At 41.0% G+C, this 66,617-nt stretch overlaps 2 protein-coding genes across 3 annotated transcripts; one reads left to right on the top strand and one right to left on the bottom strand.

Moving 5' to 3' along the window:
* The first annotated feature begins 12,018 nt into the window (after positions 1 to 12,018).
* sap18 (Sin3A-associated protein) lies at positions 12,019 to 27,526 on the top strand. The gene is made up of 4 exons (XM_067986074.1): positions 12,019 to 12,175; positions 17,792 to 17,901; positions 21,505 to 21,627; positions 27,069 to 27,526. The coding sequence occupies exons 1-4, from the start codon at positions 12,020 to 12,022 to the stop codon at positions 27,223 to 27,225; spliced, it is 546 nt and encodes a 181-aa protein (XP_067842175.1). The 5' UTR covers position 12,019; the 3' UTR covers positions 27,226 to 27,526.
* Positions 27,527 to 35,076: 7,550 nt separating this feature from the next.
* ska3 (spindle and kinetochore associated complex subunit 3) lies at positions 35,077 to 66,094 on the bottom strand. Of its 2 annotated transcripts, none has more exons than XM_067986073.1 (10): positions 66,026 to 66,094; positions 63,079 to 63,194; positions 62,596 to 62,660; positions 55,612 to 55,777; positions 50,585 to 51,005; positions 49,656 to 49,765; positions 44,696 to 44,865; positions 41,371 to 41,598; positions 37,486 to 37,613; positions 35,077 to 35,816 (listed from the first exon to the last, which is right to left on the bottom strand). In XM_067986073.1, exons 2-10 carry the CDS (start codon positions 63,176 to 63,178, stop codon positions 35,810 to 35,812), a joined length of 1,395 nt encoding a protein of 464 aa, XP_067842174.1. In that variant the 5' UTR covers positions 63,179 to 63,194; positions 66,026 to 66,094; the 3' UTR covers positions 35,077 to 35,809. The 2 variants fall into 2 exon arrangements, with proteins under 2 accessions (XP_067842174.1, XP_067842173.1); XM_067986072.1 differs by lacking the exon at positions 35,077 to 35,816 and adding an exon at positions 37,122 to 37,341.
* Positions 66,095 to 66,617: the final 523 nt, after the last annotated feature.

The raw sequence follows: 66,617 nt of genomic DNA, 5'->3' as shown, positions 1-66,617 counted from the left end.
ATAAAATTATGAGGGGCCTAGATAGAGTGGATAGGAAGGACATACTTCCCTTGGCAGAGAGGTCAATAACCAGGGGGCATAGATTTAAAGTAATTGGTAGAAGGATTAGAGGGGAGTTGAGGAGATATTTTTTCACCCAGAGGGAGGTGGGGTTTGGAACTCACTGCCTGAAAGGGTAGTAGAGGCACCCTCATTGCATTTAAAAAGTATTTGGATATGCACTTGAAGTGCCGTAACCTGCAAGGCTATAGACCAAGTGCTGGAAAGTGGGATTAGGCTGGATAGCACTTTCTCGGCTGGCACAGAGATGAAGGGCCAAATGGCCTCCTTCTGTGCTGTAAATTTCTATGATTCTATGGTTAATTCCTGCTCTGCCAAAAATCTGCTGCCGTAGGACTCCAGAGGAAAATCCGCCCTAAGATGCTTGGCAAGTCTAAGGAAGGGAAGGGAGCCCACAGGTTTGTAGGAGAAGTGCGGCTGCAGCAAGTGAGGCAGACGAAAGGGAGCCCCGTATGGCATGGACTGCCGCAGGATCCCAGGCAGACCTCCTCAGGGGAATGTGTGGCCAAGTCAGTCAGTGGCAATTCAACCATCCCAGGCACAGTCAGCTAGTAAGTGGAACCAACTACAACTTCCAAGAATGCACAACACGAAGCACTAATGACCTCCCAATCACATTGTGTTAAAGTACTTTAATTGCTTACTATACATGCCCAAGAGGTGGCCCAATGCCCTTGACATCCCCCAATCTTCACCTGTAAGTCTTCCTTCTTTCACATTCTTACTACAGAAAAGCCTCACATGGAATGTAATGGCTTGGTGCATACGCTTATCGTTACACCCATTACAGGCTGCATACTGACACCTGGGTTTTACAACATATCATGCTAACAAAAGTTAATTCTCTCACTTATTGCATTCTACTTCAAGGACAAGATAGACTATATTGTCAACTATCGACTATTCCAATGCTCTCCTGGCTGGTCTCCCATCTACCATCTTCCATAAACGTGAGCTCACCCAAAACTCTGCTGCCCAAATCCTAACTCGCACCAAGTCCTGTTCACCCATCACCCCTGTGCTTGCTGACCTTCATTGGCTCCCGGTCCAGGAACACCATGATTTTAAAATTCTCATCCTTGTTTTCAAATCCCTCCATGGCCTCACCCTTCCCTATCTCTGTAAGTTCCTCCAGCCCTACAACCTTCCCAGATCTCTGTGCTCCTCCAATTGTTACCTCTTGCGCATCCTTGATTTTCATCGCTCCACCATTGGCGGCCGTGCCTTTCAGCTGCCTATGCCCTAAGCTCTAGAATTCCTTCCCTAAACCTCTCTGCCTCTCCTCCTTTGAGAAGCTCCTTAAAACCAACCTCTTTGACCAAGGTTTTGGTCATCTGTCCTCATATCTCCATATGTGGCTCGGTGTTAAATTTTGTTTGAAAACGTTCCTGTGAAGCGCCGTGGGACGTTTTACTATGTTAAAGGCGCTATATAAATGCAAGTTGTTGTTGTTGTAATAGTCAAAAGAGAGCTATGACAGGTGGTGACCACCAAATCTCTGACCTTTCACCCCCTCTGAGGAAGAAGCTCTTCAAATTCTGGGCAGTGAAGCTGTAGAGGGTGTCAGAGAGGGAGAAGTAGGAGAGCAGATGCCAGCTACAGGTTTCCTATTATGCCTTGCATTAATTTTCAGAAAACCATATCATGAAACTCTTATGTCACTCCTAATACTGTAAATGTGTGTGAACTCTGCTCATTGAGATACCTTTGTAATCGCTCTTCCTCTTTTCCTTCTCTAGACGTGACTGAGAAGAACCTACAGTCCTACAGTCCTAAGCACAGCTGGCCCATCCAGCACTTCACACCACATGCCGTTATTCACTCAATCCCTCCCAAGCACCGCCTCATAGACATCCACCTTGAGGGGGGTGGGGGTGGGGTTAAACAGCAAGCCAGAGGGGAGTGAACTAGGTGGCAGAGGATTAGTAAGCAAGAGGTGCTGCTTTTGGTGGCACATGAGATGGATGACATTGCTGGCCAAAGGGTCAGGTCAGATGATCTACAATTCACATGTCCTGTTTTATTTAAAAAAACAATGCTTGCTAAGTGTCAAGCATTGGGGCAGGCATTGGGGCCATGTCAGACTGTGTGATGCAGAGGGAATCTTGGGCGGAGGAGTCCATTAGCAGCAAGAACAGGACACTGGAGGATGAATTCTCAACTCTGCTTATGACAGCTCCAGGGACATTTACAGCAGAGGTCCCTGTGACAAAGACTCTAAGAGCAGTCTGCACCTAATGGATGCTTAGGCTGCTGCCATAGGGGCCTGAGGTGCCACGTTGGAGAGGGCTGTACCTTCTAGCTTCCAAAGGATTGGGGCTGGTTTGCAGACATGCATCACACGGGGTTTCACTGATCTCATTGGGTCTGCTTTCTGACAGGGGATTACATGGCTGCCAGTGGATAGGCGCACTGAGGGTCGTGTTGCCCAGTTACAACACGACTGAATAGTTCACAGATGGACCAGATGATACCAAGAAAAGCACTATGGCAAGAAGCACTAGTCCATACCTTCTACTTTCTAATGGTCAACTTGGTTCTGTTGGTAGTACTTTTGTCTCTGAGTCAGGAGGTGATGGGTTTATGCTGCACTGAGCATATAATCTAGACTCACACTTCAATGTAGTACTGAGTAAGGAGCTGGATGAGACTTTAAACCAAGGACCCATCTACCTGATGAGGTGGATATAAAAGATTCCATAGCACTATTCAAAGAAAACAGGAAGTTTTCCCGTTCTCATCACCAATATTCCTCCCTCAAACAACACCTTCAAAACTAAAGTATCTGCTCACTAGAGTATCCTATAGGGATATTCTGATCGTGCAAAAGACACTGTATAATGCAAATTCTTTCTTTCTCTTTCTAACTACAATTATGATTGTACTAGAGCTGATGTGCATGCAGACATTGTTCTTGCAAATTTTGGAAGTTGCTTTCAATAGGTGGTATAAATTGGGGCTGTGTGGATTGTTGTGCAGGGAAGGGACCATAGATAATGAAACATTTGTGGATGGAAGAAGTGAATATTTGTGAACTGACAATAATGGGCCAGATGTGAAAATTAAGAGGTCTCCTGTATGACAGTGGCAAAAATGTATTTTGTAGCTGGAGATGGATCATCCTTCACATTCCCTTCAGGTTGCTGTTACTCCTGTTGCTGATCCTCTTGCTGCCCAAGGCAGCCTTCCTCTTCTAAATCCATGTAAAGAGAACTCTATTTAAGGTAAAGTTGGTAACACGGAACCACAGCACAGATCCTTCTGGACTATATGGCAGGATGCCCTCAGTTCAATCCAGGTATTTGATGCACACCTTCTACATGCCATAGAGGCCAGGCAAACACAAAGCCAATTCGCATTTTTCCAAGGGCTCAAGAAAGTTGCCGCAGTTCAAAATTTTTAAAAAATCCCTCATGGATTTGATATTTTCCCCTTTTCTTCAAAATAAAAGCAGAACATTGATTATGTTAGTGTATTACTCTGAAGCATGATTGAACCTTATTATACTCGTGCTCAGCTCCTGTCCTGGGATACTACACAGGTGTCATGAGCCACGGCTGTTAAGGATAGTCTTGATTTTTAAAAATTTGTTCATGGGATGTGGGCGTCGCTGGCAAGGCCAGCATTTATTGCCCATCCCTAATTGCCCTTGAGAAGGTGGTGGTGAGCTGCCTTCTTGAACCGCTGCAGTCTGTGTGGTGAAGGTTCTCCCACAGTGCTGTTAGGTAGGGAGTTCCAGGATTTTGACCCAGCAACGATGAAGGAACGGTGATATATTTCCAAGTCGGGAAGGTGTGTTACTTGGAGGGGAACGTGCAGGTGGTGTTGTTCCCATGTGCCTGCTGCCCTTGTCCTTCTAGGTGGTAATGGTCGCGGGTTTGGGAGGTGCTGTCGAAGAAGCCTTGGCGAGTTGCTGCAGTGCATCCTGTGGATGGTACACACTGCAGCCACAGTGCGCCGGTGGTGAAGGGAGTGAATGTTTAGGGTGGTGGAAGGGGTGCCAATCAAGTGGGCTGCTTTGTCCTGGATGGTGTCGAGCTTCTTGAGTGTTGTTGGAGCTGCATTCATCCAGGCAAGTGGAGAGTGTTCCATTACACTCCTGACTTGTGCCTTGTAGATGGTGGAAAGGCTTTTGGGAGTCAGGAGGTGAGTCACGCACCGCAGAATACACAGCCTCTGACCTGCTCTTGTAGCCACAGTATTTATATGGCTGGTCCAGTTAAGTTTCTGGTCAATGGTGACCCTCAGGATGTTGATGGTGAGGGATTTGGCGATGGTAATGCCGTTGAATGTCAAGGGGATGTGGTTAGACTCTCTCGTGTTGGAGATGGTCATTGCCTGGCACTTGTCTGGAGCGAATGTTACTTGTCACTTATCAGCCCAAGCCTGGATGTTGTCCAGGTCTTGCTGCACATGGGCACGGACTGCTTCATTATCTGAGAGGTTGCGAATGGAACTGAACACTGTGCACTCATCAGCGAACATCCCCATTTCTGACCTTATGATGGAGGGAAGATCATTGATGAAGCAGCTGAAGATGGTTGGGCCTAGGACACTGCCCTGAGGAACTCCTGTAGCAATGCCCTGGGGCTGAGATGATTGGCCTCCAACAACCACTACCATCTTCCTTTGTGCTACGTATGACTCCAGCCACTGGAGAGTTTTCCCCCCTGATTCCCATTGACTTCTATTTTACTAGGGCTCCTTGGTGCCACACTCGGTCAAATGCTGCCTTGATGTCAAGGGCAGTCACTCTCACCTCACCTCTGGAATTCAGCTCTTTTGTCCATGTTTGGACCAAGGCTGTAATGAGGTCTGGAGCTGAGTGGTCCTGGCAGAACCCAAACTGAGCATCGGCGAGCAGGTTATTGGTGAGTAAGTGCCGCTTGATAGCACTGTCGATGACACCTTCCATCACTTTGCAGATGATTGAGAGTGGACTGATTGGGCGGTAATTGGCCGGATTGGATTTGTCCTGCTTTTTGTGGACAGGACATACCTGGGCAATTTTCCACATTGTCGGGTAGATGCCAGTGTTGTAGCTGTACTGGAACACTTTGGCTAGAGGCGCGGCTAGTTCTGGAACACAAGTCTTCAGCACTACAGCTGGGATGTTGACGGGGTCCATAGCCTTTGTTGTATCCAGTGCACTCAGCCGTTTCTTGATATCACGTAGAGTGAATCGAATTGGCTGAAGACTGGCTTCTGTGATGGTGAGGATATCGGGAGGAGGCTGAGAAGGATCATCCACTTGGCATTTCTGGCTGAAGATGGTTGCAAACGCTTCAGCCTTGTCTTTTGCACTCACGTGCTGGACTCTGCCTTCATTGAGGATGGGGATGTTTACAGAGCCTCCTCCTCCCGTTAGTTTTTTAATTGTCCACCACCATTCACGACTGGATGTGGCAGGACAGCAGAGCTTTGATCTGATCCGTTGGTTGTGGAATTGCTTAGCTCTGTCTATAGCATGTTACTTCCGCTGTTTGGCATGCATGTAGTCCTGAGTTGTAGCTTCACCAGGTTGGCACCTCATTTTTAGGTACGCCTGGTGCTGCTCCTGGCATGCTCTTCTACACTCCTCATTGAACCAGGGTTGATCCCCTGGCTTGTTGGTAATGGTAGAGTGAGGAATATGCCAGGCCATGAGGTTACAGATTGTGCTGGAATACAATTCAGCTGCTGCTGATGGCCCACTGTGCCTCATGGATGCCCAGTTTTGAGCTGCTAGATCCATTCTGAATCTATCCCATTTAGCATGGTGGTAGTGCCACACAACACGTTGGATGGTGTCCTCAGTGCGAAGACGGGACTTCGTCTCCACGAGGATTGTGCGGTGGTCACTCCTACTAATACTGTCATGGACAGATGCATCTGCGACAGGTAGATTGGTGAGGACGAGGTCAAGTAGGTTTTTCCCTCGTGTTGGTTCGCTCACCACCCGCTGCAGGCCCAATCTGGCAGCTATGTCCTTCAGGACTCGGCCAGCTCGGTCAGTAGTGGTGCTACCGAGCCACTCTTGGTGATGGACATTGAAGTCCCCCACCCAGAGTACATTCTGTGCCCTTGCTACCCTCAGTGCTTCCTCCAAGTGGTGCTCAACATGGAGGAGGACTGATTCATCAGCTGAGGGAGGATGGTAGGTGGTAATCAGCAGGAGGTTTTCTTGCCCATTTTTGACCTGATGCCATGATACTTCATGGGGTCCGGAGTCAATGTTGAGGACTCCCAGGGCCACTCCCTCCTGACTGTATATCACTGTACTGCCACCTCTGGTGGGTCTGTCCTGCCGGTGGGACAGGACATACCCAGGGATGGTGATGAAAGAGTCTGGCACGTTGGCTGATTTCTTAGGAGCCAATGTGAAACTTGAATTTCTGAGTGGTGGTATGGTGGACTGTCTTAAAATGAAAGCTTTATGGCATATGCCAGGGAAGTGAGCATTCACTTGCATGATATAGTGCTACACATTGAGAGAGTAGAATCCTTTCCTGTTGACATCAATGGTAGCATTGAGAGAGGAAGCATGGGCAACCATGTGGGTGTAATCTATGGCTCCTTGGACCTTTGGAATTTGTGATACTCTGTAAATTTGCAGTTCCTTGTCACGATGCTGCTGATTGTCTATGGGGAAGGAGATGAAATTGCTTGGTCCAGCAAACAATACGTCTGTGATTTGCTTAAAGTGCACTGCTGATTGACAGATGTTACTGTTGTCCTAGTGGCAGCTTGAAATGAACCCTTAACATAAAAATGAAGGGCGGTTGCAACCTTAACAGCCACTAGCAATGCGATGTCTGTGGTGAAGGTAGGCTGTAGATTGGGGTGCAACATATGGTATTGGTTAGTGATGGCTTCCTTGGCAAAGAAAGGTCTTCACAGGTACTGTGGTTCTCTGACTAATACAGGTATGTGTGGCTCAATTTGTATATCCTGGGGTTGGAGTACAGTGGCTGGGTGCTGTGCACCTCCAGTGTTGTCTGACCGGTTTGGTATCCCTTTATTACTCTGCTTCTTCTTCCAAAAAGGAAAGATACATGCGAATTTCCAATTAGAAATCTACTACGCCCTGTCTGAAATGAAGGGGAGAAATGGCAGCCCTACAGCAAATGGCACAAAGGCAGATGTCAAAATAGTTGGCAACATTAAAAAAAACTCCAAAAATGAGTCAGAAATAAACTTTAAACTGCTGATATCAGTGTTGATAGTATCTAGAAATCTTGGACACCCATTTTATACAGGCGAGACAAGGAAACAGCACAAATGAGATATCAATGGTAGAAAATGTGGCATCTGCATGAAACCACCCAAAATAGGCAGGCAGTTCATGTGGCCAATGGCAATGATGACTCAAAATTAGGCAGGCAAAAGAGTGGGCAAAGCTCCAGTGTAACAGAACTTTGCCCAATTTACTGATCGGATCCATCTGATTTACACCCATAAAGCGGGCAGACCCAATTGGAGAATCCAAATTTTCTGTTCCAAACTCACTTCGTGTAGGGACATTTGCAGTCAGCAGAGAAAGAAGTTTTTCTAAGGTTAAGTATTTATTCCTCCATGTGTCCAAACCTTGAGGAAATCACATGTGATTTTTGATAGTGGCAGCTTTGTTCTTTCAAACACAAACAAAACATAGTGGAAACTGTAGCCGAGATTGTCCTCTTTGTCCCACTATGCTGGCGTAAGTGCGGCCGCACAAGTTCCCGCCGTCCATCAGCCACGCTTTTGGTCCCATTGAATTTTCTGGGGTTAGCCTTACTTAAATATTGTTGGTGGGATTCCCTGTGACAGGGTTTCTGTCTGCCGGCAGGCATGTGAACAGGGGGCTGGACATTCCTGCTGCAGCAGGACTCCAGTGCCTGGAGCTGTTGTTCCCCTTGAAGGCCAGGGAAAAGTGTTTGGTCTTCGCTGGATCCGGCATGAGGTGCCGAAAGGGAAGTGCGAATCGATCAGTCCCCAATTGATTACACTCCCTGGGGTGAGATTATAAACTCTTTAAAGGCCTTCTCAAGCCCTAGCAATGCTGGTCACTTGTTGTGTACAGGCATTCCTTACATCCAGTGTTGCTATTGCAGTAATACTGCCATAATGTGATGTATGAATTAATCTGTCATTACTGCCTTATTTGGTTATTGTAAACAATTTTACAACACCAAGTTATAGTCCAGCAATTTTATTTTAAATTCACAAGCTTTCGGAGATTTCCTCCTTCCTCAGGCAAATGTTTCAGGAAGGAGGAAATCTCCGAAAGCTTGTGAATTTAAAATAAAATTGCTGGACTATAACTTGGTGTTGTAAAATTGTTTACAATTGTCAACCCCAGTCCATCACCGGCATCTCCACATTATTTGGTTATGACCGCCCCTCTTTGGTGGAGGCTTCTGGTATCCAGCAGAAGTGATGGTAAAAGATTACTATAGGGGCACAAATGGGTAGTGATCCAGTGGGATGGGTTCCTTCCTCCCTAAATTTCCACAACCATCTGCTGAACCTTCCTCTAATATTTTTCTGATTAGGCTCCTGTGAAGTGCCTTGGGACATTTTACTACTTTAAAGGCACTATATAAATACAAGTTGTTGTTTGTTGTTGAACCTTCCTTTAATGTTTGTAGCCATTAACGTTCATTTTAACAAATTGCTACTTATTTCATTTTTTACATTGCTGCATGGTTTTACTGTTTTCTAAATAAAAATCTTCACTGAAGAAAAGGGAATGTATTTCAAACATGGTTAATTCTCAAGTTATTTCTTTATTTCTCTAGTTAGGACCGAGAACTGGGAGTATATATAGTTATATAAGTATGGCATTGATCTATGTCCCATGGCTTTTCACACATTTCGTCTGGCTCTGTAAATTATATCTGAAGCATGATCATTTTTGTAGGTAAGCACAAAAAGTCTAAAAGCAATAAAAGTTAATTACTTCTTTAACAGGAGTTCATACCTCTCATTTTTTCTTGCCTGTCCTTGCACCATGTGAGTTTTATTGAGTACTGATGCATCAGAGGATTAGTAACCTTAGCAACCCAGCAAGCAACATTTGCACTTTTTAGCCATCACACTATCATGGTAATCTTCTGTTCTTGGTGTTTTTGTTTAAACTTTGTTTCAATTAATTAATTTAGATTGCTCAATAGAATGCCACATATCACATTTCAAACTCTAAAGCAAAATAGACCTGTATATATTAGGAATGACAGTACTTTAATTGATTAAAGGAATTGTTAGATCTGTACAACACAAATTGGAATGGATAAAATGAATAACTTTAAAAATATTATTGACAGCATTTGTGTTTGGAATATTTGCACTGGTCATCACCGGGAGTGACAGCGCCATAAGCAGTAAACTGATTTTTTTTTGCCTTATGGTAGCAACAGAAAAAGTCTCTCGATTTTCCAACTGACTAGTTCAATTTTCCCTTTTTACCAGCACTGGACCTATGGAGCTAGGTCCAGGGTTTGGGATGATCAATGATGGAGGTGAAAGGACAGAAAGGCAGAAAACTGACCAACAACCCAATTTTCACTTTAGCTGTTAGTGATATGAGTTCAAGCTAGTGATATCCCTATCACATTTGCTCTGAGGATGTCTCTTTAATCATAAACAGGCTCTGAATGTTACGCTCAGCAGAATAGGACATTGTCCTTTTGCAATACATGTACAAAATACTAAACAAGCCTAATTTAAAAAAAATCTTAAGACAAAATCTGCACTAATTGAATAGTTAATCATTTTGTTTCAACTAGGGGCACAGAAAGAAATAGCAGACTGAAGTGGTAATTTTCCACTCAAAGAAAATCCACTATTGCTTGCCACAGAAAATATTGCACTCTTGTTATATATTTATGCATTGTTAGAACAGCTAAGGTTTGTCATTTCAAATACATATTAATATTAAGGGCCATTATGCATATGGTTTGAATCATATAGGGTAGAAATGATTCTTAACACGTTTGTATCAAATTCCTCTTTCCACTATTTAAATGGAGGCATTAGCAATTTTAAATATGGCTTAATTCTTTCATTAATATATTTTTAAATTTAGGATGACGATGTGTTTATAAGCTGTAACTGGACAGCGCTCTGTTACTCTGCGGTTTAAGGCCTAAAAGTTACGAGTTACAAATTTTACTTGAGTGCTTTAAGAATTTGTATGATAACATCACCAACAGCAATAATTTGCGCTCTATGTCTATTTCTATATGTCTGGTGTGTGTATTTCCATTGCATGTATTTATTTCCAGTATATTATATGGTGTATGTGTGTATTTCTAGTGCGTGTTTTTTTTCTTTTCACTATATGTATAAGAAAGAACTTGCATTTATATAAGATCTTATCATATCTCTTAGGATAGCTAATTATTATTTTGAAGTCCAAGCACTGTCTTCTCTGCTAAAGAAATTTAGCATATATCTGAGCTTACTGAGACAAATGAACTACAGTATATCTAATGAAGTAACCAAGGCTGTGCTTTTATTTGTGAATAATAAATAACAATGTCAGCAACTGCAAAAGTACTCCTCTCTCTTCTCTTCACAGAACCTTCTGGGTTTTATCTTCGATATCCAAATTCCCCATCTGCTTCCCCAGGGGTGGGAAAAGCCACAACTCCCACCTTCCCATAGTCCAGCACTCAGGGTTCTTATGCCTGATAGAGGTCTTCAAGGTTATGATAAGGTAAACTAACGCTGCTTGTCTGACATCCAGTATTGGATCAGCAGAAATATCCTCCAGCTAAATATTGGGAAGGCCGAAGCCATTATCTTCGGACCCCACCACAAACTCTATTCCCTAGCCACCAACTCCATCTCTCTCCCTGGCCATTATCTGAGGCTGCACCAGACCATTTGCAAATTTGGCGTCTTATTTGACGCTGAGCTGAGCTTCCGACCCCATATCCTCTCCATCACCAAGACCACCTACTACCACCTCCGTAATACTGCCCGACTCCACCCCTACCTCAGCTCATCTGCTGCTGAAACCCTCATTCAAACCTTTGTTATCTCTGGACTCGATTATTTCAATGCTGTCCTGGCCAGCCTCCTATTTGCACCCTCCATAAACCTCAGCTCATCCAAAACTCTGCTGCCCGTATCCTAATTCACAAAAAGTCCCACTGACCCATCGCCACTGTGTTCGCTGACCTACATTGGCTCCCGGTCCAACAATGCCTCGATTTTAAAATTCTGATCCTTGTTTTCAAATCTCTCCATGGCCTCGCCCCTCCCTATCTCTGTAACCTCCTCCAGCCCTACAAACCTCCGATATCTCTGCGTTTCTCCAATTCTGGTCTCTTGCATATCCTGGATTTTCATCACTCCACCATTGGTGGCTATGCCTTCAGCTACGTAGGCCTTAAGCTCTGGAATTCCCTCCCTAAACCTGTCTGCCCCTCTCCTCCTTTAAGATGCTCCTTAAAACCTACCTCTTTGACCAAGCTTTTGGTCAACTGTTCTAATATCTCCTGATGTGGCTTAGTGTCAAATTTTGTTTGATTACACTCCTGGGACGTTTTACTACGTTAAAGGCGCTATATAAATGTAAGTTGTTGTTGTTCCACTGGTTGGTGAGATGGTGTTGAAAGGGTACAAATTTAAGGTATTGCAAAAATAATTAAAGAGGTTAGAAAAATTTATGATAGAATGTGTAATTGTGTGCCACAAACCATTATTGAAACAGAGCCCAGAAATATTTGAGAATGGGAATTTAGACGGTTGCTTGAAAAAGAGGGATAATAATGGCTGTGGGGAGTGTGGGATTAGACTAGGTTGCTCGTGTGGGGTAAAAGCTCAGCACATCATTGGTGGACCCAATCGCCTGTTATTGTGCTGTAACGTATTTGCTATTTAACATGCACGCACCGTTGCTTTGGCATTTAGAATTCACTGGTGCCAATGAAACGCTTTCATTGCCTAGATCAAAGATGGTAGCTGTAGTTGTCACAGACACGTTGCTGACATGCGCGATTGCGTGCGCGGCTCTCGGGCCCATTCGATATCTATGGTGCGGTCGCCATCACTGAGAGAGCGGCGGGGAGGGAACATGGCCGTGGAATCCAGAGTCACCCAGGAGGAGATTAAGAAAGAGCCAGAAAAGCCGGTGGATCGAGAAAAAGTGAGTACCGTTCGCAGTGACGGCAGCGCGCTGTTTGTCCGAGGCTGCGGCGGTCGAAATTCAGTTAGGCCGTAACCCGGAATGAGGCGGCTCGAGTGAGGGACGCGTTTCAATGAGACGCCGCCGCTCCCGCTCGGTGTCCGGGTCTCGGGTCGTTTGTTTCTAATTATTTTTATGCTGCGGGCGCCCTCGGTTAAATGTGAAGCGTTTCTCGGAGGACGAACAGTGTCCGATGGGGCAGGCGACCCGGGCGGACCAGTTAGAGCCTTCAGCGGCGATGGATCCCCAATAACTAATGGGGCAACTGCATTCTTTTGGCGGCGGGAGGGGTTGTTGGTCGTTATGGTTCCCCCCTCCTTCCACCGTCTTTCTCAGCCGAATATTAGGCGATGATTTGTGTAGTGAAAACCAAACGCCCGAAGTTTAATTTTTCTTTTCGACTAAAAGTCTAGATTTTAATTGAACAATTCTCCCTTGTGATGTGAAAAAATTCGTTATTAAGGTTGTCAGCTCAAGCTGTACCTAACCCACCCTTTTTTGGGCTTGTAACTTACTTTGTATTTGTGCTCAGACACCTGTAATTGGAGTGTAAAGCAAATACCGGGTGTAAAAGTTCGAGGAAACTCGGCTGTAAGTGATTACGCATGTAATTATGCAAAGTCTGAATTTCCTTCCTCTCACACGGATTGTGTTTCAGCTCATTATAATGGCTGGGTCCCCAGGCCAAAGAACCCTAAACGTGAATTTCCTGCAATTGCACTGGTGTAAAATTAAGTCTAGAATTTTAGGTGCAGTAGGAAACGAAAGTAATTTTTCTGCTGTGTTGCTATTTTTTGTGATTTTTATTTATTTATCCATCCTCACTGAGGCCTGCACTGTGTTTTTGTTTCTTTGAGTGCATTTTTATGGTATCAGTATAAGTCACATTAAAAAGCTTCCATGATCTTAAACATGCTGTGCCTAATAGGCATGAATGACAGTTAGATGGCTTGAATCCTTAATTTTCATACTTTTAACAAAGGAATGTATGGTATGTGTCTGGAGCTTTCCTTGGACCCTGATTGTGTATTTCTACTTGTTTGTGCCCATTTTTATGTTGATGAAATATGGGTGTAAACAGATACTGGCAAATGGATGCGCACACGGGCATAATGTCAGATGTAACTTCCCGATTATGCCCCTGAGGAAATTCCACCCCTTGACTTGGCAAAAGGTCGTAAAAATACTTTTAGCTCCTCTGTTTGTTTGGGCTGAGAATACATTCATATTACAGGTGAAAAGGAACTTGTATACAGTAAATTTGTTGGATATTGAGACAGCTACATCTGCATGAAGAACCTTCTTTATCTGGATTGAACTGGCAGCCAAGCGACTGATGGGAGTAAATGAATTCCCTTTCACCTGTAATATGAATGCATTCTCAGCCCAAATGAACAGAGGAGCTAAAAGTATTTTTGCTACCTTTTGAAAAGTCCAAGGGGTGGAATTTCCTCAGGGGCATAATCGGGACATTACATCGGACATTATGTCCGTGCGTGCATCCATTTGCCAGTATCTGTTTATACCCATATTTCCCGCCAATTTCATCAACATACACCGGAACATAAAAATGGGTGCAAACAAGTAGAAATACACAAACAATCAGTGCAGAGTTCATGATGGCATGGTTTGTGAAAGGATCAGACTTGAAGGATTGTTGTCTTTTCTTCTGTGAAAGACTTGCATTTTATATAGTTCCTTTCACGACCTCCGGACATCCCAAAGTGCTTCACAGCCAACAAAGTACTTTTTGAAGTGCAGTCACTGTTGTAATGTAGGGAAACGTAACAGACAATTGCGCACAACAAGGTCCCACAAACAGTAATGAGATAAATGACCAGATAATTTAGTGATACTAGTCGAGGGATAAATGTTGGTTAGGATATCGGGAGAACTCCTCTGCTTGTCTTTTTGAATTGTGTCCTGGGATCCTTTGCGTCCACCTGAGAGCAGATGAGGCCTCAGTTTAACTTCTCATCTGAAAGATGGTACCTCCGACAGTACAGCAGTCTACTGCACTGAAGTGTCAGCCTAGATTATATGCTCAAATCTCTCACCAGGGCTTGCGCCCGTGGCTTTCTGATTCAGGCGAGAGTGTCACTACTCAGCCAGCTATGATTGGCACCCTTGTAGTTGTGTGGGAAATGCAGCTGATAGGACCTGACTTATACTGTGGCTTGTCCCCTTGTCTGCTAGGAGAGAGCTCTTGCACACATATGCAAAGCTGTGCCTTTGGTTATTTTTAATGTTATGAGGGTGTTTGCAGTAGCACTTCGTTTATCATAGCATTAAACAGACTCTGTGCTTAATTTATAAAGTTCTCAGATGTTCATTGGACCACCTCAGCAGTTTTTAAACTTGGCTTTACACTGGACAGGAATTGCACTTCACATCATGTAAAGCCCAAGCCCTGTGACATGGTCTCTTGGATTTGCTTCAAAGCACTTTGGTTGTCCGATCAGAACCTGCTTCCTGAATGGTGGTGCTACTTCTGCACCTGTGCACCCCAAACAATTTTGCATCAAACAGTATAACCTGAGACCTAAAAGAAGCTTACCTGCCATTTGAATAGGTAACTTTTTTTTAGGTCTTCCTGAATTGCATCTCAACAATGCCATGCACCAACAATGGTAAACAACATGCAGGTATATTACAAGATAGGTTTGGATGAAGGAAATCCCATTTCATCTATTTCTTCCAGTAAATCCAGCATAAACTGGTCAGTATAATAAACACAGTTGAATTTTCTAGTAAGCAGCAGCATAACACTTTTTTAAAGAGTCTCTGAGATTAGATATTAGTAAATGGAAGCTCAGAAAGAAAATTATAATAGGACTAGGAGTACTGAGACTAGCCAGTCCCAGAAAAATATTTCTAATGTTACTTTATAGCTTAGTAAGTCAGACCTTATTAATACTACAAAAATGGCTAAATTTTAACAAGGAAAAATCATTCCATCCTTCCATGGCTTCTTTGTCATACAAAATTTTGAAGCTGGGGAAAGCATGCACTAAAAGGGAATAAAAATGTTTTTAAAATTGCTGTTCTGTAAATACTTAGTTTACTTGAGTTCTAGCAATGTTCCAAATAAAAAGGATTTTTAACTGATTGATTTTCTGCAAATATACATAGGCTTTTTGGAGCCCAGTGTTTTTCCCTCTGATTATTGACGCTAAAAAAGAACCTGAAATTCTTTTTTACTCTTCACCCCGCCCAAGTGCAGTAAAGACTGATATTAATGATTGCTAATGTTCGTGGATACAAACGCACATCTTGACTTTGTAGTGCCGTGTGTTTTCTTCCAAGAAGCTCCATCTGCGAGATGAATCATGGTTTTGTGCCTATGGTACCATTATTGCCTCTTTTTTCATTTCCCTCAGGAATTCCCATTCTCAACTGTACTATTGGGGAGAGTAGGAAAGTCAGTTTAGGTTACTGTTGCCAATATCCTGGCATTGGGCTTGAATAGTGGAAGGACAAGGTGAAGAAAGGGAATTAAAAATTTTCCTGGTATGAAATATTATAAGGATAATATGAGTTATTAACCTTGGCTTAGTGATGGCACACTCTCTACTTTGAGTCATAAGGTCGTTTGTTCAAGCCTCACTGCAGATACCTGAGCACGTAATCTAGGCTGGCACTTCATAGTGAAGCGCTCCCTCGTACCACAGTCAGATTAAAATGTTAAATTGAGGCCTTGTCTGCACTCTCCAGTGACCTATACGATCCCATGGCACACTTAGACACTTAGAGGAACAGGGGAGTTCTACAGGTGTCCTGGCCAGTTATCCCTCAACCAACACCCAAAACAGTTGATCTGGTCATTTATAGCATTGCTGTTTGTGGGACCTTGCAGTGCACAAATAGGCTGCCGCATTTCCCTACATTATAACAATGACTGCACTTCAAAGGTACTTCATTGGCTGTAAAGTGCTTTTGGATGTCCTGAGGCCGTGAAAGGTGCTATACGAATGCACCATTAAAATAAATTAGATAAAGGATACTATGCTGGTTGGAAATTCTGGAAGAATATGTAGTGAAGCTGAGCAAGATTATTGTTCCTGTCCAGTGTAACTACAGCCTATTGAAAGAAGGACTAGACTCCTTAGGCCTATGACTTGAGTTAAAACTTTGCCTTGGGCAAGAGTTTGAGAGTCTATGCCCTTCTCTTTTTCTCCCCCCCCCCCCCCCCCCCCCCCAGATCCCCAAAAGCATGTAGGTGTGTACATTGCCTTGTTCCTGCACTTGAGAGCAAATCTTTTGTGATCTGCAAACACCTTTCTCCAGTTCATGTTCAATTGAACATGTCAGAATAGTGCTTGTGAGCAATGAGTTTGAAAGTGGAATTTACATGTATATTTCAAGTAGCTCTATGTTGGGGTGAACTTTGATAGATAATGGAGTTTGAATGCTGAGAATAATTTACTTTAACATAAACCAGGTAACATTTTTTGAAAATATTAATTTATCTAATAAGGTAAGTTGTTGAAAGGATAATGAGCTACTGCACTTCAAGGAGTTTCATGATTGAGGATCAAGTATGTATAAATCTTTCGGTGCATTATGCTATTTCAAGTACCTTTTTCAAGAATTTGTTAACATTACTTAAGGTCAGGGAGCTGTTTTAGAAATAGTTATATCTTCAAAATCCCCAATCTAATTTTAATTGGCAAACTCTTAATTTGTTACAAGTAATGAATTTTATTGACCTTTTTTGGTCACCTTTAGCCATGCACTGTGCAGTTGAGCTGGTGGGTAGATAACTTGCTCCTAGCCTGGCTGTCCTGCATGACCAGATGCTAGGAAGTGCATTAGAATGATAAGGGAATAACATTTGCACTTGTTTTCCTTCTTGAGGGGAAAAAGGCCTGGTTGACAGCTGCCTACTATGGCATGGTTGAGATCATGCAGGGAAAACACAAGTGAATCCAGTGTGTTAAAACTGTTGAAGGTATTTACATGTGTGTATACACATACATACATGCACACAATGTTGGTCTCCTGGCCTAAGCAAACCTTTACATAGATTTTGCAGCTTAATCTTACCCATGATGTCACGTATTGGAAAAGTCATAAAGTGGGTGCATTATAGTTTCAGAAACCTGCGGTGTCTGTGGTACATTTTTATATTAATACGTGACGTTAGCTTTCAACATGGAGAGAAGATACTGTTTGATTTACTTAAACTATGCTTTAAAAAAACATGTGTGATGAGGGACATCTTAGAGACTTATTTGAGTAAAGTAGAACTACATTTTCTGGAGCCCTGCTCAACTTTTTCCAGACTCTACCATGAAAACAATACCCTGAAATCTTTTAATAATTTGTGACTGCTACCAATTCTTGGTTCTGAATTTTGTACCTCTGCTCCTGTTTGACACTGGTACCAAAATCCTTATAGAAAATTTGTGTTTAGGATTTAATTTTAACTTTCCAAATAGTTTACATTTCACAATTGAAAAAACAAAAGAATTATGCAATTTACCCTGCTTTAGAAAAATGTTAAGTTGATTTGGTAACTTGATTTTATTTTTTTTCCTATTTTGAGTTGTTTGTATTTTCTGTTTAAACTTTTAGACCTGCCCTCTTCTGTTGAGAGTATTCACAACTAACAATGGAAGACATCACAGAATGGATGATTTTGCTAGAGGGAATGTCCCATCTAGTGAGCTTCAGATCTACACTTGGTAAGTATTATACTTCAATTTAAGCACATCAGTTGTAAAACTTGGTTCAGACAGTTATACAAGTTTCATACCTTATGACCGTTGAGTTGCTATCTGAATTTGGTGTCTATAGACTCTGGAACAGTTCCTACAGATTGGTGGGTGGCAAATGTAACCCCACTATTTAAAAAAGGAGGTAGAGAAAAAACAGGGAATTACAGACCAGTGAGCCTAACGTCAGTAGTGAGGGGAAAATGCTAGAGTCTATTATAGAAGATGTGATAACAGAACACTTGGAAGGTATTAATGGGATTGGACAAAGTCAGCATGGGTTTATGAAAGGGAAATCATGCTTAACAAATCTACTGGAATTTTTTGAGGATGTAACTAGTAGAATAGATAGGGGCAAACCAGTGGATGTGGTGTACTTGGATTTTCAGAAGGCTTTTGATAAGGTCCCACACGAGGTTAGTGTGCAAAATTAAAGCACGTGAAATTGGGGGCAATATACTGGCAAGGATTGAGAATTGGTTGACAGACAGGAAACAGAGTAGGAATAAACGGGTCTTTTTCCGGGTGGCAGGCAGTGACTAGTGGGGTACCGCAGGGATCAGTGGTTGGGCCCCAGCTATTCACAATATATATCAATGATTTGGATGATGGAACGGAATGTAACATTTCCAAGTTTGCAGATGACACAAAGCTGGGGTGGAATGTGAGCTGTGAGGAGGATGCAAAGAGGCTCCAATGTGATTTAGACCAGTTGGGTGAGTGGGCAAGAACATGGCAGATGCAGTATAATGTGGATAAATGTGAGGTTATCCACTTTGGTTGTAAAAACAGAGACATTATCTGAATGGTGATAGATTGGGAAAAGGGAAGGTGCAACGAGACATGGGTGTCCTTGTATACCAGTCGCTGAAAGCGAGCATTCAGGTGCAGCAAGCAGTTGGGAAGGCGAATGGTGTGTTGGCGTTCATTGCAAAAGGATTTGAGTACAGGAACAGGGATGTTTTACTGCAGTTATACAAGGCCTTGGTGAGACCACATCTGGAGTATTGTGCAGTTTTGGTCTCCTTATCTGAGGAAGGAGGTCCTTGCTATGGAGGGAGTGCAACGAAGGTTTACCAGACTGATTCCTGGGATGGCAGGACTGACTTATGAGGAGAGATTGGGTCGACTAGGCCTACATTCTCTAGAGTTTAGAAGAATGAGAGGTGATCTCATCGAAACATATAAAATTCTAACAGGCCTAGACAGTCTAGTTGCAGGGAGGATGTTCCCAATGGATGGGGAGTCCAGAACCAGGGGTCGTAGTCTCAGGATATGGGGTATGCCGTTTAGAACCGAAATGAGGAGAAATTTCTTCACTCGGTGGTGAACCTGTGGAATTCTCTACCACAGAAGGCTGTGGAGGCCAAGTCATTAGATGTATTCAAGAAGGAGGTAGATATATTTCTTAATGCTAAAGGGATCAAGGGGTATGGGGGAAAAGCAGGAACAGGGTACTGAGTTAGACGATCAGCCATGATCGTTTTGAATGGAGGAGCAGGCCCAAAGGGCCGAATGGCCTACTGTTGCTCCTATTTTCTATGTTTCTAACTACTAATCTACTGGGTCATTAAAACACACTGTCACATGGTTTGGAAGGCAATTATTTTTCTGTTGGGTTTCATTTCCAAGGTTTGTCTGATTAAACAGTCAACTCATTACTTTTACATAGAATGTGCAGCACAGAAACAGGCCATTCGGCCCAATAGATCTATGCTGTTGTTTATGCTCCACGCGAGCCTCCTCCCACCCTTCCTCTAACCATATCAACATATTCCTTTCTCCCTCGTGTTTATCTCACTTCCCCTTAAATGTATCTATGCTAGTCGCCTTAACTACTCCGTGTGGTAGCAAGTTCCACATTCTAACCATTTTCTGGGAAGTTTCTCCTGAATTCCCTATTGGATTTATTAGTGACTATCTTGTTGATAGTCGTTCAAAATCATGAACGGTTTTAATAGAGTAAATAAGGAGAAACTGTTTCCAGTGGAAGGGTCGGTTACCTGAGGACACAGAATTAAGATGATCGGCAAAAGAGCCAGAGATGACATAAGGAAACATTTTTTGGGCAGCAAGTTGTAATGATCTGGAATGCAGTGGCTGAAAGGGTGGTGGAAGCAGATTCAATCGTAACTTTCAAAAGGGAATTGGATAAGTACTTGAAGGGGAAAAAAGTTGCAGGGCTATGAGGAAAAAGCAGGGGAATAGGACTAATTGGATAGCTCTTTCAAAGAGCTGACACAGGCACGATGGGCCGAATGGTATCCCCGCAAGTGGAAACATCTTCTCTGCATCCACCCTATGAAATCGTTTCATAATTTTAAAGACCTCTATCAGGCCACCCCTCAGTCTTTTTTCTAAAGAAGAGCCCCAGCCCGTTCAATCTTTCTTGATGGGTATATCCCCTCAGTTCTGGTATCATACTAGTAAATCTCTTTTGCACCTTCTCCAGTGCCTCTATATCCTTTTTATAATATGGAGACCAGAACTGTTCAGTGCTCAGTGTGGTCGAACCGAGGTTCGACACAAGTTTAACATAACTTCCCTGCTTTTCAATTCTATCCCTCTAGAAATGAACCCCAGTGCTTTGTTTGCTTTTTTTAATGGCCTTATTAACCTGTGTCGCTAGTTTTAGTGATTTGTATATCTGTACCCCCCGCCCCGATCCCTCTGCTCCTCTACACTGTTTAGACTCTTATTTTCCTAGGAATATGTGGCTTCCTTATTCTTCCTACCAAAATGTACTACCTCACACTTATCTATATTGAAATTCATTTGTCAATTACTTGGTTAAGCAAAGTCAGCAAGGGAGTTGTAATAAACACCCAACAAATTCTAGTACCAGAACATCTTTATTAAATTTCCTGTCTGTCATTTATGTTGAGTCTTTTGTCTACGTCGTGGCTGTCAAGCCGTTGTTCACTTCTACATTGGTTAAGTGTTTGAGTTTTTCTCTTCTAAAAGTTCTTTGACAAATATTGAAAATATAGCAAAAATCATATTACACAAAACCTTTTACCAATTTCAATTATCTCCCTGGTTACATTCCACTCAAATTTTGCAAAACACTTGTACCCAATTACATTTCAACAAAAATACTTCAGTGATGCTGCCACCATGACAGTTGCCTACTCACTCCACTGTATACCCTGAATAGTAACATTTATGACATAATAAACGAGTTCAGAACAAAAATCACTAACAATTTCCCATCTTCCAACTTCTCCAACCTCATTGTTTGTTCAGATAGTTTGAACTCTAATGTTGCTAATGATTTCTCATTTGTCTATTTAATAGAGGCATACAATGTAAAAATCCATAATCAAACACTATCCTATTGCTAACTTTTTTGTGTTGCATGAAATACTCCCTGCTGAGTAGTCTCCTTTGTGGTGAAAACAAAAGAGGTGATAAATCAACTTGGGAGAAGATTTGCTCTGTTTTGCTATTTGTAAATTATTCGAAAAGCAATTCTTTTCTCTCCCTCCCCCACCCATGTTAAGCTAAGCTACATCCCAAAGTCAGTGTACATGAACACGTATAATTATACTTGTATTGACTTTTGTATTTCAGGATGGATGCTACACTGAAGGAGCTAACTAGCTTAGTAAAGGAAGTCTATCCAGAGGCCCGAAAGAAAGGAACACACTTCAGCTTTGCAATTGTGTATCCAGATCCCAAACGACCTGGTTACAGGTTAGTACAAGAGAGTCCAAACTTCTTGTACACCATAGTTACTTGGGGGCCACATACAAAGTTTAAATCATGATGTGGAGATGCCGGTGATGGACTGGGGTTGACAATTGTAAACAATTTTTCAACACCAAGTTATAGTCCAGCAATTTTATTTTAAATTCACAAGCTTTCGGAGGCTACCTCCTTCGTCAGGTGAACGATATAGCGGTGAACGGTGGATCATATAAAGCACTATCAGGTCCTGCTCTCCTCTGCCAAAACTTCAATCTTCCAGGATCATCCTGGAATGCAAAGATAACCCCGGCTTCTCTTCACTACAAACCGTCTTCTTAAACTCCTTTCCCCAGCCCCCTCCACCCTCACCTCCAACGAAAAGAGCAAGGAGCTCATGGACTTCCCTAAGATTGAGACCATCGTTCAGCTGCTTCTACCGTTTCCCTCCCTTCCCTTAGCCCACCAAGCCAAACTTCCCCTAAGGTTCCCCCCTCCCACCCCTGTGCTAATCACTTACTCATAACCTCTAGTTTCTCTCCTATCTCCCCATGTGCCCTCTTCGAGCTCATCTGAACCACGCGACCCACCTTCTGCTCCCTCGACCCTATTCCCACCAAACTGCTGACCATCCAACTTCTCTTCCTGGCCCCCATCTCAGCTGATATTGTTAACTGTTCCCTCTCCTCAGATACTGTCCCCCTCCCCTTCAAATCTGTCGTCATCACCCCCTCCAAAAAAAAAACTACCCATGATCCCTCTGTACTCGCAAACTACCGCCCCATCTCCAAGCTCGCTTTCCCCTCAAGTCCTTGAACATGTTGTCACCTCCCAAATCTGTGCCCATCTTTCCCGCAACTCCATGTTTGAATCCCTCCAATCAGGTTTCCGCCCCTGCCACAGTACTGAAATGGCCCTTATCAAAGTCACAAATGACATCCTATGTGACTGTGGCCATGGTAAACTATCCCTCCTCATCCTTCTCAGCTTGTCTGCAGCCTTCGACACGGTTGACCACACCATCCACCTCCAATGCCTCTCCTCCCTCGTCCAGCTGGGACCATCGTCTGGTTCCATTATTGTCTATCCAGTCATAGCCAGAGAATCACCTGCGATGACTTCTCTTCCCGCTCCTGCGCCATTGCTTCTGGAGTCCTCCAAGGATCTATCCTTGGCCCCCTCCTAATTTTCATCTATATGTTGCCCCTTGGCGACATCAGATTCCACATGTACACTGATGACACCAGCTCTACCTCACCACTGTCTCATTTGTCACACTGCTTGTCCGACATCTAGTACTGGATGAACAAAAATTTCCTCCAACTAAATACTGGGAAGACTGAAGCCATTGTCTTTGGCCCCCACCACAAACTTCATTCCCTAGCCTCTGATTCTATCCCTCTTCCTGGCCACTGTCTAAGGCTGAACCAGACTGTTCGCAACCATGGTGTCCTGTTTGACCCTGAGATGAGCTTCCGACCACATATCCACACCATAACCAAGACTGCCTACTTCCACCTCCATCACATGGCGCGTCTCTACCCCTGCCTCAGCTTATCTGCTGCTCATCCATGCTTTTGTTACCTCTAGACTGGACTATTCCAACGCTCTCTTGGCCGGTCTCCGATCTTCCACCCTCCATAAACTTGAGTTCATCGCAAAACTCTGCTGCCCGTATCCTAAGTCACACCAAGTCCTGTTCTCCCATCACCCTCGTGCTCGCTGACCTACATTGGCTCCCGGCCCAGGAACATCTCGATTTTTAAAATTCTCATCCTTGTTTTCAAATCCCTCCATGGCCTCGCCCCTCCTTATCTCTGTAACCTCTTACAACCCTGAGATCTCTGCGTTCCTCCAATTCTTGCCTCTTGCGCATCCCCGATTTTAATCATTCCACCATTGGCGGCCGTACCTTCAGTTGTCTCGGCCCTAAGCCTTTGAATTCCTTCCCTGAATCCCTCTGCCTCTCCTCCTTTTAGAACGCTCCTTTAAAACCTACTTCCACCTGTCCTAATATCTCTGTGGCTTGGTGTCAAATTTTGTTTAATAACACTCAGGTGAAGTGCCTTGGGACATTTTACTACGTTGAAGCTGCTATATAAATGTATGTTGTTGCATATCTCAAATTGTGAATAATGGATGTTGGAGTTCTGATTTTGGGTTTATCCATCACTTAGGTAATAGTACTCAACACCCATTTTCAAGCAAACAAAATTCATTCAAATCAGAAAATAAAAACTAGTTGATCTCCTGTAACATCAAAACCAAGTGCAGTCTTCAAGTCGAGCAGGATTAGGGGGTAGAGGAATAATTGGACCAAGATAGGGAGAGGGAGGAGAAAGGGGAAAGATGGCTGGGGTTGGGGGTAGACGGCAACCATCTCAGGAAAGGGGTGTGCACTGCAAGGCTGGACATCTAACCTGTGGGGGTTAACTAAAACTTTACATTTTTAAAATTTCCAACAATTAAAACCTGAAGGAATGAGACTCCACAGTTGTAGCTAATTTTCAGTTTGAGAGGCTGTTTGACAGTAATTAACACTTGTGTTGTTAAAAGGGAACTTACTTGAAATGACAAGACTTAACTTTTTGTGGTGAGTTTAGTTTGTATCTACTGTGCAGATACAGCAACTTACACCATTCAATGCATTTCATTGGTAAGGCAGACAGCGAGAGGTTGTTTTCATGTAGCTACTGGCGGAGTGGCACAACTCTGACAGCAACTTTTGGATATTGCGTTTAACCATGCATCTGGCCCTCGCCTGATATTGCTGTACATTTGTGCATAAATAATGGCAAGTGCCATTAGCCTCACTGTTATTTTGAGAGCAAAATCTGGCCCATTAGTAACATTATGGAACTTTGTAAGGAATCTTACAACACCTGGTTATAGTCCAACAATTTTATTTTAAAATCACAAGCTTTCGGAGATTGTCCTCTTCGTCAGGTGAGTAGTGAATGAGAGCTTCTCAAATCGCATATCTTATATTAGGCTGGGACACCATCACACCAATCAAAAGGTGTCGTTGGTGTTCAGACAGGTTGGCCATGGAAAACAGAAGGTCCCAGTATACTGAATACACATTGTGTCAAATTACACACAGAGAGAAAGAGACCCAAAAGGCAGAGAGAGAATATTAAAAACAGATACCTTTTTTTCCCCTTGCTGGTGGGGTTACGTGTAGCGTGACATGAACCCAGGATCCCGGTTGAGGCCGTCCTCATGGGTGCGGAACTTGGCTATCAATTTCTGCTCGACGATTTTGCGTTGTCGTGTGTCTCGAAGGCCGCCTTGGAGAACGCTTACCCAAAGATCGGTGGCTGAATGTCCTTGACTGCTGAAGTGTTCCCGACTGGGAGGGAACCCTCCTGTCTGGCGATTCTCTCTGTCTGTGTAATTTGACAGTGTATTCAGTATACTGGGACCTTCTGTTTTCCGTGGCTAACCTGTATGAACACCAACGACACCTTTTGATTGGTGTGATGGTGTCCCAGCCTAATATAAGATATGCGATTTGAGAAGCTCTCATTCACTACTCACCTGACGAAGGGGACAATCTCCGAAAGCTTGTGATTTTAAAATAAAATTGTTGGACTATAACCTGGTGTTGTAAGATTCCTTACATTTGTCCACCCCAGTCCATCACCGGCATCTCCACATCATTATGGAACTTTGATATTTTCATAAGGCTAAAAATTCACCAGCTACTCTCCTTCAGTTAGCTGTCTGACAAAGAAAGGAGTTTGAGAATGCAAATTGGTGCAGAGGCATTTGGTGCCGAAGCCTAGAGCAGGGACACTCAACCTATGCCTTTTTAATGAAGAATTGCAGAGTCATGGAAAGGTGTGTGTGTGTCAGATAAAACAACTTGGATCAGCAGATAAATCAAATTGTTCCATTTCATTATTCATGCGCTATGAAGTTTGCTTTAAGTTGGTTTCTATTAACTGCATGTTATGGGTTCTCTGTGGTTGAAAATGTAATCTTTAATTTTTAACCACCTCCCCATGACATTCAACGGCATTACCATCGCCGAATCCCTCACCATCAACATCCTGGGGGTCACCGTTGTCCAGAAACTTAACTGAACCAGCCATATAAATACTGTGGCTAAAAGAGCAGGTCAGAGGCTGGGTATTCTGCGGTGAGTGACTCACCTCCTGACTCCCCTAAGCCTTTCCACCATCTACAAGGCACAAGGCAGGAGTGTGATGGAATACTCTCTTGCCTGGATGAGTGCAGCTCCAACAACACTCAAGAAGCTCGACATCGTTCAGGACACCCTAAACACCACGTTCTCCACCCTAAACATTCACTCCTTTCACCACCGGCGCACTGTGGCTGCAGTGTGTACCATCCACAGGATGCACTGCAGCAACTCTCCAAGGCTTCTTCGACAGTACCTCCCAAACCTGTGGCCTCTACCACCTAGAAGGACAAGAGCAGCAGGCACATGGGAACAACACCACCGTCGCTGGATCAAAATCCTGGAACTCCCTTCCTAACAGCACTGTGGGAGAATCTTCACCACATGGACTGCAGCGGTTCAAGAAGGCGGCTTACCACCACCTTCTCGAGGGCAATTAGGGATGGGCAATAAATGCTGGCCTTACCAGCGACGCCCATATCCCATGAACAAATTTTTTTTTAAATTGCTTCTATTGAAGTGCATGTATTCAAAATTTTGAATAATGCACTTCACTAAATTAAAACAAAATGATTGAGATTTGTGATGTGGTTCTGTCCTACTCCTATAAGAGTATCTGAACCAGGTGGTGGCAAGTTACAATTTCTGCTACTTTTGGTTGCTTATGCCTGCATTAATTTCTATGGACGTATGGGGACTGTGCAGCGGTATGAGATATGATTGGACAGACTGGGGCTCTTGAATCTTGATGAGAATCTCTCTAATGTATGAAATACTTAACGGAAATATAGTTGAGGTCAGGACAATTGGCTCACCTTAAGAAGCAGCAAGATGCTGCAATAGAAAGATGGTAGGGTTTGACATTCTGGAAGGGTGAAATGAGCTTTTTGTCTAAACCAATATGTTCTCAATGATTTATATGTCTGTCTGTCGGCATTATAGAAATGCAAATTGTTTATATAGATAATCAAGATAACAAATATATCTATGATTTGTAATCTAGAAGGGCAAATATAAGGACCTGAATAATGCACAAATTGCAAAGACTAAATTTTCTGGAAAGAGGTTGATGTGTGAACTTGTATATAATATATTAACAAGCTCCATTGTGGTTTTAAGTGGATGATTACAGCAGGGCACAACTGGTTAGAGATGAAAATGAAAAGGGTTTGATTAAAATACTCATTCTATTACAAATCATTTTAAAAAAAAAAGCCCAGTGTAGTCCTAATAGGTGTTAGATTTTACTAGAGAAAATTGCTTCTAGATAACTTTAATTTATGCTTTGTTTCTGTTACAACAGAGTAAAAGAAATCGGTACCACTGTTTCAGGAAGGAAAGGACCAGATGACTCCATGACATTACAATCACAAAAATTTCAGATTGGGGACTACCTGGACATTGCAATAACACCACCTAGTCGAGCACCGCCCCCTCCTGGACGCATGAGACCATATTAATGCTCTTTCCCCACCCTCCTTGATAAAACCTCGCACAACTAGGTTTTTTTTTGTGTGGAACATATGGACAGCTGTGGCTGATTGTTAGTGGCCCTGCTACTGTCCAACCAAGAAAGTTACATAAACCTAGTGTAGCATGTTCCATTGTATTTTCTTCTTAAACAAGGTGCATTTTTGAGAATTAACTGAATTTTAACAGAATGCAGATTTGGGGTAGCATCTGTGCATTTTACCTCCATAGTTTTGGATTTTGATTAGTCATTTGTTTGAAATTTTTTAATAAAACTGTGCCTTCATGAAATTGTTTTTATTTCTAAAATTTAAGTGCAGCAATTGTATCATGTTTTAAAAAACACTCATGGAATTCTGGAAAATTTAACACAACCTGAATAGATTAAAATTACACCACAATTGAGATTATATTACGGGTCATGATCCTCTTCCCTGCGTCTAATTATGCTTTGTTTTTAAAAAAATAATTCTCCTCACTAACCTGGAAAGTTGGCTATAAAAACTTCTAAGGGGGTAATGTTCAAATATTGTAAGGAGGATACATAAGACTTAGTTATTCACTCACTCAAAGCCAGACTGTTGCAAGGGAGGACAAGAGAAAGGTGGCTATATTTTTTTTTCCTGTTTTGCAATATTTTTTAAAAATCTATTAAAAGGATGCCCTAAATATGTATCACTATTAACAATATCGGACACTTGTTTTACAATTTCTTTGGCCAAAAATCCAGCTTAAAGACAGCAGCAATACCTTGTTTTTGTAATTTGTGTAGATATCATCAGTTTTTTTTAAAACTAGCTTCTATAGTTGCTTTCATCATCTCTCAAGCTCAAAATGTTGAATAGAGTTCAAATAGACATTTTTTCCAGATTAGTGAGGACAATTAGGATGGCGTTATACCTTTTGTGACAGAGAGCTCATGTATCCTGCACACTATATGTATCATCTGGAAATATTTTTCCCACTACTGGTGTGAGATACTTTTAAGCATGCCTGGTCAGGAAGTAATTTCATTTTTCTTACATATTCAGCCTTTACAGGTTTCATACAAAAATGGATAAAATCACAATACAAACACTGGTTAAAAATCCCATTAAAAAAAATTTTAACTTGTGCAGTTGCCTTAACTTAGTGGAAACAATTGTCCACTAGGTGGGATCCCATCCACAAAAATCTCATAATAAAAACAGAATTTAGCTTAGTGTTGTAATTATCCACTAGTCCTAAGAATCATTGCTTGGCTTCATGCATTGCTCAAAATATCAGTTTTTGTAACAGCCAGCTTCAGTCCGTTTACCTCTTCCTGAAGCAGGGTGCAAGAACCAGATTAGTGGGAGATGATTTTTGAAAATGCACAGAACCACCAGTCAAATGGGGTTATTGAGCTCAAAAGCAACAGCCAAACACTCGGCACTGGTTCTTGCTGGAAAAATAACTGTGTGTTAATGATGTATGCCATTCTTACACCGTGAGTTGCGAATATCTAGAACTTGCAGGTCGATTTATACTGCTCTGCCCTTTCGCTTTGCATAAATAGCCTTAGCCTCCCCATTATTTTGAGAACTTGCTGGATTTGCATATTAATTGCCCATTAAACTTGCTGCAGAAAGATAGGGCTGGAACTTATAGCGAGGTACTTTTTTAACAACATAATTGTTAATAGAATGCTAGTCAACTTCTCTGGCCCAGAAAGGGAACAATTTAAACTGTTCAATTTCACTCCTGCATGTAGTAAAAATGTCATTTTTAAAAGAAATTCTTACTTTTCCTTTTGTCTCTCAATCAAATCTTTCCCTCTCTATGCTTGATTTGACTCTAATTCACCCTCCTCTTGTTGCTCAATCCTTAAATCTCATTGGTTAAGAAGATACACTTGGTCCCACCATTCACTAAGGTCCCAGATGATCCAGTTCCTTCACCACATCATTATAAGCTCGCACCTCCAGCAAGTTACGGCACAAAAAAAAAATTACGAGCTGAAGGCTACAGGAAAAAGTCGAACTAACTGCCTATGCCCCACTCCAGCAAGATCCAGCTGTAGGCGTTTGCGTGACCCAAGTCAACTTACTCCTCTAGGTATTGGTTTGTTTAGTACTCAAGAGGTACTGACTTGGTGAGAGTGGCAAGAAAGTTTATGGGTAGAACTCTAAGGACTGTCCTATGGTGGTGTCTTCTGTATGAAATTCTAAACACAAGTACTGCTGTCATAATGTACATCTTAGAAAGCAGCCAGTTGGTTTTGCTAGAGCAATTCAAAACAGCTCACGGCCCTGTTGTCTCCTCATAGCTCTGTGTCGTCCTCTGTTTCAAATATGTGTTCCTTTAAAAGCTGCATTGGGCTCTGTCTCAACCAGGCCCTGTAGCAAAACATTCCATGCTCCAACAACCCTTTTATATAATAAAAATTCTCCTAACTCCTCGCTCTTTGTGAACTACTAGCACTGACTTCCCCAACCAGCTGAAATTGACTGTCCCTCTTTGCTCTATTAAAGTCTTTCATAACTTGAAAATCATCTTCAATCTCCTCTTAGCCTTCTCTGGTCCTGTGGCAATAGTCCCAGTATCACCTAGCATCATCCTGGTGAAACGACACTGAACACTATGACTTTAATGTACTTTCTATAATGGCACTCAAAACTGCACACACATTTAACTGGTCTGACCAATGTTTTCTACAAATCTTCTACTTTTTGTTCCATGTCCCTATTTATAAAACCTAAAACCCAGAATGCTTTTGGCCTTTTATGTAGCGGCACACTCATTCAGGGGATTATGTATTTGAACCTTTGTTCATCCACAACTTCTAGCATCTTTCAATTGACTAGAATTAATTTTGTTTTTCCCTCCCAAAAAATATTACTTTACATTTATCCACATTGAATTGCATCTCATACCTGACTATCTCCCTGAAGTCTTCCAGTCATCATTGTTTGTTAACACCCAACACCAGCAGATTTGTGTTCTCAGCAAATTTTGAGATTGTGCTCCCTCTGCCTGGGTTCAAAGACAATTTAAGGTGCCATTAGTAAATTAACACAATCAATATATAATTTCTTACACTTAGCAGGTTGTCCTAATGCTTGGAAAAATGTCACATTTGAACCTAATTGCTATATTCATAAAACACATCACAATAATGCTGATTAGTTGCCAAATAGGCAAAAGCTACCAACAAACAAATAGCAAGTATTACAACCAATAAAATTGCTTAAAATATTTTTCAATGATTTTAGTCATCTAAATTTCTCTCTCTTTGATGTAAACCATTAAAAAAAAATTGTATAACAAAAATCATTGAACAGACCCATAAACTTGTCTATCCAAGCAAACTGGTCTGAACAGTGGTGCCTGCTGGGGCTTCACTTTACAAATGAAGCTGTCAGTCATGCCACATGCTGCAAACAGATGTAGTCAAAGTCCACCTCATGCACTGCTCTGCAGTGGCTATTAAAGTCATCACAGACCTCAACATCTATGGCACAGGATCATTCCAGGTTGTCACTGGGGACATCTGCAACATTAGTCACAATAGCTACGCACAGATGTATCAAGCAAGTCACAGTGGCATTCGTTGGAGGTAACAATTTCATCAGCTCCACAATGGATAACTAGCACCAACAAAAGGACTGCAATTTTACAAAGTGGGGAAGGATTGCACAAGGTTCTTTGAATTACAAATGGATGGATATGGGCTGTTGCTTGGGAAAGATAGTATGTGAGGATCAATTGTAAAAAAATTTTACAATTGTATTAGGAAAAAGAGGGTGGTCAAGAGCAATGTGGGCTCCTTAAAAACTGATAATGGCATTATTGTAAATGAAAATAAGGAAATGGCAGACATGTTAAATAATTATTTTGCATCAGTATTTACAGTAGAGGAAGAGGAAACTAATTTTGAATCAGGGACAAGGACTCACTTTAATTAACATAAGCACTTTAATTAATGTAAGCAAATTAACAGTAATGAAGAAAATGATGGCACTAAAGAGTGACAAATCCCCAGGACTTGATGGTTTCTATCCCAGAGTTTTAAAGGAAGTAGGTGAGAACATTGCAGAAGCCCTAACTATAATCTGTAAGGAAATAGCAGTTTAGAAGGTATTTAGGTGAGTTGGGCTTGAAAGGGTTAAAAGTCAAAGCTCTAGTTGAAATTGCTGTGTCATCAGATACACTGTTTTTGAATTAACTTACTGAGGCTGCAGGATGACTAACAGCCCATGAACATCCTATTATTGCAAACTAGGGGGGAAAAGAATACAATGGTATCTTCACTCCTTCAGACATGTTAGAATGCTGAAGCTAGCTAGAACTCACGTTAGCTTCAAGGCCTATAGGATGATCCATCAACATTGTGCTAAGAATCTTTCTGAGGGGGTTACAAAGTCCTGTCCCATCTGGGCAAGTACATATTGTTTTGGGAAATACTTGATTGGATGTATTTTACTGCAGTTCCTTTCATTTGGGGTATAACTGAAGGAGTCTGAGATTTTGTTAGTATTGAAGCAAGAGGCGGACACGCTTTCTACCCAGAACGGAACGGGTAATATAATTCTTGTTCTGTACAGTTAACTATTGCTTGGATACTTGCATGTGCTGATCCTTATGTGAAGTTAATAAAGTATCACTATATCCAAATGGAGTTAGGTCAAATCTTTTTCATGAAACCTTCCGAAGTTCTCGATTCAGGAACTGTTCCTTAAGATTGGAAAAGTGCACGTCACTCCGCTATTTAAGAATGGTGAGAGGGAAACCAGGGAATTATAGATCAGTTAGCCTAACATCTGTTGGGAAATTACTAATTTATAATTAAGAATAGAGTGACTGAACATCTTTAAAATTTTCAGCTGATCAGAGGATGGATTTGTAAAGGGTAGGTCCTGCCTGACTAACCTGATTGAATTTTTTGAAAAGGTGACTAAAGCAGTGGACTGGGGAATGTTAATGGATGTTTTTTATAAGGACTTCCAGAAGGCATTCAATAAAGTCCTTCATAAGAGATTGTTAGCTAAAGTTGAAGCTCATGGAATTGAGGGCAAATTATTGACCTGGTTAGAAAACTGGCTGAGCGGCAGGAGACAGAGAGTAGGAATAATGGACAGGTACTCAAATTGGCAGGATGTGACTAGTGGTGAAAAGCTCAAAACAGTAGAGGCCCAAAGAGACTTAGGGCTCCACATACATGGATCATTAAAATGTCATGGACAGGTACATAAAATAATCAAAAAGGTTAATGGGATGCTGGCCTTTATATCGAGAGGACTAGAATACAAGGGGGTAGAAGTTATACTACAGCTATACAAAGCCCTGGTTAGACCACCCCGGAGTACTGTATTCAATTCTGGGCACCGCACCTTAGAAAGGATATATTGGTCTTGGAGGGATTGCAGCATAGATCTGCTAGAATGATACCTGGATTCCAAAGGTTAAATTACAAGGAGAAATTACACAAACTAGGGTTGCATTCCCTGGAATTTAAAAGATTAAGGGGTGATTTGATCTAAATTTTCAAGATATTAAGGGGAACTGATAGGGTAGATAGAAACTATTTCCACTGGTTGGGAAGACTAGGACTAGGGGACATAGTCTAAAAATTAGAGCTAGAACTTTCAGCAGTGAAGTTTGGAAACACTTCTACATGCAAAGGGTGGTAGAAGTTTGGAACACTCTTCCACAAACAGCAGTTGATACTAGCTCAATTATTAATTTTAAATCTGAGATTGATAGATTTTTGTTAACCAAAGGTATTAAGGGATATGGGGCTAAGGTGGGTCTATGGAGTTAGATCACAGATCAGCCATGATGTCATTGAATGGCAGAACAGGCTCAAAGGGCTAGATGGCCTACTCCTGTTTCTATGAATGCTGTGATTTTGTGGCATTACTGGACGCTGATGGACCTGTTTGTTTATCTAGCAGGATAGAGGGAGAAAAAGGACACAGGCATGTTAGAATGGCTTCCTGAGGAGCAGAGATTATATTGCTTTCAAAGGAGTGACACGAATGTTTTGTGATATGGCTTTCTGACAATTTAAAAGTACAAACAGAATATCCTAATGACCTCACAGCTGCCATATAGATGCCATATGCCTTCCTACTTCCCCATTAAATACCCTAATAGGGAATTAGTGATCTGAGATTAGCAGGGGCACTAAACCTCCCAGGAGCCCATATAAAACAAATGACAGTCTCCAAAAATCAATAGCCCTGATACAGAGACTAACAACTCCTTTTGTATATTGCAGGGAAGGCTATCTGTTGTCAGTTCTCAAAGGCAGGAGAAAGGGGGGGGGGGGGGGGGGGGGGGGGAAAGAGAGAGAAATAAATCAAAGAATGCCCCAGCAATAATCCCAGAAACTCAGTAATAGAATTTCATTTTTGGTCAACATAAACGGTCCTGGTGTTTGGCTCAAGTCAGCAGTGATTAGCCTCAGGACCAACAATTTGAGGGGGCGCCAATAATCTCGTCAACACTGGTTGAAAAACTATGGAAAGTCAAAATTTAAACATTTAACAAGGCAAAAACACACCCGGCAATTGCAGGTATTATGAAGGGTTCAAGATGCAATCTATTCACCTATTTGCCATGCAATCCTAAAATGTTACTTATGTACCAATACCCTCATTTGTAACAAAGGAAGACTTTGATACAAAGAGGGCATTTTGCACAACAGACTCCAGATAGCCTAGCAACAAGACACTTGGTTGTAGAACCACTTCAGTATCAGCAATTGCTGCCAACCAGCAACTGTCCCCATTCATGACAACACTGAAGAGAGATAAAATCTGTTCTTGGATTGCCTCTATTATTCTTCAAGTCTCTACGTGTTAAGCTGGTGTGCATTAAAAAAATTGCTGTTCACAAGTCTGCTCTGAATTAAGTTTATAGTGCCATTATTCCTGAAGACTTCGAAATTCCTGTTCGTACTGTATATTTGGAGAGATTCATTTCAGGGATGCTGTCATTTATTGCACAATGTCTTCCTATTATACAGATCAAAGTGATAACAAGCTAAATGTAAGCAGAAAAATGCTTTGCTGAAATCCTAGTTACCCAACAGTTATCAAGTTTTGTGAAAGAATGACATATCCACCATTAGAGAAAAACAAGTCATCAGTCCTTCGAGGCAATGAGACTGAATTCAGCAAGTTTTCCAGGAAGGTGACTCGACCACTTATCTCCAGCTGCAACTATTTCAATCCCACTTATCTCCAGCTGCAACTATTTCAATCCCACTTACCAACTGTTGTAAGTTGATTTGTTTTTTAAAAATTATATATGCATGGCATTATGTCAAAAGTACTAAATTTCAACATATACAGAGCATCAGAAGGCTGAATTTGAGGCCTGGTGGTATCAGGCCGTTGTAGAATCATAGAATCATAGCCCATTGTGCCACTAATTATGCCCATTATGTTATTGACAAGATTGTAACACTACAGGAGAGCATATGAGTGAGAGCGCAAGAAAAATATAGCACTTTTCATGTCCTTAGATGTCTGAAAGCACTTCAATTAGTTACTTTTGAAGTACAGTCACTTATGTAGGCAAAATGTGTAGCCAATTTGTGCACAGTGAGTGTTACCAATATCCAAGCTGACACCAAGTAAAACAACAGTGTAGCCTACTCTCCAAGTTTTCCTCCATCAAATATACAAAATGTTAAAATCAGGAACAAGGTTACTGATTTTTCATGGAAAAATGGATGGAATTTCAAAGTTTAATCCTAAAACATTGGTAAAAATCTAAATCTCACGTAATAAAAATAAAATTTGACCAAAGTTCAGTGGCCCTGATCACGAGCACAAACCTTCACATGACCTTTTTAAAGAAACAGGCACCAATTCTCAGGTAAATTTTAATTGTTATTTTAAAAAGCCAAAACCCTAAAATTACATTGTACACCTTCTGATATTAACTGATGATTTCATAAATAAAATGATACATCAAGGCAAAAAGCATACAAAAGGAGTAAGAACAGAAAATATGCAGAGATATGAGCTTAGCAGAATGAACCAAAACATATGGAAACATAGATTGATTTGGATTTTCCTCTCCAATTTTCTGCCCTTGCCGTTCCCCTTCCGAAGGTGGTTACTCAGTCTTCTGCATCCTATACACTCAAAATTTACAGAATAAAAATGCTACATTGATAGTTGCACACAAATTATGATCATAGACAAAAATTCTATAACTTTGAAGTTAGTTTTGAGAAGGAGACCAATTGCACAATCACATGCTGAATGTCAAAACCACTTTCATGCAGATTTAAGTACTGTATCCTACCTCTGCATAATACACACATGGCTTCAAATAGCTTCTAAAATGTTTTTCTTCCACACAGATTGCAAACAAACTGTACTGGGAATATGAAATTACTTTTTTTTGTGCTTCATCAATCACCAACCATTTTTCTACTGCACCATTTACATGGCCCACTTTACCCTAGTGTGGATCTGGAGTTGCTTCCATCGCCAGCACAGTATTAATTTGCGGACTAATCTAGTATATTCTTTTTCCATCATCCAGTCTATTTTTCAATTCCTTTCATCAAGATTTATCAAAGATGGACACAGGTCACTTTCTGGAAAAATAAAAGGGAAAACACGAGTAATATTAATCTATGTTTTTTGATTAAAATTATAAATGTCATAACTTAGTACCACATAACTGGGCTATTAAAGTGTCAAATGCCCTATTAATTCTGTAGTTTCATGCGCTGTTACGCTTTGTGCAATCATCACACACTTCAATTTATTTATGTTTCACACTACAGCATGGTCACCATCCAAAAAATTCGGACATCAACTGTGAAAATGTATAAGATGGTAATTCAGACATAATAACAACTTGCATTTATATGGCATTTTTAAACATAGTAAAAGGCGCTTCATAGGAGTGATTATCAAACAAAATTTGACACCAAGGTACGCAAGGAGATAGGACAGGTGACCAAAAGCTTGGTCAAAGAGGTAGGTTTTAAGGTGCATCTTAAAAGGAGGAGATGTAAAGAGGTTTAGAGAGGGACTTCCAAAGCTTAGGGCCTAGGCAGCTGAGGGTACAGCTGCCAATGGTGGAGTGAAGAAAATCAGGGATGCGCAAGAGGCCTGTATTGGAGGAGCGCAAAGATCTCGGAGGGTTGTGGGGCTGCAGGGGGTTACAGAGATAGGGAGGGGCGAGGCCGTGGAGGGATCTGTAACAAGGATTTTAAAATAGTGACATTGCCAAACCCGGAGCCATTGCAAGTCAACGAGCACAGGGATGAGAAAAGATTTATTGAAGGTCCTCCATCTAGAACTTTTCCAACATGGCATCTGATTGTATATTGAATAAACTCAAATGTTTTTGCCTCCATTACTTTCCTTGGAAGATTATTCCAATCATTTAGCATGTTGAATAAAGAAATTAATTTCATCCAAGACATTTTTCCTCATATTTGTTGTAAAATAGAAATTAGTTGAATGTTAATTTATGTCCTCTAAAGATCCCTACTGAAAAGTGCATTTGTGGACACCAGGAGATATCAAGATTGGACTTGGCTGTGCTTGCTCTTTCACATGTAGGACAGTAGCCACAGTACATCACCTTAAGGAGGAAGGGAGAAAAAGGGAGTGTGAGAGATGGAAAACCATACTCCAGGTTACATATTCCACTAGGAAAAAATAACCACACACAGGGATATTTGTCCCCAAGATACTTTTGGGTAGAATAACTTAAATTAGTCCTCATCATCAATTCTGAAAAGGCTTTTTCAACTGTCAGATTATAATCTAACTTTTCTCCATCAGGTATATTCCAAATGAGTAGGACCAAATGTTATAGGCTGCAAAATTTGTGCAGTTTCACAATGTAGTTGTCTACACTAATGCCTTGCAGAGATATGTAGGTTACTCTATTTACCTGCTCTACAGATATCCTGCAAATCTGCAAGCAGTGGCATTGACTCTGGTACAATGCCTTCCAACACCAGCTGCAATGGAAATACATTCTGCCATGCTTTCCCCATCTTGGGTTATCCTTGAGAACAGTTGCAAAAGCTGGGTCCGTAGTATAGGTGGAAAAAGGATAACCCGTGCTCAAAAGACCCAATCTCTGAAATGGAGATGTTTCTGATGGAAAAATTATCAATGATGTGCAGCCTTGAATCACATTAGTTGCATTAACTACCAGGAATTCAGATTTATTCAATTACAGAATAGCAAGAGATTTAAAATGCCAATGTTGAACTGCTAAAACGAATGATTGCATCTTACCTATTTTCCTTCTCGGATTTGTTCCTGGGTACAGGGGTCATCAGATCAACAGAAGTCAAATTTTGTCTACTAAATTTACGTCTTATATCATGAGGAGTCCTTAAGTTTGCATCATAAGACGACAGAATCTGGTACACAGATATCAAAAGAATTGGAAAATTACTAGTGACAAAAAGTAACAAGTGACAAATTGGATTTTAGTTATACTTATTATTTGAATGCATAGACAAGTCAGACAACTTCCTAGGAACAGGTCATGATTGTGCTATATAGGATATAATCATAGAATTTTACGTCGCAGCCATGCCAGGTTTCTGAAACAGCTATCCTCTTGGTTCCATTCCTGTACCCTTTCCTCATATTCTTTTACATTTTTTCCCGTTTCAAATATTTATGCATCTTCATTTTAAAAGCCATCATGGATTCTGTTCATTTCTAGTAGGGCATTCTGTGTCCTAACAACACTCTATGTAAAGAAGTTTACGAAGATGATACCAGAGATCAGAACCTTTAGTTATGAGACGACACTAGACTGGCATAAAAAAATTCTTCCGGCCTCGCCCTTTGTTCTTTTGTTTACGTCCTCTAATTACTGACTCACCAACTCTATTTACAGTACAAAACCATTCATAATTTTGAATACCTCCATCAACTCTGCTCCTAACCTTTTCTGTGCTAGTGAAAAGAGCCCACTTTTTTTGGTTTCTCCTCATAACTAAAACCGCTCATCTCTGGTATCATCCCAATAAATTTCAACATCCTTCATAAAGTAGGAAACCCAAAACTAGACAATATTCAGTGGCCTAATTAATACTTTATATAGCTTTAGCATAGCCTCTTTTCTCATGTACTCTACTTAAGAAACCTAGGGTCCTACATTCTTATTTGAAAACAGCTTTATCAACATGCCCTCCCACTTAAAGAAAAGTATCTTAACCCCGAAGTCTCTGATTCTCTACTCCTTTTGAAGCTTTACTATTCTGTATATTTTCTCTCCTTATTCTTCCTCCCAAAATGTATCACCTTACAGCCCTTTATATCTATCTGTTCAATCTACTATGTCCTCAAGTAACTTAAGATTACTTTACAGTTAACCATGCTTTCTCTTTTTGTGTTGTCTGCAGAATTTGGTATTGTGCCCCCATAAGCAAGTCCAGATCATCTATTATATATTAAAAGTTGTGAGTGGTCCTAGTATTCCAAAGCTACTGTGCCTGTAGCTGGTACAATGACTTAACGTTTATGACTAATTAAGTACAATGGACAGCACTAATGTTTCGTGACAGCTTCAAACAGCCCAGTAATGTACCAGCCAAATTTTTGGACATAAATTGAGGAAGCACGCAGTCCACTTCTGCTAACCACACAGTGTGTATACTTTCTAAATCATACAAAGAAAATAATATCCACACCCATCCCCCTCGCTGAACAGAAATATGGGGACAGAACAATGCCATCATCAATTACCCCACCCCACATCGAACAGAAATTCCAGCAAAGGACAGGAAAACCACTTGTAATCTCAACATCGCCATTGCATGAACAGAAATTCCAGGATCGAACTATAATGCCAAACACACAGTATAAAAAATGAAATTGAACACCGGGGAAGAGTGGGCGAGAGAAAAAGGGGGAAGAGGGCGAAAGAACGAACAAGATCTCCCAACACTGGTAACAAATATTGTGAACATACCCCAACGCCACATTGAATTCTCCCTGCCACTGAAGAGAGAGATATTGGGGGAGATTTTGAGGCCTCCTGCTTGTCAGAAACGAGGCAGCATCACCCCAAAAATTGCAAAGAACTTATTGCCCAGGTTCTTCATGTGACTGTGGCTACTTTACCCAGGTCCTTTGGAATAGACAGCCTGTGTGATCACCTGAAACAAGCATGCAGCTAATTTGGGTACTGAAATGCCATTTAAGGACTCAACTGGATGGATCATGCAGTATCAGCTCGCGGTCCAGCAAACAGGAGCCCAAAGTACTTATTTATTTTGTGGGACCAGGAACTCCACAACTGGGACGCTGCTCCCCCCCAGATCACCCGAGATCGGATCCCACCCCCTGACCTACCTTTTTAAGGACCGCCCAAAATTGCCTGCGATGCTCGTTTCCTGCATCCAGCCCACCGGCTGCCCATGTTAACCTCAAAATGGACTGGGCTTCGTATTGGCAATATCGGGCGGCTGGCCAGTCGCTTGAAAACCTCATGGAGAGAAAATCTACCTCACCCTTGTCTATACCACTTCTCCAGCCACACACTGAACTGTCTCATTTTACTATTGCTATACTGTCTAGCACATGGCACCGCATGCAATCCTGAGATTATTAGACTTGGGTGCTGCTCTTTATTTCCTAATTGCTGAAACTCCCTATGCAGCACCTCAATGCTATTTCTTTCTTTATCATTGGTTCCAAAATGAAGCACAACTTCTGGCTGTTCCTCTTCCTTCTCCAAAAACTTTTGCATCTGCACTGTTATATTCTCTACCCTGGTGCCTGGCAGGCAACATATCATTTGGGACTTGGTTGCAGTTACAGAAGTGCCTGTCTACTCCCCAACTATCGAATCCCCTATTACCACAGTCTTTCTGCACTTAAATTTCCCCTCTTTGGCAATCACTTGCTCCAAAGTGCCAATGATTGCCCTTATCCAAGTTGTTGCCAATGTCTTTAGTACTCAATACCCGATTTTGTCAATTCAACTCGAGGTTTTCCTGGACTACTTCCTGTCTCCTCGACCTACCCTGATGCAACCAATTCTTCCTGTAACCTATTCTTGGTCACATTCAGTTATCAGTTAAAGATGATGAGATAGAAGGCAGCTGAGAAGATGCTGCTAAAGTATTTTCCCTTTCAAAGTTTTGTACTTGTGTTTAAAAGACATGGGCCAACACTGATTTTATTCTATGTTGCATTCAATGAACTCAAAACACTGGGGTTATCATCTATTTTTAGAAAAACATCTGTTCATATTTCTTCGGCAACACATCTCAAACTCCACCACCTAGAAGGGCAAGGACAGCAGGTGCACAAGAACACCTTCACCTCCAAGTCACACACCGTCCAGACTTGGACAAAAATCACCATTCCTTCATGGCCATTGGGTCAAATTCCTGGAACTGCCTAACTAACATTGTGAGAGCACTTTCACCACACAGACTGCAATGGTTCAAGAATGCAGCCTACTATTACCTTCTCAGGGCAACTAGGGTTGGGAAATTAATGCTGGCTTTGTCAGTGACACCAGCACCCCAAGAATGAATAAAAAATATGTACCAAGTTATTGGTTATGGAAATGAAGTCTTCCAACTTCCTGATGCACTAAGCAATACAGCCCAAAAGATTACAGGTTAAACCCTGCCTTTGCTGAGTTGATGTCAGCTGAACACCAGTGGGCTAGGCAGGAAGGGAGGAAGAAGCCAGGGTTTCTGCTTCTGACCGCAATCCAGCTACTGCTGCTGAAAAGTGTGCACATGGATATTGGGGGAGAACAGCATTAGGCTTGGATGGTATCACTCAAGATCAAATAGCCCATCAACATTCATGGTCTAGGCAGGCTTGGACAAGGTACTGGAGCGTTGATATTTGTAAAACTGGATTTCTGATGGTGTTAGAGCTTTTACATGCCAAAGGGACAAAATAGGGTTAGACTACCCAATGGTGGATCAATTTGTGCACACAATTAATCAGAATGTGTAAATTATACAAATGACTGAGAATCTGAGTTCCTAAATTAACTATTTCACAGAGGATTTAAAAAAATTTTCCTACATAAGAGGAAATAGTTGTGGCTGTAAATGCATTTGCTATCAAATAGCAGGTAACTAATTTTTGATTCCATTTTGGAGCAGTGAAAATTAAACAAGAAACAAAACCCACCTTAAGAACATCTGCAGTAATCTGTGTGGTCATTTCTGGGGCCTTTGGTGTATCTAGAAGAATTTCACAGTCGGTCATCATTGGTGGAGGCGATGGCGATTTGTTGTATCCATTCAGAAAGTAATTCTCAGAACTCATGGCTGGTGGCGGAGGTCCTTCTAAACCGAAACCATCTGATGCAGTTTTTTCTACAGGTGCAGTAGTTCCTTCTTTTTTAAAATGCTGACACTAAGGAGAGAAATGTAATATAAAAGAAATACATAACTGTCCCACATAAAAAAGGGGTTTGGTGCCATTTATACTTAATTCAGTTTATTAATATGAACAGCTTTTGTTGGTGAGAATGCACGCTCTCCAAGTTAATTTTCTTCTCCCTGGCAGTCAAAAGGCCAACATGCTTTTACACTATTGACTAGGCTGTATGGAAAGCAAGAGAAGCTTAGTGACAATATCACTCCTTCCAGTCAGGGAAGGGGAAAGAGAGCTCTTTAATTCTGCTTCTCTACATTTCCATGGCGGTAAACAGATAATGGTAATTCAAAAGTGCGTTTAGGACTGGGGGAGGTTCAGGCAATCCTATGTCCTACCACTCTGGTGCTTTACTGCATTAGTCTGGCAGTGTATTATTATCCATTTTGAGGTGATGGGAGGACATGGTAATTATTGCATGTATTCTTCAGTGATAGATTCAACACAATTTGGGATTGTTAAACTTAAGCACACTAACCTACATATGGTGAATAAAACCTATGTACACTAACCTAGATACAGTGAATAAAAGATACAAGTCTCAGGTGTTTCATATAAACTGTAGTCTGGCTGCAATCATGGAAAAAGCCCAAATTATAATACATAGGAGTAGGCTATTCAGCCCTTTGAGCCCATTCTGCCATTCAATTAGATCTTGTTCCAGGAAATGACAGACCAGTTAGTTTGATGTTGATTGTGGGTAAAGTTATGGAAATCCTTATTAAAGATAAGTTCGGGGACCTTCTGGATAGAAATAAAATCATAAAAGATAGCAAATAGGGGTTCATGAAGGGGAGGTCTTGCTGGTTTTGTTTTTTTGAGAGTGTGACAAAGGAGCTTGATAGGGATATGCTTGGATTTCAGTAAGGTCTTTGATACAGTTCCTCTGGAAAGGTTAGTACTGAAAATAAAGAAACTGGGAATCAGTGGAAATATTTTAAAATGGATACATAATTGGTTGACCGATAGAACCCAGAGGTTGGTGGTACAGAGACAAACATCAACCTGGGAGAATGTTACCAGTGGGGTCCCACAGGGGTCTGTTTTGGGATCTCTTTTGTTTAATATCTTTATAAATGATCAGGAGTCAAGAATCACAAGGACAGTGGTTCAATTTGCAGATGATACAAATCTAATGAAGGTGGCAGACTCCACAGCTGAACAGGATAAGCTACAGGAGGATTTGAATATACTTGGGAATTAAGTAGACAGGTAGGTGGCAAATGAAATTCAATGTAGAGAAATGCAAAGTGCTTCACATGGGGACAAAAAAAAATCCAGGGACTATTGCTTAAATGGAAAGAAAATAATGTGCTTCCAAAACAAGAGATCTGGGGTCCTGTTTGTAAATAAATTGATGCTATCGCAACAATGCTTGGCAGCGGTGAGTAAAGCAAATCAGATGTTGGGATGTATTAAAAGATCAATATTGAGCCGAAATAGTGAGGTAATCCTGCCACTTTATAAAGCATTGGTGCTACTGCACTTAGAATACAGTTCTGGTTGCCACGGTACAAAAAAAGATGTTGCAGCTATTGAAAGGATACAGAAGAGAGCAACCAGAATGATTAAGGGATGGAAGGATTATATTATGAGGAAAGATATTTCAGAGGGTGAGAGGTGATATGATTGCTGGGTTTAGGATTCTAAAAAGGGACTAGATAATGCAGACCATGACAAGCTATTTCACCTTGTCCTGCACAGACAAACCAGAGGACACAGCCTGTGCTGAAAGGGGGGTAAATTGAAAACTAATGTGCAGAAACAATATTTCAGTGAGCAAATAGTAAATCTATGGAACAGACTACCTAGGGAGACGGCGGAAGAGTTAGTATTGATTCATTCAAATGCAAGTTAGATAGATTTCTTGCCCTGGCCGTATACGATCGTCACATTTCAGGATTCTGATCTGCCTGTATGGGAGGATCTTGGCATAATTTATGACAAAAGTGCTACTATTAAGTCAAATGTAGCTCTCAAGGAGTTACATTCACAGAACAGCAGAACTAAGAATGGTATATTAGGATTGAGATGAAGAAACTAAACCAAGGTGCTTTAATGAAATTAGTTTAGAGATTCCAGTGGACATTCACACCTATTAACGTGCAGGTGTTTCTATTCATGCGAGTCCAGCATAAAGTACCTGATGAGCATATACAATTGGGAGAGGGGATAGTCAGTTTGGTTGACAAGCCCGCTGGCAAATCTCTGAAGGACCTGTGCTTCCACATCCTGAGTATAAGAGAAAAGAAACACTTGGGCAGGCAGTCAGCCAGTCAGGCGGGAAGGAAGTCTGGCCTAGCAAGGGGGAACTAGCTCACCTCAAACCTAGACAGCTCATCTCAAACCTAGAGAGTCAACATATCCATTGGTAGAGAAGACTGATCAGGAAAAGTTAAGCAAGCCCACTAATAGGGATATTGTGGAGTATTTCTATTGGTCTAAAGGAGGGTTCTGTAGTTAGTTGAATCAAGGCAAGATCTTATGATGATTATTCTGTACATTCACTTGATGTTTGTAAAATAAAGTAGTTTAACGATTAGTATCGAACCTCATCTCACAACACCTTCAGTCCACTTTCAGAAAGATTAGAGGAGTGCATGAAGGTACACAACATCCCGTTCAGATTACTAGAGGGTCTATTGTTACAGGTCCAGGGTACGTTATTGGATAATTAGATATTGGCAGTATAGGCACACCCCTGAATGCAAGATGCTTGAACTACTTACGGGAGTGACCACCACTGCTGTACCAGAGAGAATATCTAAGGCAAACCCGAAACTTGTAACAAAGATATATGTTACAATACTGTCCCCTTTCTGATGCTGCTAGTTATGTTCTTGTTGGTTTGAAAATTATAAATGCTGTAATATAAGTTACCACAAAAAAAGCTAATCTTGTTTATATCAGTGATTGGAGAATGCTGACAGACTGGACTAGTCTTTCTTCAAAGTTACATCAAATAAAAATTAATTGGTGTGCTAGATTGTAATCACCATTTGCAGATCTGTAAAACAATATGAACACTGATGCTTGCATAGGTGCAGTTTTACATTAGTGCCGAAATCATACTCACAGCAGATTGCTTTTTCAGCCATGGTGTTTCAAAATTTGGCAGTACTGGAGACGGCACAGAACCATTTGATTTTCTTTCTTCATCTGTTGGAACTTTGGAAAAATCTTTATAAATTTTCAGACCAGGTGTGCAGAACACAGGAGGCAAAGGAGAATTCAGCATACTCCCAGCTAAAGATACAAAAGTACATCCAATGTTTCTAGACAGCAACATTTTATGGAACTACATAAGCTAGGATTTAGAATTAGAAAATAATATCTAGGTTTGAGTTTCAATGTACTGAATGAGCAGAGGGAAAGCATTTTGGGTTTGTGACTGGGGGTGATCATAGTGGAATTAAAAAAAACCCCACCATTTTAGAAAGAATATGGAAATAAAAAATTCTTAAATTATAAGTTACATGGAACAAATCAAGACGTCACATTTAAAAGAAAAAATAAACATTACATTGCAAAATATCTTGGGTATATTCTAGGGTTAGTACAGATGGCTTACTGGATTGTTTCAATTTCTTCTTTGTTCCAGCTCCATAATTTTGCACCCTCAAGATGACAAATAGATAGCTGAAGTCACCTTAGTGAAATTATATCAATGGCCAAATTAAAACAGGGCTCAAAACTCAGTTTTCATAAAATCATAAATTTCTTGGTTTTTTTCCCCCGTGTATGTATTATTGTATCTCAGAACATTTATAAAGTGGAGTGGGAAAACAAGTGACCTGATTTTCATTAAGGAGGTGGCAGGGGAGAGAAAAGTAGGGGGGGGGGGGGTGGAAAAGTACTCTTGATGCAAGGTCTTCATTTAAAATGGTTGTAAAAATAAACAAGACAACTATCAACAGGAGATAAATAAGTTGCCATTTACACTTACTTTCTCCTTCATCTTGGAGATCACCTTTTCAGGTCTCCAGCTTAGTGGATGTTGCTGTGCTCATAGGAACAGGAGTAGGCCATTCAGCCCCTCGAGTCTGCTTCGCCATTTGATAAGATCATGGCTGATCTGTGATCTAACTCCATATACCTGCCTTTGGCCCATATCCCTTAATACCTTTGGTTGCCAAAAAGCTATCTATCTCAGATTTAAATTTAGTAATTGAGCTAGCATCAATTACCGTTTGCGGAAGAGTTCCAAACTTCTACCACCCTTTGTGTGTAGAAATGTTATCTAATCTCACTCCTGAAAAGGTCTGGCTCTAATTTTTAGACTGTGCCTCCTACTCCTAGAATCCCCAACCAGCAGAAATAGTTTCTCTCTATCCACCCTATCTGTTCCCCTTAATATCTTATAAACTTCGATCAGATCACCCCTTAACCTTCGAAACTCGAGAGAATACAACCCCAATTTGTGTAATCTCTCCTCGAAACTTAACCCTTGAAGTCCGGGTATCATTTCTAGTAAACCTACGCTGCACTCCCTCCAAGGCCAATATGTCCTTCCAAAAGTGCGGTGCCCAGAACCGCTCTCAGTACTCCAGGTGCGGTCTAACCAGGGTTTTGTATAGCTGCAGCATAACTTCTGCCCCCTTGTACTCTAGATACAAAGGCCAGCATTCCATTAGCCTTAATGATTATTTTCTGCACCTGTTCATGACACTTCAGAGGTCATCCAAAGTGGATGACCTCACATTTGCCTACATTGAATTCCATTTGCCACAGTTTTGCCCATTCACCTAATCTATCAATATCGCTTTATAATTTTATGTTTTCATCTATACTACTTACAATGCCACCAATCTTTGTGTCATCGGCAAACTCAGATATGAGACTTTCTATGCCTTCGTCTAAGTCGTTAATAAATATTGTGAATAATTGAGGCCCCAAGACAGATCCCTGTGGGACTCCACTAGTCACATCCTGCCAATGTGAGTACCTACCCATTATCCCTACTCTCTGTCGCCTTTCACTCAGCCAACATCCTAACTAAGTCCGTACTTTTCCCTCGATTCCATGGGCTTCTATCTTAGCTAACAGTCTCTTACGTGGGACCTTATCAAATGCCTTCTGGAAGTCCATATAAATAACATCCATTGACATCCCGCTGTCCACTACTTTAGTCACCTCTTCAAAAAATTCAATCAGGTTTGTCAGGCACGACCTGCCTTTCACAAATCCATGCTGGCTCTCTCTAAGTGAAAATTCTTGGTGTTCAGTCACCCTATCCTTAATTATAGACTCCAGCATTTTCCCCACAACAGATGTTAGGCTAGCTGGTCTATAATTCTCTGGTTTCCCTCTCTCTCCTTTCTTAAAAAGCAGAGTGACATGTGCAATTTTCCAATCTAGAGGGACGGTTCCTGAATCTAGAGAACTTTGTAAGATTATAGTTAGGGCATCTGCAATGTGCTCACCTACTTCCTTTAAAACCCTGGGATGGAAACCATCTGGTCCTGGGGATGTGTCACTCTTTAGTGCTATTATTTTCTTCATTACTGTTGATTTACTTATGTTAATTTTATTGAGTCCCTGTCCCTGATTCAATATTAGTTTTCTTGGGATTTCCGGCAAGCTATCCTCTTTTTCTACTGTAGATACTGACGCAAAGTAATTATTCAACATGTCCGTCATTTCCCCATTGTCAATGACAATATCCCCACTTTCAGTTTTTAAGAGGCCAACACTGCTCCTGACCACCCTCTTTTTCCTAATATAACTATAAAAGTTCTTCGTATTGGTTTTGATATCCCTTGCAAGTTTCTTTTCATACTCTCTTTTTGTAGCTGTTACTATCTGTTTTGTGACCCTTTGTTGATCTTTGTATCTTTCCCATTCGCCAGAATCTGTGCCATTTTTTGCCTTTTTGTATATCCTTTTCATATGTGTTATACTGTCCCATACTTGTACTGCTCATATTACCTACACGCTCTGAAGGCAAGTGGTGGCATAACAATGTGTCTCTTTTCCATTCTGGTTGCCAATCATGAGACTTGTTGGCTGTGAAACTAGTCAAGAACTGCTACGTATCCAATCCACAGCAGTTTCAAACTTTTTTAGTGAGGTCTGACCATCACAAAGTTCTCAGCTTTTTGCACCCCTGCAGCTAAGGATATTGGTATTGATAAGTCAGCAAAAAACAAGATTCTTGCACTCAATTTTTGTTTCTCTTAAAATTCTTTTCACCATCTCTTCTCTTACCCCTTCCTTAATCTTTGATTTTACTTTTCTCTCCCATTTATCTCTGCAACATTCAAAATTTTGTGTGGGAAGAGAAATCTGGGCACTGGACAATGTGCCCAGATATTAATTGGGAGCAAACCATCAGAGCTTGTGAAGCAAAAATTGACAATAGAAACCTGAAAGAAAACCAAAACATATGCTTGGTCTTGCTGGAGCTGGAGGAGGAGTTTGGTTGATTGACAAGGAATCCAGGCAACACTGCATCAACTGAGTTACATTTACAGCACAGACTAATTCTTCAGCCCCTCACTGTTCCCCATCTGCACAGGCTATATTCCCCATTGGTGGAGTGTGCTCCATATTTTGAGATGCAATGCAAGAGTACTAAGTTTGCCTGGATTGGATGCTTCCACATCAGTATCCAAAGGGATCAGTGTTCTTTCCCATGGAGGCATTTGTCAATAGTGCCTGTCACTGAAGTCAATTGAATGGCTGTGGAGATATTAAAAGGTCAGTCTTTGTTTGTGGGGGGGAGGAAAACATCTCCAACAAGGTGGGAATTTTTACTTTACCTAGACATGGTTTGTGAATGGAGTACTCTACATGGAAGGTGAAGGTAATTTCTATTCAGTTACCTTTTCTTTCGAGTAACCTTACATAAAAAATGATTCTTACATTTGAATTTCTTGATGAAAATCCTGAATAGGTTTGCACTCAAGATCAATATCGATGAGGAAAACCATTTGACACATCTCTGCTCACTTATCCAAAAAAATCTACAGTTCTCCCGTCACAGCATTTGACTGATTCTTAAATGATTTCAGGATCTTCGCCTCCACTACTCTACCCGTGTGTTGATTATGCTGTGAGAATTTCCCAATGTCATTCCTACATTTGCATTTTACTAGTTTGAACCCATGTCCCCTCGTCATAATTTGAAATAATGTTCCAGGTCTACCATTTGCTCTTATATACCCCAATAATGGTTACCTTTCAAGACTGAAAAGTCCCAAAATATTAAATCTTTCCCTATACCTCGGTCCTTTGATACTAAGAATCAGCATTTTGCCTCTTTCCTGAACTGCCTCCAAGGCCCATATGTCTCAGAAGAATCTCAGATGGACACAGTACTCAAGGTGTGGTCTGGCCAAAGCACACCACACATTTTCATCATGGCTTCCTCTCACTTGAACCCTACTATTTTGTAAGCACTGTATTTGCTCTAGAGGGCCTGGACATGTTAACTGTTGAGTCCAGTTGGGTTCCTAAATTGATAATTTTTTCCCCTACATGCAACACTTCACTTCTGTATCAGTTCTGTATTAAATTTCATCAGCTAATGTTCATGAATTTTGTCCAACTCATTTTGTAGCTCTCAAGCAACCTCCTTGGATTCAACCACACATCCTAGTTTGGCATCATTTGCAAATTTGACCTATTTCCACTGAGGTTTTTGAATCCAAGCCATGTTCCAGGTAAGTTGCAGTGGATGGGCAACTGAGCTAACAAAAGCTAACCATTACAACAATACGAAATATTATAGCTTGAACATTCTGATCTTCAGGAATTAATCCTAATAACTTAGCAATGGACATTTTGTAATTTCTAACATTGTACTGCCATCTAATTGGAATGGTCAGATCGCTTTCCTAGCATAAATGCAGTCGGTAGATCTACCAATGGATATGTCAACATACCGCCAAATGTAAAAGTGATTAAGTTCCAGTCTTGGATCCAAATGCCACAATATAAAAACAGGGGAATGTAATTCTGTACATACAAGTCTAAAATTATTCAGTAATAGAAGATTTATTCTCAAATATTTTAGTATGCAGCCCAATACTTACTGTTGAGAACTGCCTGGTGTGTCATACAAGATAAAGCAACATCCTTTTCAAGCTGTTTTGACACAGAGATTTTCCATGGATCTCCTTCAGCTGTTGGTACAGGATTACAACTGGAAACCATTTTTGGTGGGGGGGGGGGGGGGCGGGGAAAAGGAGTCAGCGGAAGGAACAAAAAGAAAGAAAAATCATACTCCTATAAATTAATTCAAGTAGGTAGTGACAAACACAATAAATATATTCACTGGCAAAACCAATTGTTCAATAACACGTAAAATGGCTGTTTTTTTGGGAGAATGTAAACACAATTTTTCTCCCCATTCTCTGGGTCACAAATGCCGACATGTACATGTGACACCATTCTAGCTCTACACTAAAGCTGCTCTGAACAACCTTGTCAGGTGGTACGTCTAGCCTTGTTAGCACTTCCCATGGTACTGTGGCAGACTGAAAATTTAATTGTGACGGAGCCAATTCTGTCATGCTGTAGTGCCACAAGTTAAGTGCTTTCAGCAAGTTGCTCCGTACCTTGAATGTGTCTTGCCATCACAGGAAAAATGAAATAAGAAGATAGTTTAAAAAACTACTTTGCTATTTCAATCTTCATCACAGCTGCAAGTTTGTTCAAAACCATCATAAAGCGATTGTTATTGCGGTGTAACAAATGATAAACTTCAGAATATGGTCAACAGTGCAAATGCTTCACTTACGTTTATAAAAACAGTATACTAATCCTGTTTGGAACCTTGTAAAAAATATCAATACAATTAAAATTTAGTTTGGAGTAATCAATTCACTAATGATCTACTTATAAATCAGCAAGAATACAGAGTAATCACTGATCGGCTAATTTATGAAAATTACAGATTGCTGGAAACTGAATAAAGAAACCTGAATTACGATTACTTTCAAAAACATTTTTAAAACTTTACCTGTTGATCTCTGGTTGAGCACATTTATTATACAGTGCCAAAGTAAAGTCATTTACACAACCAGTATGTTCTGTAATACCAAAATGTTCCATCTTGGGAGTGAGCAGCATATCATTATCCAGTTGCAATGTGCACTTTGGTGTCTTTGGCATAACTGGACTTTGTAATGTTAAAGAATGCATTTTGTAATTTCCAGAGACTTCCTGAGCTATTTTGGGAGATGAAAGCAGGATACATTCTGGATTCCCCCATGCATTTTGAAACATTAAGTGCCCAAGTCCAAAATCTTCAAGCTGGGGGGTACGCAAGGGGTCATTCAGCAAAGGCTTCTCATGCAATGGAGTGGCAACTTCATCACTTTGCTCTTCACATTCAGGTTCAGAATTTTCAGTCACTTCAATTCCGGTATTCATCAGTGGTTCTTAGAGGATGGAAAAAATTGCATTTTATTTGGAGGTTTTCCACTTCCTTTTTTGTCAATTTTCTTCTCCCCAAAGATACACTCCCATACCATCACCCAAATGAACAATTTTCATGTAGTACCTGAACAGTGAATGTTGGCAAGCTATTCAACTGCAAGGGACATCATAGCAGAGCCCATCCTTTTTTCACCCTGATGGCCGTATGTGCACTTTTGGTAGTAAAAATACCTTCTGATTTTCCCCTCCATAATTTAGTGACCCCGAGGCCAGTTTTAGCCGCTCATTATCGTTGCTCTGGCTGAGAGCAACTAAACAAGCATTGACTGAGGATTCAACCTTGCACATTCTGGTCTGCATGGCTCAGATGCTAAAGAGATTGAGCTTTCCAGGAGCTTGCGGCGAGGATTTGGAGACTACAAGGGAGTAGATATAAATAATCAAGCAAAAACTTAGATAAAATACACTTCATTAATATTTCCAAAGCAGTCAATTTATGCAATTTAGGTACCTGCACTAATTAAATGTGAGGGTGTTTCTTCTGCTCCATGATACAATATATAGTGGTTAGAGTTTAACTAACAAGCTAAATCAAAAAAGCTGCAATGACAGTTTCACTACTGAAAACAAAAAGTCATAATCGCAAGCTATCAATTGCAGTGAGGTCCCAGCACTTTTATAAAAAAAACCCCACTGAATTCTCTTAGGCATCTTGCATTATTTCAGTTTATACTAGACATTGATGCGTTATTATGGCCCACAATTTTCTGGAAACTTGTACTACTGTAATGGCGCATCTACGTTGTAGATCTACGGCGCAAAGTCCCAGGAAATCAAGTGACTCACATCGTGCCACAATTTCCTGGGACTTTTGCACCACTCTGCCGTTACCCATGCTGAAACAGTGAGAAATCATAACTCTGACCCCCCCCCCCCCCCACCGCCCCACCACCAATTAAAATCATTGCCAAATCACAAATTTCCTGCATTAAGACTACTTTTATTGCCGCTGCCACTTGGACTGGAAAATAATGCAAACACTTTATGGGCTAGTGGGCTCTTGGCAACCCTTATCAGCAAGAAGGATTCATCAGCAGTTTAATTTACAATTTTGTGTTAAATATAATTACAGACACACACATCCTCTGATTTCTAAAGACTTTTGTAACTGACCAGTTGGAATGGAAGGAAACTTTACGTGGGTGCAACTTCAACAGTTTACAAGGCAATAAAAAATTAGTGAAAGGAATGATTAATTTACATTAGGGAATAATGATTGAAGCAATTTGTTTCTTGGTAGGGTTAGAGTGAGTTTTAAAACTGCTGCTGACCTGATCGCTTCTTTGGCTATTTGCTGAACTACAGTGCTGACCTCGACTTATCTTTAAACCTGGGTCAGGAGGGAGGGAGGAGAGGGGCAGACAGTTATATATTATATCACTCTTGCCTCGAGTCAGAAGGTTGTGGGTTCAAGCTCCACTCCAGAGACTTGAGCACAAAAATCTAGGTTGACACTATATAGTCAATGCAGTACTGACAGAATGCTGCACTGTTGGAGGTGCTGTCTTTCTAATGAGACATTAAACCGAGGCCCTGTCTGCCCTCTCAGGTGGATGTAAAAGATCCCATGCTATTAAGAAGAACAGGGGAGTTACCCCGTAGTCTTTGCCAATATTTATCCCTCAATCAACATCAATAAAACAGATTATCTGGTCATTATCACATTGCTGTTGTGGGAGCTTCCTGTGCGCAAATTGGCTGCCGCGTTTCCTACATCACAACAGTGATTATAATTCAAAAGTACTTCATTGGCTGTAAAGTGCTTTGGTACATCTTGAGGTCGTGAAAGGCGCTATATAAATGCAAGTTTGTTCATTCTTTATGTGCAACTTTCTCAATTAGCTGCCAGTATCTGCCTCTCCAATACAAGCATTCTATTGTCCACAACATAGTAGTAGCTATACCAGATGGATGATCGGGAGAGATCAATGTGCCAGGTTAACATGCAGACCTAACAAAATAAACACGTGATGTAGCAGGCTAGGGCACTGAAGTTAGACCCTCTGTGTGCAAGCACTCAATTTATATATAGAGGCAGAAAGTAAAATACAAGAAAGCGCAGAAATGGAATTTATCGGTGGAAAGATTACTTAATGAGCACAGTGACGTGTAGGTAAACAAGTCAGCGTCCTAGTATCAGCACAGCACACTCCATTTAAAGCGCAGGTCCATTCTATGCACTCTGTCATAATGATGTCTGGTTGGGCACAGATTTAATATGAAAAACTCAATTCTCTGATTTTAAGTCCTACCCATACATTAACATATGTCAAATTGTAACTTACTTTAGTGTTTTCCCACACTCAAGACATAAAACTGGTAAGATTAGATTGTAACCATTTCTTATTCTGCATGCATTCTACAGTTGACCATGCCTATGGAAGGTTTTACAGTCAAGCATTTCAGGCAATGTTCATTTGCAGCTGTGGGAAACGATGTCAGGGCTCTGAATAAACGCAAATTTCTTTTTGTTTCATTCAGTAAACACACAGCCGACCCGTGTACATTTTGTAACTTGCAGGTACTAAAAGTTGATAAATATTGGTCACTTCTGATTAGTCGCTTTGCTCGCTGCTGCATATTTAAATTACAAATCCAGGAGAAATGAATAAGTTCACAACAGCGAGATCACTGTGGAAAATGATGAAATTTACGACGTACGTCGCCAATCTCTGCCATTGCAGAAAATTCTGGGCCATGGTCCCTACAAACCTCACTAATGAATTCATTCAATATTTACGTCCCTTAAAAATTCATTTAAGGTCACATGACAGAAAAAGGCTAAATATTTTAAAATTTGCATCGCTCAGTCCTGGTACTGTTGGTTAAACTTTTTACATATAGAATACAGAGCTACACCCTAATTAAAAGGGTTATGAGTTACAAGAGGAAAAGTTGGGCACTTTATGAAGGCTGAGATTGCAATTTTGTAACATATTTCAAACTAGTTATTTCAGAGTTAGTTTAATTTTCATATTTTGCTGTAGGGCTTTGCAAACAGACTAGAATTAGGAAACAAAAACATCAGTTTGCCCACTGGCCTCTCAAATACCAAACCAAATTTGCATTATTATTCCACTCAACTTATTTCATCTTGAAGTAGGTGAATACCACAAATTAAACTTCCAAGATGATGAACAGCTGCTAGATTTGTTTGCAACACCAGAACACTAGGATATCAAACAATCTATATAAGAATGGGAGGGAGGGATTTATATAGCACTTTATCACATCCTCAAAGTGTTTTACATCCAATTAATTACTTTTTGAAGTGCAGTGACAGTTATGTAGGCAAACTTGGCAGCCAGACAGCAAGTGAGATGAATGACCAGCGCGTTGCCGACAGCAGCCCTCCGGTAGGTCTTGGTAGAGTGGGGAAGTGGACGATTGGGAGGGGCGAGCGGTGGCCGGCAGCGATTGTGGTTTTAATGAAGAGCTGGAAGGAACACCCCTGCACCTCCCAGATCCACATTCAGGTCATTATTTTTAAAAACTTACCTTTTTGGTGGCAGCCTGCAGCAGTCCTTGACCGCTGGTTAGGCCACATGCAGACATGGTTTTCCTCAACACAGTGGACCCGGAGTCGGCTGCGTTCATGGCAAACCAATTTGGCAAAGCAGACATCAAACTGGTGTTAGGCCTCTTATTTCCATATACAAATTGCCTAACACCTGCTTCAGGTGTGCACCCTAGACCTCTCGATACCTGTATCAATATGGCAAGCGGCATACTTCCGGCTCAGAATGTGTGCGCGCTCACACTGTTCTGCCATATTGGATGCTTTGGTGCCTGTTTTACAGCTGTAAAACGGGCGTGCCGCATCGAATTTCTAGGACTTGATGTTTATTAATTGTGTAAGATCATGGCATGGGAGCCAGCTCTTTTTGAAAGTTACCTTAAGGGAAAGAATATTACAAGAAGTCACTTCTGAAACTTTCAAGTCAATACATAGATTTATAGTACATAATATTGACTACCATTTTTCAACAATTCTCACTAAACAGTGATTTTTTTTTGCCACTGGTACATGCTCCCATAAAGTCGAATAGCACCTGAAATAATTTCATGATTGTAGTTGAATCATTATTATTCTGAAATGTAGGTTGCAACTGTACAAATTCCGTAGATTTACTGAATAAAACATCAGTAATTATACAGTTAGTAACATTTTGAAGGTTAATCCAATTTAATTTATAACATTATGGACTAGATTCCGGGGGCAAAGGAAGAGGAGGGAAAGAGATTAAGAAAAGCACTTCTGATCTTAACCAAGTCACTGCTCTAGTACATACAGAATATTAATAGGAGGTCACTGCATACAAGTCAAAATTCACTTTTGTAAATTCAATGTTTTAAACTTCTGTTTCTTACTATTCACACAAGTTACTGTAGCATGTTGCAGCACATTCCTGAGACATACCAAGTACACTATAGCACTACAGTAAGTCACATTCAGTTTAGTATTAAAGATGCTTCAAAAATAATCAAATCACAGTAAATTATTGGACAACTCTGCTCACTTCCCCAACTTCCCTCCCTTTTACATACCTTCATCTTTTCTATGCAAGGGTTCATAGCCATAATTCTGAAAGTGTTCTTCGATTTCTTCCAGATCTGCAAAATTCTTTTGCTGCAGTATCTGCAAGGCTCTAATTAATTCACTGTTCTCTCTGTGTTCTGTATCAAGGGTTTCTAATTTGTTTTGAACATCTGCCTTTAAAAAGGAGGGGGAAAAAAAAGGTTTTAAGATATCTTGTACTGTATTAGGCAGAAGCTCCATATAGAGACCGATATGGACTTTGCACTCACATTTTAAATCCAACTGAGTATTACTGTGTATTGTTGAGATGATTTTAATATAAAGTAGCTTTTTAGAAATCTATATTTTGAGACATCCTCTACTCAGCCTAGAGGACATCCATTTATTTCACAAACTTGTCAGTCTGATTGAGAGTCCATTTTAAAACTCAGTTCCCACCAAGCTTTAATTGAGCTTAACTAGCAAGTTACTTTCTCATTTTACAATGAAACAGCACTATCAATCTAGGACACTTTTCTTTAAAGTATTCTGCAACTTTCATAATATAGTAGGGTGGAATTAATTCCTTAATATCAACAGAACTTAGGTCATAAGAGCAATGAGATACTTGTGTAAAAAAAACACCTCAAGGCTACCAGATATGCACAAGACATTGATTGAAATGGGATGAGAGTGGAGAGAAAAAACGACGATCATAAAGCATAACTGGATATAACAGGACTGGATTAATTTGGTTTGGGGGGAAAAAGGAGGAAGAAAGAAGAAATATGACCAATACTGTATTCTGCAGCATTCTTATACAAGACCACCAAATTCTGTACAAAATTTCAACACCAAACTGGATTAATAGTACCACAAATTTTACCATTGGCGATTGTTAAGGAGAAAACAAGGGACAACATGTTGGCAAAATTAGCTTCAGATAGCAACAAGTGCTATATTTCAGGAAACGTCACGTCATCTACATAAGGGGTAAAAAGACACACAGCAGTGGCCTGGTGTCGCATTTAACGTGATGTAGTGATCTTAAAGTTAGTAATTAGTGTTCTAATTTGTCTTGGGGGCAGGGAGGGCAGGAGAAGGAAGACAACAGTACACTAGACATCGAACTAGCCATTTTCAATATTTTGGGCCCACTGAGGTAATAATGACTTAGTGAGTTAACAACTCTCACTAGTCTCAACTGCATTTCTTTACTATTTAGCAACAAATCTAACCACCTTCTCCCACCCCAAATTATTAACTCGTAATGAAGTATTCTTCCCGAGGTGATGGTTGTCTACCAGTAGCTCACCAAAATGCCCACTGTTTATATGCAAGCTTAGAGCGTGAGTGCCAGCAGGCTATTTTACCATATGAGGCATTCTAGAATCCTATCTTCATCCAATGCATGCACAAGCACTATCCAGTTGATTTTAAAACCCCTTACAGGCATTGAGGACAACTGTAGTTGATGCTGCCCCGCCCAAGATCAGTTAACTAGGTGGGGATTGAACTTGGGATCTACATGGCTCAGCTGCACACTGAACAATACATTTACCAATTTAAGAGGCCCAAAACAACCATCTATTTATTTCTACATCTTCCTTTTGTGTTTTTCACTTGTGGAAGCCCAATTGAAAACAAATACAGGGAAACCACAAAAAAATGTCCCATCATGATCTGGGAACAAAACATTCAATGGAGTTTTGCATTATTGGGTTTGTCACAGAAATAGGATTATATTTTAGCACTAAGGAACTCAGCAGTTTGGTGTAATAGTTCATGATAAATTACATTATTGTTGAGGTAATTTACTGAAATAGCCAATTGCAATATTGCAAAGCAAGAATATGCAATGAAGTAGATGCACATCAATTAAAGCACAGAATAGGAAAAAGCCATTTGACTCTTAAACAACTACTCCTCATTCAGACCATAAATAATCTACCCTGACTAATCTCCCAAAGGCAATCGCTGCAACTCCATAATCTCAAAAATCGAGCAAAAGGCATACTATTTAATCATCCCAGATCTCTGCAATCCTGGCCTGTGACTCTCCTGAGAAAGCAGGATTAACTATCCTTCAGGATCATCTTTATTTTTCAAATTGATATTGATCTGTATATGGACTTCCAAAAGGCATTTGATAAAGTGCCACATAATAGGCTTGTCAATAAAATTGAAGCCCATGGAATAAAAGGGGCAGTGGCAACATGGATACAAAATTGGCTAAGTAATAGGAAACAGAGGTAGTGGTGAATGGCTGTTTTTCAGACTGGAGGAAGGTATGCAGTATTCTTCCCCAGGGGACAGTACTGGGACCACTGCTTTTCTTGATATATATTAATGACTTGGATGTACAGGGCACAATTTCAAAATTTCCAGATGACACAAAACTTGGAAGGGTAGTAAACAGTGAGGAGGATAGTGATAGACTTCAAGAGGACATAGACAGGCTGGTGGAATGGGCAGGCACGGGCAGATTAAATTTAAAGCTGAGAAGTGTGAGGTAATACATTTTAGTAGGAAGAACGAGGAGAGGCAGTATAAACTAAAGGGTACAGGAACAGAGAGACCTGGGGGTATATGTACACATGTCATTGAAGGTGGCAGGACAGGTTGAGAAAGTGGTTAAGAAAGCATACGGGATCTCGGGCTTTATAAATAGAGGCAGAGAGTACAAAAGCGAGGATGTTATGTTGAACCTTTATAAAACACTGGTTTGGCCACAATTGGAGTATTACATCCAATTCTGGGCACCGCACTTTAGGAAAGATGTGAAGGCCTTAGAGAGGGTTCAGGAAAGATTTACTAGAATGGTTCCAGGGATGAGGGATCTCAGTTACGTGAATAGATTGGAGAAGCTGGGATTGTTCTCCTTACAGCAGAGAAGGTTAAGAGGAGATTTGATAGAGGTGTTCAAAATCATGAAGGGTCTAGACAAAGTAAATAAAGAAAAACTGTTCCCACTGGCGGAAGGTCGCAGACCAGAGGACACAGGTTTAAGGTGATTGGCAAAAAAAACAAAGGCAACATGAGGAAAAACTTTTTTATGCAGGGAATGGTTAGGATCTGGAATGCACTGCCTGAAAGGGTGGTGGTAGCAGGGTCAATTGTGGCTTTCAAAAAAGAATTAGATAGGTACTTGAAGGAGAAAAATTTGCAGGGCTACGGGGAAAGAGCGGGGGAGTGGGCTACCTGGAATGCTCTTGCAGAGCCAGCGCAGGCTCGATGGGCCGAATGGCCTCCTTCTGTGCCATAACCGTTCTATGAAATTATGGCATCTTCCACACACCACTGCAATTGAGGCCAGGCATGAATCAAATAGTGGGGAAACCACAAGCTGAAATACAACAAAGATGTAATTTTCACCACTCTGACAGGCATCATAGGGGTACTCACTATGTGGTCTTCTCCTACTCCAGTTATAGGTCAGGATCTGATCGGGAAGCAGTTTGTTTTAAACCTAGTTAATGGAAGCTGATGGAGATATCCTCATATGATGATTGAGGATAAGACAAATCTGTAATGCGTATCTCCCTGTAAAGTCCAAGGGAACAGATTTGCAGGACTGCAGCTGCAAATTAAAGATGACAACTCCACAAAATAGGGAATCATTGTCCATTTCATATCTTCCATTCACAACTGGACTGAACGGAGACTTTTCCAGTGACGAGGAAGTTACTGCCTCCAAGGCATATGCAGATATCCTGGTCTAGAGCTGCCAACTTGAGGCAATAGTATGGAAGCTATTCCCAGTTACAACTTTACATATAGAAAGATTCTTCAGAAATTCCCATGTGGGAGCCATAGATCAAGTGGAATGACCGTGTCAAAGGTTCATTAGGTTTCTTGCTGGAGATGATTGCAATGGTGTATTCATTTTATGACCTACTTAAAGATGCAATGTTTTGAAAAGGGATGGCCCAAACATTTGGTCCATAAGAAATAAAAAGTTGTCAGCACAGACAGAAAGAAGGGCAATGATTTTTTGGGGGAAACCATCAAGTAGTTCAAGTAAAATGTGTCCCTTTCTTAGTTTGGTTGAAACAGCTCTAAAGCAGAAAACAAAGAAAAAATCTTGTCTGCTAGCACTCCTGTCAGATGGGGTTTCCCAGAGAAAAACCCCTCTGGGCTGGTTAATTTCTAGACTGATGTGACTGTTGGTAAGCACTGTGTTACTATCACTCAACTAAAGGTTGAATCAAAGGATTTTCCTCTAACTGTCAGGACTAGTAACCTCTGATGCACATTAGTCCTGGGGCAACAACTTTCTTCCTCCCCATCCCCCCAAAAAGTAAAATTTGTCTCGAACTCAAATTCTGGCATCCATTAATGGTTAATGGTATTCCATTTCTTAAAAAAACGGGATTATCATTTTTTGTATTCCCTAAAAGTTACCTTGAAAAGTAAATCTGAACTGCTTTTATGTCATTCTGTAACATCAATTCTCCAAGTAGTTGCATTAATATAGTACCCATGTGCCAAATCAATTTCTCTCAGAGGATGTAGGTAGCACATGCATTGCAGAGTACATGCATTGTAGAGTGCTCATATCTCCTCCACCATCCCAAAACAATTTAATATATACCTTGGGCACAGAAACAAGACAGTAAAACCATGCTCTGAACGGTTCTTTCAGATGGTTATTGGTGAATTGACACAGGCAAGTTGTCCACTGGGGCTAAAAGTTCAAGTACCTTTGATACCATTTAAAATTTAAGTAATTAGCAAGAAGGAATTTTAGGTGAACCTTCCTTCTTTTTTTAAGCACAAATGGTAGACTTGTTTAATAAAGTTGCTAGGGAAAACCACAGAAGCAAATAGTATCAAAATGTTTTAAGAGTCAAAAAGATGCATTTATGAAGAGTTAAGCAATTGAAGGGTATTGTGAGAATGCAGTAGGTGGAATTGAGACCAATCCAAATGGTGTGGGGTTGATGGGCTTAGAGGCCTTTTCCAGTTCCTATAAACTATATCATTCATATTGAATTAGGCTACAGGCAATGATTGAGTTCACAAGGAATACATTGAGGCGGCTTTAAACTAATTTGGCAGGGGGTTGGGCACCAGGATGTAGCATTAGAAAGGAGAAACAAGGTGCATAAAGAATTGGGAGAGACAGATCGCACTAGAGTAAGAAATAATACAGTATTAGGTGGGATCAGACTAAGAATACAAGAAGGTCTAAAATAGGTTTAGAGCACATGTGGTAAATAAGGTTGGTGAGCTGCAGGCGCAAATAGCCACGTGGGAATACGATGTAGTAATGATAATGGAGACCTGGCTCAAAAAAGGACAGGATTGGGTACTAAATATTCTTGGATACAAGGTGTTCAGGAAAGATAGGGAAGGAAAGAAAGGAGGTGGTGGGGGGGGGGGTGGCAGTGGTGACAGTGTCGATTAAGGAGAATATTGCAGTGCTGGAGAGAGAGGATGTCCTTGAGGGGTCAAACACAGAATCTATTTGGTTAGAGTTAAGAAACAATAGAGGCGCCATTACACTACTGGGTGTATTCTACAGGCCACCAAGTAGTGGGAAGGACATAGAGGAGCAAATTTTCAGGGAAAATACAGAAAGATGCAAGAACTATAGAGTAGTGATAATGAGGGACTTCAACTATTCTAATATAGACTGGGATAGTAATAGTGAAAAGGGCAAAGACGGGGAGGAATTTCTGAAGTGTGTTCAGGAGAACTTTCTTGATCAGTATGTTTCCGGCCCAACGAGGAAGGAGGCATTGCTGGACCTGGTTCCGGGGAATGAGGTGGGTCAAATGGAGAAAGTGTCAGTGGGGGAACATTTAGGGAAGAGTGATCACAGTATCATAAGGTTAAGATTAGTTATGGAAAAGGACAAGGAGCAATCTAGAGTAAAAATACTTAATTGGAGGGCCAATTTCAGTGGGTTGAGAAAGTGGTTAAAAAAGCATACGGAATCCTGGGCTTTATAAATAGAGGCATAGAGTACAAAAGCAAGGAAGTTATATTGTACCTTTATAAAACATTGGTTCAGCCGCAACTGGAGTAGTGTGTCCAATTCTGGGCACCGCACTTTAGGAAGGATGTGAAGGCCGTGGAGAGGGTGCAGAGAAGATTTACCAGAATGATTCCAGGGATGAGGGACTTCAGTTACGTGGATAGACTAGAGAAACTGGGGTAGTTCTCCTTACAGCAGAGAAGGTTAAGAGGAGATTTGATAGAAGTGTTCAAAATCATGAAGGGTTTAGATGGAGTAAATAAAGAGAAACTGTTCCCATTGGTAGAAGGGTCGAGAGCCAGAGGACACAGATTTAAGGTGACTGGCAAAAGAATCAAAAGTGACATGAGGGAAAACTTTTTTACGCAGCGAGTAGTTATGATCTGGAAAGTGCTGCCTGAAAGGGTGGCGGAAGCAGATTCAATCGTGGCTTTCGAAAAGGAACTGGATAAATACTTGAAGGGAAAAAATTTGCAGGGCTACGGGGAAAGAGTGGGGGAATGGGTCTAACTGGATTGCTCTTACAAAGAGCTGGCACGGGCTCAATGGGCCAAATGGCCTCTTTCTGTACTGTAACCATTCTATGATTGTTTTAAACAATGCAATACCTAATGTGTACCAAGTACGAAAGTTAATGCAAGTTTTTAATATTCAAATAGCCAATACACCAACATTTATATTAGGCATTCCTTTCGTTTTCTCAAATGAAAGATGTACAATAGCCTATTCTCAGTCAGTTTAAAAGGTTTTTAAAACTTTTACATATTTGAAACCTTGACCGTACTCTGCAACTTGCAGAGATCACAACGGCAGCCATTGAGATCAAATAATTAATGGGGGCAATTAAAATATCAAATTGTAAAATACATGTTTTTAAGCTCCTAGTTAGCCCACTTAAAGTTTAGGGAAAAAAACAGTTGGAAATAATCTTACATATAACTGACGAGCTCTCTGCAAAATAGTTATAAGTAGTGCTTACAAACATACAGCCAATCTATGGTTATGAATAAATCCATAATTTAATCTCTACCTTAATAATTCTGACTTCGGAATGTAACTCATGAAGGATCTTTTTTGGAGCTTCTTCTTCGTGACCTTCATGTGATAGAAATAAAAGTTAGGCTTCGGCTTCTTCAGATTTGTTGGGTGCATTCAAAACTGAAGCCATAATTCAATGCACCAAATTAGAAAAACAGTACATTAAAATCAGCACCAGAGATGGTAGACAACATGATATGAAGGACAAAATAAGAATAGTAACTTTTGCCCATTGTTCCTATTCATATTGCATTTGACTGAGCTTTATGTCAGCTGAGGGGGCAATTCTATGCAAAATATCTACCTGCTTTTAACTAGCAGTTCTAAAAGGTATAAAACATATTAGAAAGGGCAACTAAAGCACCAGTGGCTACATGGACATTTGTAACTTTTAGGATTATCTTGTCATTTTAGTAGAATAGAGTACTTTTCCATTAAAACAGTACTGTATCAAAGTGGTTGTTGATCTGCTTACCAGACTCATTATTCAAAGCATGATCCAGATATTGGGTCTCTTTCTCCAAATTTACTGCAAGGATTCTCAACTTGGTAAAGAAATTACCTATTACATCCATTTCAGTTAGGAATATACTACAAAAGGGGAAAAAAACACATGCGTTTATAAGTTTTATAAACAGAGAGAAAACAAGTTTCTGGGGCATCACAACTTTAACTATTTGATATATGGAAGCCTAGAATTCTTTTGGTTGTAACCACAAGAAAGCTATGGCTTCAGGACCACACAAAGTAATTCCTTAATAATAGAAATAATTTTCTTTCTGTCAAAGGCCATAAGTCTCAAGCGCCATCTTGCTTGACAGCATCGCAGGAATGATCCAATATGGGGTAGTAATGTGAAGGTCTGCACCTACAAATTCCTCCTAACCATGGAAGCTGCTGTCACTTTATGCATTTTTATACTTTACAATTAATAAATTAAGTAAAAGAAAAAGATTAGGACTTTCAACAGACCAGCTAGATCAATTGCTTCCCCAAAAGCTACTTCAACATTTACTCTCCCATAACAACCCCTCCTTGCCTTAGCTCACAGAGGCACTCTACCCCTCTCGGCCCAGTTTAAAGACCCTAGTCCATCTGACTCACCACCCTTTCACAGAGGTATTCTCTCTGCCTATACCCTTCTTCATTAATGCTGGCACTCATCTTCCAATTCAACCTGGTGCTCTTCTTCCACCAATCCGTTTATGCTGGCACTATTCTTCTGCCAGCTTCCCACTCCCTTTTACTGCCACCCATTTATCCCTTCCCACTATTACCCTTTCCTCCCCTTCATAGCTATCCATTTGTCCCCTTCTCTTCACTGCCTTCTATTTCATCCTTCCTCTTCATTGTCATCCATTTCCATGCTTCTTTCTCCTCGTCAGCACTGCTCCTATTTAAGTACTGCTGCTAATGAAGTAATTCCAGCCGCAGTAGATAGCATTTCCTGCTTATAGCACACAGCAGACAAACATTTTCAACAGCAGCAAGGAGTGGCACTGAGGGGAGAAAGGCCCAGTCAGTGCTGATTTGCGTCAACAAACACTAATTGGGCCCCAAAGCACTAACCACCAGCAATTGGTTGGCATATCCATCAGTCAGTTACAAATTTCAGGTGTGACTTGGATTTTTTCTTGGGTACAGCAGTGCAGGTCACTACTGTAAGCAGTCTAAGCGTCTTATGTTCAGGAGTCTATTACATGCGGATTTCCCCAATCTTTTGGAAGACGGACTGAGAAACAGTTGGCGTGACACAACCAGATACGAATCACTAAGTTACTTTATTTCTCAGACCATCAATGTACAAAGTAACAAAGCAAATTCAATTTACTTGAGGGAGCAAGGAGTAGCAGCTATCGATGGAGTCTGGTCTCGACAGAGTCTGTAATTGGGAATTTGGTGAGGGGATTCGGTGCAGTAAGGGGTGAAGTGCATTTGTTCAGACAGCAGAGAGGAGCGTACCGAGAGCGGGTCACAGCAACAACAAAACCAAACTGCAGTGTGATGTGGAGATGCCGGTGATGGACTGGGGTTGACAATTGTAAACAATTTTACAACACCAAGTTATAGTCCAACGATTTTTATTTGAAATCTACAAGCTTTCGGAGGTTTCCTCCTTCCTCAGGTCCTCCTTCCTCAGGTAAATGTAACACAATTACTGAAACCAAAACAGAACATTTTGTAAAGGAACAGCTGGTAAAGGGAAAAGGCAGGTGAACGATTCAGGTATAACCCTTAGTCAGAGCTTGCATGAAGCATTAACCTTCATGTAAATAAACTTACTATGCACAAGAGAATATTAGTAAAATTGATAGCGCACCGAAATTGGAGGTAACCTTGTGACGGGGACTAAATTGGGCAGCTTTTTCGAAGAGCCCGCACAGGCGCGACGTGCCGTCCTTCAGTGCTGTAAGATTCTATGTAAACAATTTTACAACACCAAGTTATAGTCCAACAATTTTATTTGAAATTCACAAGCTTTCGGAGGCTTCCTCCTTCCTCAGGTGAATGTGGAAATGAAATCCTCGAACCCTTCGCATTTATAAATCACACAACAATACCTGGTGATTACAGACAGTCTTTCCAACTGCCCGTTGCCAAGGCAATCACAGTGTGCAGACAGAGAGGTAAATGCGAAGGGTTCGAGGATTTCATTTCCACATTCACCTGAGGAAGGAGGAAGCCTCCGAAAGCTTGTGAATTTCAAATAAAATTGTTGGACTATAACTTGGTGTTGTAAAATTGTTTACATAGAATCTTACAGCACTGAAGGACGGCACGTCGCGCCTGTGCGGGCTCTTCGAAAAAGCTGCCCAATTTAGTCCCCGTCACAAGGTTACCTCCAATTTCGGTGCGCTATCAATTTTACTAATATTCTCTTGTGCATAGTAAGTTTATTTACATGAAGGTTAACGCTTCATGCAAGCTCTGACTAAGGGTTATACCTGAATCGTTCACCTGCCTTTTCCCTTTACCAGCTGTTCCTTTACAAAATGTTCTGTTTTGGTTTCAGTAATTGTGAAGGCCCCAGACCAAAACCTGAAACAACCCTTGCTCAGCTCGATGTGATTTCCGTTCCTAGGTTTGGGACCATTGCACGTTACTTTATAGAAACGGCAGAACATTTTTTCATCCCGAGAGTGTGACACCGCCGGGACCTCATTCATGCTCTGAAAACCTGACGCCCTTTATTCCAGCGACAGCCATCCGGTCCCGGGAAAGCTGGTTTTGCAGCTGCCCGTATAACCCGCCTTCCTACCGTTAAACCACTTTATTTTTAAACGTCTGTTATTACTACAATATAATAAAATGTTGGCACAGTTCCGTGAACAACTACTGCTCTCACACACACAGCAGAAAGACTATAACTTGTAACTTCTACCGTCGAAGAGCCCCCCCCCTCCCCCAATTAAAAAACTCACCAACGGAACTCCCGCCCCGCGAGCCCTGTTTGAATTTCGCTCCGCAGGCAGTTTAAACCAGCTCGTGGACAACTGTCTACTAACTGCGCGCGCACAGCACCCCCACTCAACGACTCCAGGTTCCCATAGCGCCTCCTAGGAACAAAAACGCTCGTTTACTCGGAGAGGCGCACAGGCGGACCACCGAGATACTGCTGAAAAAAACAGCCCGTTTATGCCATTTTCATGGAGATTTTACGGCAGGAGTTTCGGGACCTCCCTGATGGCCATGTTTAATCTAGTTGTAATTTATGTTATATTCTCTCAGGATTTAGTTAGATCAGGAAATGTCGAAGTTTCGGAAAAGGGGATCAGTCACAGTGAGCTCTGACTGATTACGCAAAAATGTAAGCCCCCAAAGACAAGCAGTGCAAGTCACTAAGAATCAAACTTCGTAAGCAATTAGTCCAAGCACTCTCCAACCCATACACAAAAATGTGAGACCTAAATTTCTGAGCTGAAATCATAGATTGGGAAATTGGGTGTACATAACTGCGCCTGATTTTGTGCCCACTCCGCTTAGGGTTGCTAACCCTACAAAATTGTCATGGAG

Source organism: Heptranchias perlo, chromosome 6 (genome assembly GCF_035084215.1).
Source record: "Heptranchias perlo isolate sHepPer1 chromosome 6, sHepPer1.hap1, whole genome shotgun sequence".
Classification (NCBI taxonomy): Eukaryota; Metazoa; Chordata; class Chondrichthyes; order Hexanchiformes; family Hexanchidae; genus Heptranchias; species Heptranchias perlo.
Note: the sequence above shows the minus strand (reverse complement) of the source record. Positions and strands in the feature narration are given on the sequence as shown.

Bases quoted from the DNA above. Each gene is read 5' to 3' on its own strand.
- sap18 (XM_067986074.1), top strand. From the start codon at position 12,020: ATGCGCGATTGCGTGCGCGGCTCTCGGGCCCATTCGATATCTATGGTG. The intron at 17,902-21,504 runs GTAAGTATTATA...TTTGTATTTCAG, and splicing joins GAGCTTCAGATCTACACTTG to GATGGATGCTACACTGAAGG. The intron at 21,628-27,068 runs GTTAGTACAAGA...CTGTTACAACAG, and splicing joins CCCAAACGACCTGGTTACAG to AGTAAAAGAAATCGGTACCA.
- ska3 (XM_067986072.1), bottom strand. From the start codon at position 63,178: ATGGATGTAATAGGTAATTTCTTTACCAAGTTGAGAATCCTTGCAGTA. The intron at 62,661-63,078 runs GTAAGCAGATCA...TATCACATGAAG, and splicing joins TGCTTTGAATAATGAGTCTG to GTCACGAAGAAGAAGCTCCA. The intron at 44,866-49,655 runs GTAAGTATTGGG...TTGTATCTTTAG, and splicing joins ACACCAGGCAGTTCTCAACA to CTGGGAGTATGCTGAATTCT.